At 39.4% G+C, this 58,865-nt stretch overlaps 1 protein-coding gene across 3 annotated transcripts; it reads left to right on the forward strand.

The window, feature by feature from the left end:
- The first annotated feature begins 5,767 nt into the window (after positions 1–5,767).
- dvl1a (dishevelled segment polarity protein 1a) lies at positions 5,768–51,900 on the forward strand. Of its 3 annotated transcripts, XM_017708553.2 has the most exons (16): positions 5,768–5,937; positions 19,091–19,160; positions 21,742–21,863; positions 29,239–29,348; positions 37,563–37,701; positions 37,863–37,956; positions 38,053–38,122; positions 38,767–38,906; positions 41,670–41,746; positions 41,850–41,917; positions 42,131–42,208; positions 42,734–42,868; positions 43,570–43,737; positions 44,036–44,254; positions 47,867–47,904; positions 49,382–49,520. In XM_017708553.2, exons 1-15 carry the CDS (start codon positions 5,768–5,770, stop codon positions 47,869–47,871), a joined length of 1,665 nt encoding a protein of 554 aa, XP_017564042.1. In that variant the 3' UTR covers positions 47,872–47,904; positions 49,382–49,520. The 3 variants fall into 3 exon arrangements, with proteins under 3 accessions (XP_017564042.1, XP_017564033.1, XP_037397027.1); XM_017708544.2 differs by lacking the exon at positions 47,867–47,904 and having other exon boundaries at positions 49,382–51,900; XM_037541130.1 differs by lacking the exons at positions 5,768–5,937; positions 19,091–19,160; positions 21,742–21,863; positions 29,239–29,348; positions 47,867–47,904 and adding an exon at positions 35,779–36,751 and having other exon boundaries at positions 49,382–49,902.
- The last annotated feature ends 6,965 nt before the right edge of the window (positions 51,901–58,865 follow it).

A 58,865-nucleotide genomic window follows, 5' to 3' on the forward strand; every position in this document is an offset into this window, starting at 1 on the left:
GAAAAGGCATAATCTATAAATGAAGATGTTCCAGGCTGTCCAGGCATATCAGTTATTCTAAAGACTATAAATCTGTTAATTACATTCTTCTGTTCCTCCTCACCCGATCCTCTCTTTTGCTGTACCTTTCAGTCTCCAGTCCATTTAAACATCAGTGCAGTTTGTCTCTTTTCTCAGCTGCAAAAGCCTCAGTGTGTGAGATGTTAGCAACATTAGCAATATATGAATAGTGAAGAGCTGCCCTCTGCTGTTACAGCACAGACCTGACACCAAAACACAACTTCAAAAGTTTCACAAAGATCCTGTTTCAGGAAGATTTAGCAGCACATTTACTGCAGTGAGCAGCTACTGTGAACTCTTTATAAGTACTAATTACAACATTGTGTCTAAAGGTAATACTATATGATCCAGCGGCCGCTGAAAGGTGGGCATTACATGCACATCATTATTAAGTAACATACTTGCAGATGGGGGATGGTGCTGTACTGCAGTTATAATACACAACATATGTTCAGGGACTTTTAAAACACTGCAGTTACACTCTACTAGTTGTGATCTTAGAAAAGATACAAGTAGAACTTCCACATAGTTGAGTTTGGGCCTACAGATAAGATATATTACATACCTCAGTATAGCTTTTCTTCATGTCATCTCATTGATTTCTTTTTTCATTTTTGGTGTGAGTGAGGGGGCCCTCAAGTAGAATGCCACTTAAAGCCACTAAACAGAAATGGCCCTGCCTTCTCGCATGCAAATGTTTGGGCACCCTTACTCAAATGACACGTATTGTTGATTTTCATATTGTTGAGTTTGAATTGTAGTCACTACATAGAACACACTACTGCACATTTTAATGTACAATTACTGTTTATTTGCCAGCAAAAAAAAAAAAGCTTGGACAATGTGCTGCTCAGTTATTTCTTGATCAGCTCTGTGTCTTTGTGTCATTAGTCTACGCACGAGAAAGCTAACAAAAGATCTAAGGATGGATCTAAATGTGGCATTTGGATCTAGAAAGTGTTGCTTTTTTTCCACTCAACATGAAGGCCAAAGTGTCGGGGAGCAGTAAAGTAGGCCAACATGACACTGACAATCAGGATAAGTCAATCCAAAGTGTAAAAAAAATCTTCAGCAAACACTAAGAACACTTCGGCGAGCTTGGCAATAACACTATTGTAGCGGATGAGTAAAGAATACTTACGCTCATGAAAAACTGCCGATGAGGTCAGAAACACTAGCCAGGATGTCAGCATGGCGCAAATACCATAAAAAGAAGAATACATGAGTATGACCTCAGAGGGTTTACCACAAACTACTGCAAACTACAGAAAACCTCAAGAGTAAAAAGAGTCCTCTGAGACAGACGTCAGGTGACAGGTTAGATGACAGATAACCTGTGCCAGAGTGGCGGAATAAGGAAAGTGTGTAGGAATCTGTGAGACACGGTGGCAGCAAGATGAATTCTGAACGGTACAGTTTCCATTTTACTGCTTATTTATTTATTTACTTCTTTATTTGTGCCATTTATGCCATTTATGACCTTTAGTCTGGACTACCTCAGTTTAAGATGTGGAGTGAGTTTCTACGGCCACCAGAGGGCAGCACCCTCCTTTGGAAAATCTGTTGCGCGAACTCTGCTAAACTCTAATCTCGTAGGCGTTATTGTATCATTTTTCATACCTGTTTTCCGACGAACCCCGCCCACTGCGCTAGGATTGGCTAGTAGACCACCCTCACACGCAGTGAGTCCGCCCACAGGATATGTTTTATTTAAATATTGACTATAAATATCTGGTAGTTTAATGACGCAGGAGGCAGATGTTTCTAAATTACACAATACTTAACTGGTAGTGCTATTTTCTTATCCCAAAGTTACTGAAAATACTCTTTGTCATCATCAATGACAATGGCAAGTAGGTTTAACGCTCTTGGGTATTATATATACATAAGGTATTATATATACATAAGGTATTATATATACATAAGGAAGATATCAAGAGAATAGAAGAAGTAATCAAAGTTATCCCTCCTTTAAATAGAAAGCAATTCCAAGGTAATGGGAAACACAATATGCACTTAAATAATCTTTCATTTACCATAATATTTGTTAATTCAGTAAAACCACGCAATACATGCATTAAGACCGTTTCCACTCTCTAATTTGGCCTAATGTGACTGACGTGTGATGCGTGATAGGCCAAGTGCTTGTCAGTGTGAACTGGTAACCAATCGTAGAGCAGAACAGCGGCTCGACTAGCCAATCCCATCGCGGTAGGCGGGACTTTCAGGAATACAGGTGGGAAAAAAAGCCTACCGCCTTCCTGTTTTCCAGGCGATACGAGATCCAAACTCATCCAAACCATGTTTTAATGGACCTTGCTTTGTGCATTGGGGCTCAGTCATGATGGAACAGAAAAGGGTCTTCCCCAAACTGTTCTCACAAAGTTTGAAGCACATAGTTGTCCAAAATGTCTTGGTCTGTTGAAGCATTAAGATTTCACTTCCCTGGAACTAAGGGGCCTAGGCCAACCCCTGAAAAACAAGCCCATAGCATTATACCTCCTCCACCAAACTTTACAGTTGGCACAATACAGTCAGGCAGTTAAGGTTCTCCTGACATTCACCAAACGTGGACTCATCCATCAACACTTAACAGCCCCACTCTGTGAGTTTGCATAGTCTACCACTTCATGGCTAAGCTGTTGCTCCTAGGTGCTTCCGTTTCACAAAAACAACACAGTTGACCAGGGCAGACCTAGCAGGACAGAAATTTCACAAACTTGTGGCAGAGTAGCATCCAATGACAGTGCCAAGTCACTGAAATCATCAGTACAACCCATTCTATTGCCAGTGATTGTCTATCGAGACTGTAAGGCTGTGTGCTTAATTTTATCCACCTGTTGCCAATGACTGGCTGAAACAACTGAACTCAATAATTAGGAGGGGTGTCCCAATACTTTTGCCCATAGCATATGTATGCATTTATACAGATAAAAATTTGTTACATTTTGCACTTTTGAATGGGACACATTTATTTTTCCCATTAGGTTACATTTGGCAAATAAACTATATATATATATATATATATATATATATATATATATATATATATATATATAATTTGACCAGGGCTGCCCAAATGTTTGCATACAACTGTAGTGTTTCAGAACCAAGAAGACCTATAAGCAGAAAAGGCATAATCTATAAATGAAGATGTTCCAGGCTGTCCAGGCATATCAGTTATTCTAAAGACTATAAATCTGTTAATTACATTCTTCTGTTCCTCCTCACCCGATCCTCTCTTTTGCTGTACCTTTCAGTCTCCAGTCCATTTAAACATCAGTGCAGTTTGTCTCTTTTCTCAGCTGCAAAAGCCTCAGTGTGTGAGATGTTAGCAACATTAGCAATATATGAATAGTGAAGAGCTGCCCTCTGCTGTTACAGCACAGACCTGACACCAAAACACAACTTCAAAAGTTTCACAAAGATCCTGTTTCAGGAAGATTTAGCAGCACATTTACTGCAGTGAGCAGCTACTGTGAACTCTTTATAAGTACTAATTACAACATTGTGTCTAAAGGTAATACTATATGATCCAGCGGCCGCTGAAAGGTGGGCATTACATGCACATCATTATTAAGTAACATACTTGCAGATGGGGGATGGTGCTGTACTGCAGTTATAATACACAACATATGTTCAGGGACTTTTAAAACACTGCAGTTACACTCTACTAGTTGTGATCTTAGAAAAGATACAAGTAGAACTTCCACATAGTTGAGTTTGGGCCTACAGATAAGATATATTACATACCTCAGTATAGCTTTTCTTCATGTCATCTCATTGATTTCTTTTTTCATTTTTGGTGTGAGTGAGGGGGCCCTCAAGTAGAATGCCACTTAAAGCCACTAAACAGAAATGGCCCTGCCTTCTCGCATGCAAATGTTTGGGCACCCTTACTCAAATGACACGTATTGTTGATTTTCATATTGTTGAGTTTGAATTGTAGTCACTACATAGAACACACTACTGCACATTTTAATGTACAATTACTGTTTATTTGCCAGCAAAAAAAAAAAGCTTGGACAATGTGCTGCTCAGTTATTTCTTGATCAGCTCTGTGTCTTTGTGTCATTAGTCTACGCACGAGAAAGCTAACAAAAGATCTAAGGATGGATCTAAATGTGGCATTTGGATCTAGAAAGTGTTGCTTTTTTTCCACTCAACATGAAGGCCAAAGTGTCGGGGAGCAGTAAAGTAGGCCAACATGACACTGACAATCAGGATAAGTCAATCCAAAGTGTAAAAAAAATCTTCAGCAAACACTAAGAACACTTCGGCGAGCTTGGCAATAACACTATTGTAGCGGATGAGTAAAGAATACTTACGCTCATGAAAAACTGCCGATGAGGTCAGAAACACTAGCCAGGATGTCAGCATGGCGCAAATACCATAAAAAGAAGAATACATGAGTATGACCTCAGAGGGTTTACCACAAACTACTGCAAACTACAGAAAACCTCAAGAGTAAAAAGAGTCCTCTGAGACAGACGTCAGGTGACAGGTTAGATGACAGATAACCTGTGCCAGAGTGGCGGAATAAGGAAAGTGTGTAGGAATCTGTGAGACACGGTGGCAGCAAGATGAATTCTGAACGGTACAGTTTCCATTTTACTGCTTATTTATTTATTTACTTCTTTATTTGTGCCATTTATGCCATTTATGACCTTTAGTCTGGACTACCTCAGTTTAAGATGTGGAGTGAGTTTCTACGGCCACCAGAGGGCAGCACCCTCCTTTGGAAAATCTGTTGCGCGAACTCTGCTAAACTCTAATCTCGTAGGCGTTATTGTATCATTTTTCATACCTGTTTTCCGACGAACCCCGCCCACTGCGCTAGGATTGGCTAGTAGACCACCCTCACACGCAGTGAGTCCGCCCACAGGATATGTTTTATTTAAATATTGACTATAAATATCTGGTAGTTTAATGACGCAGGAGGCAGATGTTTCTAAATTACACAATACTTAACTGGTAGTGCTATTTTCTTATCCCAAAGTTACTGAAAATACTCTTTGTCATCATCAATGACAATGGCAAGTAGGTTTAACGCTCTTGGGTATTATATATACATAAGGTATTATATATACATAAGGTATTATATATACATAAGGAAGATATCAAGAGAATAGAAGAAGTAATCAAAGTTATCCCTCCTTTAAATAGAAAGCAATTCCAAGGTAATGGGAAACACAATATGCACTTAAATAATCTTTCATTTACCATAATATTTGTTAATTCAGTAAAACCACGCAATACATGCATTAAGACCGTTTCCACTCTCTAATTTGGCCTAATGTGACTGACGTGTGATGCGTGATAGGCCAAGTGCTTGTCAGTGTGAACTGGTAACCAATCGTAGAGCAGAACAGCGGCTCGACTAGCCAATCCCATCGCGGTAGGCGGGACTTTCAGGAATACAGGTGGGAAAAAAAGCCTACCGCCTTCCTGTTTTCCAGGCGATACGAGCTACCGCACTGGGAGACTGAGTGACGCCGGACCGGGATCGATTATGTCTGCGACCGCGCGCTCCGCCAAAGGCGAGGTTATCTGCTTTCCTACATGAAACAGACAGCTAGCCATGTCTTCGTTCAGCACCGTGTCCTGTTCTTAGCCGTGCTCTACAGACATATGTGTTGTGTTTTCGTTGCTGTAAGCCCTCCGTGGTGTCGTTGTCAATGACTGTCCTGCCCCTCTAGCTTTACTCATGGCGGAGACAAAAATAATCTATCACATCGATGAAGAGGAAACTCCGTATTTAGTGAAACTGACCGTTTCCCCGGACAAAGTCACTCTCGCCGATTTTAAGAATGTCCTCAGCAACCGTCCGGTCAACAGCTACAAATTCTTCTTCAAGTCCATGGACCAGGATTTTGGGTAAGCCTGAGGAATTCGACTTACATGCTATGTGCGCTTATTCAGGCGAATGAGCACACCCGGATCGCTGCACTTGTGCTAGCTGAGCCCCTGTGTGCTCCGGGATCGAGCATAAAGACTCCGGAGGCTGGCTCGGTTATCAGTCTGATTATCGCAGTGGTGTATGGGGGTTGGCACCTGCTTTCTAGAAAGCCCGGAAAGCCTGTTTGGGCACTGTGGGGCTAGTCCTTGTTCGGTGTGGTCAGCAGCCACATGGACCACATCAGAGCTCGATTTGTCATTCCAGTCACACCACAGATTGTCTGCTGGCACAAATATGGTGGCTGGTTCCTATTCCTGATTCCTGGTTCAGTGTGCCGTGATCAGAAGAGACTCTTCAGGCGCCCCAAAGTTTCCCCTGCTGAAACAAGAGCTGTCATTCCATGGAAAGAGTGGCATTTGAGTTCACAGCAAGTGATGAGACTAAAGCCTGCTGATGAGTTTGAAGTTGATCGTTTAAAGTTCGTCGCTAGCGCAGGGAAGGAATATCATTTTTGTAGCACAACGCATATTAACACGTTATTTGGAGTGGTCCTTTATAGATGATTAATAAACGTTTAACAGATTATTAATGACACATCAACAACATATCAGTGAAGCTGCAGTAGTGCAGCCTCTGAAAACACTGAAGTAAATATCTTGTAGATGTCCTGTTGATACATTACTGACATTAAGTAGATGTTTTGTTAATATGTTACTTCTATTACGCAAAACCTTACCCAACACCTAACCCTAACCCTGACCTTAACCTCAACCCAAAACCTTAACCCTGACCCTAATCTTATCCTCAACCCAAAATCACATCTTTTTGACATGTTACTGAGAGTCTGTTGAGCGTGTGTTTCATCTAAAAGGACCACTCAGAATAAAGTGTCCCCATATATATGATGTGCAGAATTTGTGGCGGATTTCTATTATTTTTCCAGTATGTTTGCACGCTAAATTAATGCCGTAATTAAGTTAGCTTCCTGAAGAGAGCGTGTTAGCTTATTTTGACTTATAAAATCAACAAGACGTCACTTGTCCAGACCTGTTCCAGTATAGCTATATCAGGATTACAGGCACTTTTATACGTCCACATTGAATTTCCTCCTAATGCTTTACTGTACAAAGCTGTATTAACATCATACTTTTGCCATGTTCAGGTCTGTGTCTGCTTCCACACTAACACAGCATACAATGACTGAATATATAAACATGAACTTTAATAGAAAAATGACACCAGCCTGTTTAGCTATAAAAATAATAATACACTCGTCACATCAAGCGACATGATGAGACGAAGTGACATCATTTAAGGCTTTTGAGGTGCTTTTTTTTTTTTTTTTGACACTTTGTTGTTTTCTTCATCCTTAACAGGGCGCATGAAGTGTAACACTCACAGAAACTAGACAGAGTGAACCCTTTATATGAAACATTGTGCAGTATTCACAATAACGCCACATCATTTACTGTTGAAAAAGTGACGTTAGAAGGCCTAACTGTGTGAGAGCGGATTAAAAGGAGCGTGGCAGTCAGTTTTGCATGAAATAACTCACCCTGTCACATTCCTCTCCGTCACAGGTTCATTGTGATAAGGTTGTGCTTAATAGCAGCTGCATTTTGCCACAAAAACATGCTTACTTAGGTGGGCACGTATGTTTTGTGAGCAATGTGGAATTGAAACAATGGAAGACATAAACGTGATTTCTTTCTTCTCTCATTTTGAAATTAGTTTGTCAGTGTGGTACTGATCTCATGTAATGACTGTAACATTACAAGAATTTGTACACGATCTGGATGATTACTAGTTTGCTATAGACGACAAGCACACGATTACTATAGTACTACAGGGGTGTTACATGGAGACTGAACAGTTATAGAAAGATTACACCTTAGTAATGTTATAGTTATTCACAGTATTGCTCTAGATCTTGTAGTTATAGGCTTCAGTGCTCTTAGTGATCTTTCGGTAATGCTGTATATTATCTTTTTATCAGGTTACATTTTTGTGAAAATGTCAACAAGAGGTGTAATATGAGACCCGAGCTAGCATTGTTCCAGGCCAACATGAGGGCTATTAATGTAGCACAACCTCATACCCAGATCTATGTAGCCTGTTCATAGAGAATCCTTGTTGGCCATCGTCTCCTGGACTGTCCATACAGGTCGTTATACTGATCATTAGAAGCAGGTTGTGGTCGATGGTTTGGTTTAATTCGGGGATCGGTTTGTTTTTGCCACTGTCTACGTTTGTAACAGCAGCCGTGGCCAGTTAAAGGTGGGTTTCATCACATACAGAGTGGAGATACACACCCATCAGCCGTCACGTTAGAACCTCTTCGTTGTTTTTTACACTCAAAGTGTCCATTTTATTAGCTCCACTTACCATACAGGTGCAATTACTGACTATAGTCCATCTTTTTTCCCTGTATACAATGTTAGCCCTCTTTTACACTGTTCTTCAATGGCCAGGACCCCCACAGGACCACCTCAGCACAGGTATTATCAGGATGGTGGATCATGCTCATCACTGCATTGACACTGACATGGTGGCGTGTGTGTTGTGCCGGTAAGAGCAGATCAGACACAGCAGTGCCGCTGGAGTTTTAAATGTGTCCACTCATTGTCCACTCTATTAGACGCATCTACCTTGTTGGTCCACCTTGTAGAGTCTAATAGTCAGAGATGACAGAGATGACAGCTTGTCGGCTGCTGCACAGTTTGTGTTGGTCATCCTCTAGTCCTTTATCAGTGGTCACAGGACGCTGCTGGGTAGATATTTTTGGGTGATGGACTATTCTCAGTCCAGCAGTGACACTGAGGTTATTAAAAAATCCAGCATGTCTGATCCACTCGCACCAGTGCAACACACTAACACACCCCCCACCACATCAGTGTCAGTGCAGTGCTGAGAATGATCCATTCGCTGCTCTGTGGTGGTCCTGTGGAAGTCCCGACCATTGAAGAAGGGGGCTAACAAAGCATGCACATAAATGGACTACAGTCTATAATTGTAGAAATACAAAGTGCACCTATATATAAGTGGAGCTGATAAAATGGACAATGAGCACAGCAACAAGGAGGTGGTTTTACTGTTAGCGCTGATCTGTGTATTAAAACATAAAGAAGTCCCTGTTCACCAGGGCTAAATCACTTAGATAATGCTAGCCTTTATGTTTTAATAAAAGGCTTAAGCATGCGTTATTCAGCCTCGGTAATAAGTTTGGCAGGCTATTAGTCATTTTATGCTGCCTGTTAAAGACTCATTAAGCGAGAGTGTAGCTACTCAGGAGATGGATGATCATAAATATATTGCGAGTGGACTGCTAAGAGCTTTTAGACGGAGCAGTCTCTTTGAATTAGCGCATTTGTACTGGGAAAAAGCCCCTGAATAGTTGGACGGTCTATTCAACGTTTTCTCCATTTTCTTCCAGGTTTACTCACAGTTAGGTGTGTGTATGAAACTCTCTCAAAGGAGTTGTTTGTCTAGTTAATGACATATTTTTGATTCTTAAACTTGCGATTTTCTTGAAGTAAAGGTTCACAAGAAAAACTGCGTTTGCACTACTTTCCTCTTGCCTCAAAGACAGGAGATCAGCCAAGAAATGTTTGGTGTCTGAAGTTTTGCCATCGTTTCCATTACTGGCCAGCTACATTTGCCTTGTAGCTTCAGTGTGCAAAACTGAAACAGCAAACTTCCGACACCAAACATGTCTTGCCTAATCGACAACATTTAGGGGAGGGAGGAAGTTGGGTAAAGTAGATTTTTTAGTGAGTTGTTATGGAAAATTAATGCTGAACAATTGTGTTTCTCCTGTACACAGCTGCAATATTGTGTCTGACATGAAGTCTAATATTTTTAGTTAGGTCTAAATTAGCACAATAAACACTTCTGTGTGGTTGATATAATTTCCCGCAACAAAACTATAGCTCACTGCAAATGTTGCAAATTCAGCCGTGTTTTTATTTTGGCAAACTTTTTAACTGACTGTCATTGGTTGGTGGTTAATCATCATCAGCATCCCTAAATTCAAGATAGCGACCCATCGATGATAAAACATGCACTTCTGGTTCTGAAATTTGATTGGGTGTATCCAAATTCATTATAGCATCTGCGTATTGGGGTGAGGTATTAAATAAGTGAATGTTGAGTGTTAAATGTGTTTTTTTTTGTTTTTAGATGTGAAGCACCTCATGTTTAAAATGGAATGGAAAGTCATGTAAATGACCACAGGGAAAAAAAGGTGACACTGTTTATTCACTTCTTGTATCCCTGATTGGCCATCTGTATTCTTGGGCAAAGACAGCCTGTGTGTGGGAAGCACTATAAAAATCAGAGAAAAAGTGTTTATTGTATAGACAGAACTTGTCTGCATAACATGTGGTCAGGCATGGGCAAGTATGTGAAATAAATGTCCCGAAACCATATTAAACCCACCCTACACAAGTTTTGTTTAAACTGAAAACTGACAGAATGATTATATGACCAGAAGCTAAAATAAAGGACAAAATAACAGGACTGTACACTCAGGGGTCACTGGAAGTTCTAGCTAAAGTAAAAATGAACATATATACCATGGCTGGGACGGCTTTGGTTCAGCATACCTTCATATCTCTTCAAAGCAGTCACCGTCCACCATGTCCTCTAATTTTTCACACTGGTGTGATTTCCTCACCGTGCCCATCACATGTAAACATGGACGATGGATGGATAGTTGTCTGTCTTGTCACTTGCAGATATATGCGTTTGATATAATTCATGGTTGTAGTTGTTGAAAAGTCTTCCCAAACATCACCATATTTAGCTGTGCACTTCATTTTGTATTAGGCCTGTGTATTGGAACCAATGTCTGTCTGTCTGCCCTGTGATAGACTGGACACCTGTCCAGGGTGTATCCTGACTTCCACCCAATGACTGATGGGATAGGCTCCAGCTTTTAACCAGTAGGTCATTGTTTGGTAGTCAGTTAATGGGTAATTTGTTCATCATCTAGTTTTTGCCAATTACCCAGGTTTATACAAAAACACATTACACATTATACGTATAATTCCACCTGGTATACAGTTCATTTAGCAGTATCTTTATCTGCATAGGCTGCAACAAGGCTTTGTTTTACTATCTCTTTCTGTTTTAGTTCTGTGCAAAGGAAGTAGGAGTAGTTCTAAGACAGGGATGTGATGAAATTAGTGTCCATGCGGTGTCCATGGCTATGGCTGAGTTTGGCCTTTCTTTCCCACATAAACACAAGCCCTGCATGTGCAGTGGAGGTGGGGAAGTGAAATGATCTGGGTCATGTGTACTAGTGGGAGTGTTGGAGGCGTCTTTGTTTGTGTGCTACTTAAGAGTCAGCCACGGTTCATTCACCAGAGCTGATGGTTCAGGTTTTTGGTGCATGTTGGTGAGCTCAACATCAGACCCACGACACGCGCATGTATGTCACACACCCGCATCTCAGCGTGACCTTGCGAGAGGAATTGGCTTTTCCTGGTAACATGGCGCAGTCGACTATCAGCATTCATTTTGTTGTCTTTCTCAGCCTTGGATGCACTCCGGGGCTCGTAGGGTGCATGAACAAACACTGTGTTTGTCCTTCAAAGTCCAGCTCTCTGGGTCAGCGGGGTTGATATTGGTATTTTGTTTTGCTGACGTGTTTCAGGTTTGGGGGCTAGATGTGAAGGAAGCAGGACACGATTAACCTTGATTACTCGGTTAGAACAATCATGTTTTCCTGAGAAAAAAACCTGCATGTTTTAGGGTACGAATGCTGTCAATGTAGTGGTACATTCAGGGCTACGGCTTCAGTAACTTTGCAATGGGAACATAACCGCACCATATTCAATTGTGAAGTTGCATTAACTCTATAATTCCTGTCTTAACTCCAGGCTTTTCATTTTATTTTTCTACATTTCCATGATACACATGTTGATATTCTTTTTTCCTGAGGGTTGTAAGATGATGCTGTGAACTGAGTACTGTTTCTTGCTCTAAATGCCTGATACCGTGAATGACTTCTATAGCTCCGTTTAACACAATCCGTGATATTCCCATGATATTCCCAGAGTGATAAAAGCTAGTTTGGTTAACCTCCCTTTGGTGGCTGAATAGCCGTGCCAAGGTTGAGAGAGCAAGCTTGAGCTGGAACAGGAGAAATCATCCTCGTACTCAGCTCCTCTTTGGGAGCACTTTGAGTTTAAAAAGTTTACCAAGTGACATAACTGACATTGCTCAACGAGAGTATCAAATACCTTAACCTCATTTCTGAAAGCATCACCCAAGTTAATGTGTCAGTTAATAGCACAAGGCCACGTTTGACCATTTTCTTATTAAAATGTTCTGTTTCACCGTAAATGAAGCAGCAGTTACATGTTACTGAGGCTCCATTTAAGGTGGAATGGAAAATTCCTGGATTCCTGAGTCCTGGATTCTGCGGTTTGCTGGGAGTTATTGACATTAGAAAATCCCCTCTGACTTATTTCACTAAGAAAGTCAGAGCTACTCTTCCTATAGAAACTCAAGATATTATATAACCTGTGATGCTGTTCATTTAATATTGAGATGTAGCCTTGTAGATTAGATATTTTTTGTTTATTCTTATGAAGATAATGAATATTTGTTTATGTTTTTGTTTATTTGTTTTATGTCTGCTAAAGAAAAGGCCAGTTATCCCTTTAACGAGCACTTCTGTCTTTTTGAGAAAATAGTGGGAACTGAAAAAAGCTTTGGAAACGACCGAAAAAATTCTAAGTAAATAAATAAATGCGAAAATATACAGTCTCCTGCAAGGAGGGTGGGGGTACCCACTACACCAATCGCATGCTTGAAAAACGTTAAGTGAGTAAGTAAGATAAGAACTGGTTCAAATCTGCACTTTTCACCAGGGAAAGTAAATGTTGTGCAACTGTAGAACTGAAGGCCCACAAGGAATTTTATGTGCTGGTCACATTGTTTGTACCTTAGGGGGCAAAAATCCACCTCTGTGGCCCTTTTTCTGACAGTGTGCTCAATGAATAAGCTATGATTAGATGGCTGTTTCCATGTTGATACTGCATAATATAAATCCTCCCACAAGTCTCGCTTCTAGTGTGAAACAGCCTGACTGACACATGCATTTATGTGAATTTTCTTGCTGTGTAGTTTTTTTTATTATATTTGTAGTATAGTACTATATATGTAGTATATTTTTTCAAATCTTTAATAGCCTTCAGTCTTTTAAGGCCTTCTAGTTGAAATGTTTTTGAAGGCTGTGCATTTGTTCATATTGAGTTTAGTCAATTTGTTTTTGTTTTGCCTTATTTCTTGATTATGATCTAAGTAATCTAAATTAGTAATGTAATCGATAGTGATAGCACTAAGAAGAAATCCATTGGAACTGCAGATAAATGGAAATAATGGGTCGACCTTGTTATAAATTTTAGTGACTTAGCTGCTTTTCAGTTATTTTAAGTGTGTTGCCAATGTCACTGTCCAATAGTGTTCATGTACATATCTACTGATGCTGATACATAAATATTTGCATGATGTATAAACTATGTCCTCACATTATAGAGACATATAATATTTATCTCTGTAGGGTTGCAGAAGCAGAGGTGTCTATTTTGTAATTGTAGTCCACCATCACGTAAATATCCAGCTCCTCCAGAGCACAATAAATCCATAATCAAATATTGTTTGGAAATATTGTTCAAATCTAGACGTCTGTCCAATGCCGATCATTTTTAAAATAAATATCTGCTGATGGTGATATGATTCATATGTCCATCCCTGGTGTGCCGTGTATGTGGTCTCTGGTGTAAAAATAGCAAAACAGCGTAAAGTGCTTCTGATTTTTGTCCATAGATTTTGTACTGATGCTTTGATCAGTGCTCTCAGTCTTGCAGGCTGACTTTATTTACTGTAATAAGCAGTGATCATTTTCTAATGTCAGTGAAATCTCAAATCGATTACTGTAAATGTGTAACACATAAACACACATGAAAGAGAAATCGACTTGTCCAAGTCTGTAAGCAAACTGCTAAGTAGCTGGCAAAAATCCATTTTGACTAATGACTGTGTAAGAGCTGTGCTGCAATGCTCTTAACCTCACTGTTATTTTTGTTTGATGGATATGATGCGCTTGGAGAGGACCCACTCACCGCGTAGTACGCTTGCACTGATGGCCTGTGGTGATCAAATGCTTTTACGTTCCATCTGAGCCCCCCTCATTTATCAGACCATAACTAGCCTTAATTTGTGCCCCAGCACAAATAAACACCACTAATCCTTCCACTACTGATACGTAACCCAGCTATAGGTTTCAGCATTGGCATAATAAACGACAATCTCCTGCAAATCTTCTGTCATTATCCGCTGAAATCTGTTAATACCCTGCTAAACCTGCAGCTCGGAAGAGCCAGAGCGGTGTCAGGCACCCAAACACATGTCCCTCTAGAAGAGTGTGTGTGAGTGGATCAGTGACCTACAAAGTGAATCTAGTGTTTTAAATGACATTTAATACAGTGTAGTCTACATATTCAGTTGGCATTTCTGTGTCATTAAGGTCTAGTTTTACTTTAGGATGCCTGGGAGGTTATTTTCAGGAGTAATCTGTCCCACTGGCTTCACAGAAGCTATTAAATATATTTAATGTAGGGAAATATGATGAGATCATATCAGCATTGGACAGATGTTTCAATTTTAACAATAATTCAAATCAATATTTGATGAAATATTTGTTTTATTCTGGAAGAATACAGTGTTTAGGTGATGCTGGTCTACTATGTTAAGATGCATGTATTTTATTAATTTTACTACATTTGTAATCCAATAAAAGCAAATCTTATGTCTCTGCAATGCTAAATCATGTAGACACAATCCCAGTTTGCCCATTCACAGTTCCGGATTGGTGCACCCCTAATTTTGTAATGTTTAGGTCTTAGGCTGGCTTTACGCATTGAAACTGTCATGCAGCTTTAGTTGCATAAATTTTCTGAAATTGCATAAAATTTGCTGAAATCTCCATATTTAAGTTTGTAGAGGATCCTCACCTTCCGTTACTGTGTTTGCAGTCCCCAGGGCCACCAAATCTCCTCCCTGTTCCTCAGTCCTACACCAGTCCTAGTACAGCTATGAGGGCATCTGGCCCTTTCAGAGTTCTCCCCCCTCCCTCAATCGGTTTTCCCTCATACTACCTCCACCATGTTGAAGGCATGGTCTGAACTCACAAACACTTAGAAAATCAGCAAAACATGTCGCTTGACTAGAGGTGCTCAGACTTATGCATATGCCTGTATATCAAGCTTTAACATTTGTCTGATGCCAATATCTTTAAAGCAAATATCTACCGATACCAGTACGATTTCGATATAGTCTTGCAAATATCGTCCAGCAGTCGGTGTGAAAGTCAGGGTATTGATATTGATACATTTTCAACCACTGATACCCAGCCTCAGTCAAAGCCCCTCCACCACAGGAGTTAAAAGGTTTAGCCCTGTCCTAACAGCTCAGGTGGTGTGAATAAGATGTTAATACAGCTGCAGCACTGCACAGTTTCGAAAAAGCAGAGAGCAGCTCTCCTGTGGCGCTGATCAACAAAGCGTTCATGCGACTGGACCTGGTGTGTCTGTTTGTTTTTCGATGGTGAGGGAGTCCTGTGTGAGTTGCGCAGCATCTACTTTTGTTCAGCCTCGCAGCTGGAGAGGCCCATATCACAGGAAATCCCTGAAACAGATAAGCTAGAACATCAACAGGGCAGCGGTGACATTACGGCACCCCTAATAAACACCTCACCTCATATGTCATAGCTGTATGAGCAAGTTAAACCCAAAAATGTCTTGTTATTTTTATTGTTATTCCTTAAATCTGTGCCTCATTACAGTGCCACCTGTTGTTGCTGATTTTGAACACATTAACAGCAGCTGGGGGATAAAGAGAAAATGAAAATGGTCACGAAAAAATGTTATAAAAAAAAAAAAGCAAAATACAAGAAAAAAGGATTGTTTTCATTATCAGGGCCCAAAATTCTAATGCGTTCTGCACTTGTCTATATGTCTGATGGCATTTCCTCTTCTGTGCATGTTTGCTCAGACCACACTTCCTTGAGGTCACCCTCATGAGCTTCCCAATGAGCGGCTCTATATTATGGAGCTCTCGAGAGGACACGAGCACTTCCTACCCCCGACTGGAGTTCCAGCCCTGCTTCCTCTACGGTGCTTACAGCTCTGGAGCTGGCCGCAGACCCCTTGTGTTTTTCTTTTTTTTACCCTACCACAAGTCCATGTTATCATCGTCTTCTAGTCCCAGCTCGCACTCCTCCCAGCAGTACGGCGCCCCCCCCCGGGTCATGTGACCTGGAAGTTCTGGAGGAGCTCAGAGGAAAGAGTTGTAATTTTAGCATCTGATGGAATTTCTCAAGACATGCATGAAAGCTTCACATGCAGCCTCTTGTTGTGTGCTGTTTGCATTTGTTTATTTTGTTTGTTTATTAATGTTTTTTTGCTTCTGTGCTGAATATCTGCATATCTGTGGTATCTGTTGAGTATCTGCGGTGGTGCTCTGTTTGCGCGTGTCTGTGGATCTGACCTGTACAGAGTGACGGGAGACTAGCAGGTGTGTGACTGTTGAACCGTGTCTCAGAGGGTTAAAGGGTAACTGTGTGGTATTTCTGTAGGGAATTTACAGCCTGGGACGAACACTGAAGGACCCATGCAAACACACCCGATCACTCTATTAATAACCCCCCAACCCCATCCTGACACCTCCGCTGCTCTCTCTCTCTCTCTCTCTCTCTCTCTCTCTCTCTCTCTCTCTCTCTCTCTCTCCCTCTCTCTCTATCTCTCTCTCTCTCTCTCTCTCTCTCTCTCTCTCTCTTTCTCAAACACACACACACACAGAATTGTTTTTATACTTACTCAGGATATGATTTCATATGTATGTCCCATATATATTTTATATATGTAAATATATGTATGAGACAGTGTTGTGCAAAAACTCCAGTTATTTTTTTATACCTTTTTATTTTTGTACAGAAACAATTGAAAATAAATTGAGGGAAAAAAAATCATCTTCCATTACAAGAATGTTTTTTCTTCTCTGTTTTGGAGATGCAACCGTACCCATATGTAATAATGAAATCTTACACACACACACACACACACACACATATATATATATATATATATATATACATATTCTATAAATGTATGTGTGTGTGTGTGTTTTCCAAATCACAGACCACTTTTCATTTACTTTATTTCTAGTCAAAACTAATTGCACAGAAACCTAAACAACTAAATATATCAAATATATATTTTCAGTATTCCGTGTGTGCACCCTTAACCTTTATTATAGAGATCTGTCCTATAGGGAGATTTGCTTTCAGTTTTTTAAAGAAATCTGCAGGGATATTTTTCCACCCCTCCAAAGTTCAGTCTTAGAAGTTGGTTATATTTTCTGCTTTTCATGATCCAACACATTCAGTGAGGTTGAGGTCTGAGCTCTGGAGTAAACAGTCCATTGTGAACAGCAGCAGCTTCTCATTTTATAAGGGTTCAAGTATCAAAATTGGTATCAGTATTGGCAGATAAGAACATGAAAGATATTGAAAGTTGGCATTGGCCCGATTCCTAGTTTTGGTGGTCTACCAGGTCTTGCATCGTTGTATTTTTTCAAAATTTTTGAACTCCAGTTTTTTGTGAACTAAAGACACTATATTACCAAAAGTATTCGCTTATCTGCCATTCTTAGTCCACAGGGTTTAATATGATGTTGGCCCACGCTTTGCAGCTATAACAGCTTCTGGGAAGACTTTCCACAAGGTTTAGGAGTGTGTTTATGGGAATGTTTGACCATTCTTCCAGAAGCACATTTGTGAGGTCAGACATGTTGGACGAGAAGGCCTGGCTCACAGTCTCCACTCTAATTCATCCCAAAGGTGTTCTGTTGGGTTGAGGTCAGGACTCTGTGCAGGCCAGGCAAGTTCTTCTACCCCAAACTTGCTCATCCATGTCTTTATGGACTTTGCTTTGTGCGCTGGTGCGCAGTCATGTTAGAACATGAAGGTGCAGTCCCCAAACTGTTCCCACAAAGTTGGGAGCGTCAAATTGTTCAAAATCTCTTGCACCCCACGCTTTGCATTGGGCTTGATAGTAGGCTTGGTGATGTAGGGCTTGGATGCAGTTGCTCATCCATGGAAACCCATTCCATGAAGCTCTCTATGCTGTTCTTGAGCTAATCTGAAGGCCACTTGAATTTTGGAGGTCTGTAATGATTGACTCTGCAGAAAGTTGGCGATCCACTGTGCACTATGCACCTCAGCATTCGCTGACCCTGCTCTGTCATTTTACATGGCCTACCACTTTGTGGCTGAGTTGCTGTCTTTCCCAGTCACTTCCACTTTGTTATAATACCTCTGACAGTTAACTGTGGAATATTTAGTAGCGAGGAAATTTCACAACAAGTGCCGTCCTATCACGGTACCATGCTGGAATTCAGCTCCTGAGAGTGACCCATTCTTTCAATAATGTTTGTAGAAGCAGTCTGCAGGCCTAGGTGCTTAGTTTTATACACCTGTGGTCATGGAAGTGATAGGAACACATGAATTCAATTATTTGGATGGGTAAGTGAATACTTTTGGCAATATAGTGTGTATATATATATATATATGTGTGTGTGTGTATTTACATATATATGGCAATGTTGCCATTGTTATTCTCTTGTAGACTTACACTTAAAATTTTTTTGTCCTGAAAATGTACAAATACAAACACAGAAACACATTATTTTTTGCTTGTGAATATTCACTGTATCATGAACAGTGAGAGAAACATTAGCATTGCCCTCATTTTTACTGCGGTGCAGCATGTGTGGCCTCCAATAACTGAAGTTTTAGTAGATAAACTGGAATGTGCATTAAGTGCTAATAAAGCCAGTCTGTAAGATGGAGTAGTTTTCAATATACTTGGTACAACAGAGACATTCAGCTTTCCCATCATAGAGTTCTAGCAGTTGCGCGCTAAGTGGAAAATTCCGCCGTTTGAGCGTGACGTGCTTTCAGTCTGCCTCAGCTTTTACAAATAGATGTGAACATAGGCAGGGAGTGCAGGGTGTGTGGTTCTCATGGGGTCCCTAACTACAGTGTGTGTGTCCTCCATGCAGGGTTGTCAAAGAGGAGATATCTGACGACAATGCCAAGCTGCCCTGCTTCAACGGTAGAGTGGTGTCCTGGGTAAGTGAGATGGACGGCGTCCTGCCCCCTTGTGACAAATGTGTGGCGTTCCATACAGCACAGCATAACATTTCAGTACTGACCCCCACCCCAGTGCTAACGCGCACGCATTCTCATACACAGGCACTTGGCTGCACTTGACCTGTGCTGCCTGTGTGTTGAGCTACAAAGTGCAAGAAGCAGCATGATTCGCTGCAGTGGAAGCACACAGGTGGAGAGAGCTGCACTGACATGCTGGCCAAATGACATTCTGCCTGGTTGCACCACAGAGGCTGAAAAATATTTCACATGCTAAATGATTTCACAACACAGTTGGAAGTGCATACTTATACTACAAACATTCAAAAGTTTGGAATCGCCAGGTTTTCAAACATTTTAAACCAGTTTTTTGGTTTATGGCGACATCCATAAACTGGTTCTAATATTGTGCCAGCACTGTGCAGCTTCACAGGTTACAGCCAATTGAGTTATCAATGACCAATTTTCCCCAATTTCTGCATAATTCAGTCACTGAGGTGTAAACAATCATTTACAGTGTGCTGATGTTAAATGGCTCATTATAGAGAAACTAGTCAACTCATTTTTTTACAGTGGCTGTGATGGGAACCAGGAGTCATAATATTTACAGCACAAATATAATATAAACAAAGCCATTTTATTTGCTATCCAAAAAGCCAGCTTTTATTTGTAGCGCTGAAAATGGTAAAATAGTGGTGAATATTTTGCCCAATACCCTGCATCTGCCTCTCTGTATGCATTTATTTTAAACAATGTTTTGGACATCAGTGTATTCATATCTATTTCATCTAGTAGCTTTCTGTGAGGGAGCTTATAGAAGCTTTAAAAAGTTAAGACGTCTGGTTCCTATCACCACTATTGTAGTCATTTCTGACTCAGCAAGTTTCTCTAGAACAGAGCATTTCACATCAAACCACTCTGAGTGACTTTGTTTACAACTCAACGATTGAATTATAGAGAAAATTTGAAAAATTGGATGTAATTCCCCATTAATAACTACATCTTCAAATACTTGAAATATGGAATACAACATTTAAAAGAGCTTTGCGCCATATTAAAAAACCTACTTAACATGATTAAATTTGTTCTCAAGGTAAGTTGTCAGCATTTATGTATGTGTGATGTGTAAAAACGCACTAATTCCTGTAGCACGCTGACATTACCAATGTAAAATGTTTTTATTGATTAGAAATTTGTGCTGACTTATGAACATTTCCATATCAAATTCATGTTTTATATGTGAAAGTTATATAAATGAGGCCTTTGGGGTCCAGTTTATAATATTTAGGCCCAATTCCATTTCTATATTATATCTATATTTCTATATATTTACACTTCCCCTTGTTTTGGAGTGTCATCTTGCGCCTTGGAACCAAGCTACAAAGGGGTAGTGAAGAGTTGAAATCTTCCCCTACAAATTGCCACAACCGTTACATAAAAAAGAGAACATTACTTCATTAACAGGCTACTAGCGGTGCTTCGCAGGCTACACTGCCAACCTGAAGTGACAGCAGAGTAGCAGTGATATTAATTACATTTAGGGCATCATATGCTTTCAAAGAGGGGAATTAAACAATTATTCTTTGGTGATATGAAGCTGAAGTCAGCTATTCTCCAGCTTCTCATTCATTTCTTGTTCCACCTTAAATGGAGCAGCAGTTACATTCTGGCGCTTCAGGTGTCAGAACGGTTACACCATTTAAGGTAAAACGGGAAGTGTAGCTAGCTACCGAGACATTAGCGTACTGTTAGCGATTTTGTATACTTGTCATGAAGAAAAGGACCAAAATACACTGAATTAACTAAAAATGAAACTAAAATGAATGCAATGGTTATCGGAATCTTTTAACAGAGAGATGCTCAGATTTTTGGGGTTTCTTTAGTTGGCCATCTTGCCGTTTTCTCTTTTTTTCTCCTAACACTCCGTTTTGCATTTGAAAAACCTCAGTTTGAAGGGCTGTGTAGCTGTAACACTTCACCATAGCCCTCCATCTCAACACATACAGTATCACACCCTACCCCTAGACATGAACACGCAAAACAGAGGGCTAAGGGCTCAGTGGTAGGGGCAAGGGGATAAATGGAACTGGGCCTTAAACATGCATTGTTGAATATAAAAATCAAAACAATGAATATGACTCCAAACTAATAACAACTGAGAATTTAATAAAGAGACACATTGCTCTCTGTAAATTGTTTTTGTTATGAATCTAGCCGTGTCCAGAAGTCAGTTAGTAGATGTGTAAAATAGTGGCTAAGCTAAAATAGCCCGAGGCATGCCCGTTTAAGTCTCATTATTTAGCCGAAGAAAGCATATAACAGTGCCTGTTTCTGCAGGTCGTTTTGCATAAGCTCTTACGCCTCACGCTTCTCCCTGCTCAATTAATGCATTCTGTTCTAGTTGCTCTTCCTGCGTTGCTTATTTATGCATGGCCACGAGTTAGCGCATAGGCACTGTGGAGAAGCTCTTCCTGAGATCTTTGTCTTATATATGTGTGTGTGTGTGTGTGTGTGTGTGTGTGTGTGTGTGTGTGTGTGTGTGTGTGTGTTTGTTTGGCTGTAGTTAGTGCTGACTGAAAGCACACACTCAGACGGCGGATCTCAGTGCCCAGAGAGCCACCCTGAGCTGCCGCCCCCGCTGGAGAGAACAGGAGGCATTGGAGACTCCAGACCCCCCTCCTTTCAGTAAGTATTCACTGAAGTGCAACTCTTTAAGCCATCGCAAACTTTAATTCTACTTAAACTTTTATTCTAGGCTTATTAGGTCCACTGTCACTTCATGGCAACACATAATAATGCTACATGCACATGAGCAAGTCAGTGCATATTTGGGATATAAGTCTCTGAACTCATAATGGTTCAAATCAGTTTAGTTTGATTCTTCAGGAATCATTTCAATTTATTATAAAATGTCAGCACAGTTTGATTCAGTTATTTTATTTTGTTTCAGTTCTGAACTGTTTTTAAAAGTACAGTGAAAACATATGGATAACCTGTTTACAAACAATGTAAATGTACAAGAGTTATATCAGAGATATAACAGTGGTCTTAAGATCCACCTGTATTCCTTGTTTTTTCCCAGGGTAAATTTACCTATTTGTACCATTTAATAACCTCTGGTCTTGAAACAGAACAATAAAACAATAAGATGCAATTATTTTGCCTAATATATCTTCTTTTTACTATCGTTTTCTAGTATGATGTATTCCTTTCAATATTTTTTGTTCAATAATATAGCATATTATAATTGATTATAACCAAATAATTTCAAAATAAAAATCGAACAAGGCCTAATTGCAGAGAATTGTATAGTGATTAAAGCACAACTCAAAAGATCCAGGCTGTTAAAACAGGTTAAAACGGCCTTTTAATGACAAAAAAATGTCAATAAAAGATCAAGACTTTCTAGATTTGATAGACCAACAACACTTTAAGTGTTGCTGAAGTCAGAGATTCCGGTAGGAAATTTTGGTGCTGGTCATGGTGTCCAGGCAATGATTCAGTTTACCGGACAAATGGGCCGGACAACCATGAGGCTAGTTTGAAAATTACTCATCCCATAAAAACTCTTTGCTAACCAAAGCATATTTGTTGGCTTTTGGAGTGGCGTCTGTGTATTTTCTCTGTGTGTTCATAGATTCTGCTGTCTTAAAGGGCCCACATCATTGATAATTTAATTTCCTGCACTTGTATGATGTAAAATAGTTTAATGCAGTGTGTAAACACAGGTTTCAAAGTGTATCATTCACTCCACCATCCATACAGTCCATATATACAAACAAAGCCACAAACCAGCCTGTTTTGAATTCGCAGTTTTCCATGATGTCACGAAAATCATGTTTACAATATACCCATCTACTCAGCCTGCAGGAGTTTAGCCTCAGTCATGTTTTTTGTGTTGATTTTTTAATATTGAACTGCTTTTTGAGTGAGGTACAATACAAGAAAGCCAATCAGAAAAAGGTTAATTACATATATTAGAATTAAAGACACAGTTTAATTCTAAACGATAAAAACAGTTTTAAATGAGGTCAAGAAAAAACTGTTCTGACTGTTTTTGGTACATAACCCTATGAAAATGAATTTAAAAGTCTTTATCAAATTGTCTTATATAAATTATAATATATAATACCAAATATGCAGAGCTGTAGCGTTTTTCCAATTTTAAACTAGAGTGTTACGGCTTGAGCAATAAAGAGGAAAAACAGAGTTTTTTGGTCCACATTTCTGTGTTTTCTCAAAAGATCATGAGCACAAATCATAATTTCCGATTCATAATGTGGCACTTTATTAATGGGAAAGAGATGAGGACTGCAGGCAGTCCCTGAAAAAGACATTGTACAGAAGGCAGCATATTTTGCTATAAAATGTGTATATATTTTTAAGAGATTATCGTGCCCTCATAGATGTGCATGTTACACATGCCATAGGCACAAATATACCTCTAGACCACAATTCTGACTTTTAAACATTACGGTGGCTGTATGGTTCTTTTGTTTGGTCCAGAGAACACAATGTTCATTACTTCTGTTAACAAACTGACGACTCAACAGTAGTGGTAATTATGACAATAATTTCTAGTTAAAAATTTTGGTTGTGCCTCCACCTAGTACACACAATACGCTGCAGATTTGACCTACTTTTTATGCTTTTTTTTTATCATTAACTGTTTTAATGAAAATCCTTACTAAAGCATGTGCATTCTTTCATTTGTGGATGCAGTGATACACTGTGTATTCCTGAGCCCATGTGATAACCTCCATCACAGAAGCATGCTAGTTTTAATACAGAGCCATCTGAGGGATCAAAGATCATGGCCATGATTTTTTGGCTTTGCCCTTTCACTGAATTCCCTGTGTCTTCTGGTGCCCCAAGCATGATTGCATCACCTGTTTAGGATATTTTTGGAACATTTCACAATGTTCCAAAAACATTTCACAACAGTAACTTTGTAGAAATTAGAAGTATATTGACACATAGACTTTTGTTAGACTATAAGTGATGATTGACCAAGACAGTGTTTTTATAATAACTTATATAAGCCACATGCACACCGATAAGCATCTCAAAACAGCTGATTTGGCGTTGTCCTCTCTGAACCCCTGACCGCAACCGCCACTGCAGTAGCAGATGTCTCCTGGCCAGCTGGAGGCTAGATCTAGTTATTGTCCGGCTGGGAGCCATGTGTATGAATCAAAGCCCAAAGGCTGCTCTCATCTCAGGGGCCTCTTGTACACAGAGCATGCTGCTGCCACATGAGTCTGTGTTTGTGTGTCTCCCAGCACTCACATGCTCATTTACCCAAATGTACGCGCCATAATACACTCCCATCTGTATGTTTGCATAATCCAGGTGCCCTCAGGCCGAGGACAGAAATAGTCCCACTAATGTAAACATTGTTAGGGTGATAAGAGTAATGAAGTTTCCCATTGTGTTTGGACACAGACAGTGCTTGGGCCATACTCCATTAGCTGTGAAGAAAGCAACAGTCAGTCGGAGCGGAGTGTTACATCACTAGTTCAAAGCAATGAAGCTTGTTTGTTTCAGCATAAACCTTTGATTTTAGCACCGCACACAGAACATTAGGCATTCTCTTTATAGTTGAATAAATGCAAAGTTAATTCAGATTGCGATGCTTTAGGGGCTGCTGGTGTTTTTCAGCTGTGTGTGTGTGTGCAAGCCAATCTGGAATCTATGCTGAGTTAAAGGGACCATATCATGGAAAAACAAAATTTCTTCACCTTCTTTGAAATTAAAGAGTTTGAAATTATGTATATAGTTTCAAAACTCTTCAGATCACATATAGAAACTAAGTTGCAAAATCAGCCATTTGAAGTAATTGCTCTTGTGATGTCACAAGAACAGATCAATTTACATAAAACTGCTTACAGCTGTTTAGCTCCACTCATTCACGTTGAAATTAGAAGGAATGTCCTATCCTGGACTACTTTTTGAATGCAACTGATTTTGAATAAAGGGCAGCCAATGAGAACAGGGTTCATTTGCATATGTCAGTCTTAAATGGACGTTACTACCAAAAATTTAACTAAACATGCCTACTCACCTGCTTCAGTGGTGCCACGGTAATCTTAAGAGTGAGATTTACTACTTTAATGACTAAGAAAGCTCCATTCTGATGATGTATTTTGAAGGTGGGAGAAACATTTAGCAAACTACAAGTGGCTTGGATCGCATACTTGTTTGAAATGTTTTGTTTTTCTGGCTAATGCAGAATGAAGCCAGATAGGTACCATTACTGCTAGAAAGCCATATATCACATCTATGTCTGTTAGCCAAGGGAAGGATTCACTATGGATGTATGAGATATGTGAGCAGTGCATGCTGGGTATTGTAGTGAAAGTATGTAAATGGAAAAAAACACACAATTCTGTCAAACTGTTGAGGGTGAAGAATATGTTGTTATGTTGACATAGAATATTGTTTAACATGACAAATAATATATCAAATGCTCGTTTTAGGCTGCCTTGCCACATGAAGGTAACAAAAACACCCTAAGGGACAAACAGAATGGTCAGGCAAAAATGAATTGTGGTTGCTTTTGTAAATAAAGCCACACAACTGTCATAGTGGGACTTCAGGGAAAAAAATGATCCCGTCTCTTTGCGCTGAGTTGAACTTTCCGGCTCTTTTTTGCCCTCTGTGGGCCAGTTAGTGCTTTAACTTTCTCAAACACATAGTTGAAGCTCTCCAACCATTTCCTGTAGCACTCACTGCCATCTAGTGCTGTGGTTTGAAATGGCTACCCTCACATCTCCTCCCTTTTTTCCAAGGCCTTTTTTCCCTTTTGCCTTCACTCCAAAAGGCTATTGGCCAATTTTCCTGGAGTTTAATTCTGTGGATTCCCAGTTGTGCGTTTCTCCCACAGTAAATCTCCCTTATTTCCATTACAAAACCACACAGTAAGCATCAGTAAATAACCAAATGTTATCTCTGGCTCGCTCTCTTTTGTGGCATGTATTATTCATTGGTGCTGGTGAATAAATTTGGAGGGATGAGGAGAATAGGTGTTTGGCCGTCCCTGAGCGGCTAAGCCGGATTAGCGGACATTAAAAGCACCCATCTCCATTACCCTGAGGACTCAGCAGGGTGCTACAGCTGCTTAATCTTCCCCAGCATCGAGCCGCCTGTCCCCCCCTTGCCTGCCTGCCTGCCTGCCGCCCCCTGCCTTCGTGGAGCTCAGAAGCTTTAGATACACAATGTCATGAATACTGTGCATACACAATATGAACAATGAGCTTTAAAGAAAGAAGGGAGGATTATGATGCAAGATAATGTGGAGGAGGCTTTATGCTGCTCATTCTTGGTTAAAAATGATGATTTCTGTTCTGTATTTCAGACTGAGGATGAGGGAGTAAATAATAGGTATGTTATAGTAGTAATATATTGTGAAATTTTCTGTATTATTGAATGGATTACATTTGTATCTAGAAGTGCACATATAAACTAATTCATTTGTGTAGATGTTTTTCTATTGTATCTTAAGTTTGTTGAGTTTTCTATAGTCATAACCCAGAATCAGGTGAAATAGCAACTTCCGTCCACCAGAGAGAGACACCACCTCACTGTGGCCATGTCATAGCAAGAAGATTCAGAATGTGTTCATAAAGTTTCCTTCATTTTCCCCAATATCTTCTTTGTTTTTGTCATTTCTAGCCATCCAGTAAACTGTAATCAATATGTCTGGAGGTCATCCATTTGCTTAAGTGCTATCAGAACCATTTCAATAACAAATGAAGATCCAGCTGTTATACAGTTCTGTGCCAAAGTCAGAGACCGCCCTAGATTTCTGTAATTTCCAGGCAAAACAGCCGTTAAGTTATTAATTTTTCAGTGCCAAGAAAAATGCAGGAAATGTATCATTGTCGTTAGAACAGAACTTTAGTTTGAAAATAGTTTGAAAATGCCTGTGGCCCTTCACATTGTGTGTAAATGTCAGGATGGATGGACAAAAAGAAATGGTCCCAAATCATTCGGAAAAACGTCTGGTTCCATTGACTTGCATTAAAAGTAAAGTATGTTTTTTTTCCTTTTCAGTTAGAGTTAACATTTTGGAGATATGAGGTTTTGTTCCAATAGCAGCAATACATATAACAGAGAATTACTCAGAGCCCCAACAGCTAAATACAACATCAGATTTATTTCAGCTTTTCTGATGGTGGCAGTTTTGGTGGTCTACCAGGTCTTGCACGGTTTTCAGGAGTCTTAATTTTTTCTGTATCTTTTAATCGGGTTTGGAAATTTTTCTTTTTCTACTTTTTTTCTTTTCATTTTTCTTTGACAGCAGTAAGAAAAGTCTTACAGTCTTACAGCAGTCCTGCTCCACATAGATCACCCTTATCCACTGTGCAGTTTCTGTAAGATCACTGGCAGCTTTTTAACACCCAGTGTGAGATTTTGCAGAGACTCAGAGATCGAGTTCTCACCAGCCTCAGGTTTCTTTCCTGCCCCGAGCAAAAGCATTCCACTCACTCTGATAGAATAACCAGCCTCTCGGCACATCCTCACACATGTACACGCCTCCTTCACACTGTACTGCAGCTCGGCTCACCCCTTTGCTGGTCTCTTGTCCAGCCCCAGTGCTGTAGGAGGCAGCAGAATGGGACTCACGTATGGGGATGCATCTATATGGCATTTTTTGTCAGACAATGAAAACCGATGATTAACACTATTGTTATGTATGTGATAATTATCATTTTGGGCATTTTAAAACAGAGCTAATAGAACTCTGAGGTCAGAGATCTGCCAGTCAAAAAATTGAGCGAATTGGGCATGTAACCTACATTCCCTTCCTTCCAAGAAGTTTGTCATGTCTGTAAATATTGTCTATATTCCTCTATTAGAGAAATTCTTTATACTGTACTATAATATAAATTATACTATACTATACTCTTCTTCTTCTTTCGGCTGCTCCCTTTATGGGTCGCCACAGCGGATCATCTGCCTCCATCTTGCCCTATCCACTGCCTCCTCTACTTTCACACCAACCATCTCCATGTCCACCCTAACTACATCCATAAACCTTCTTTGAGGTCTACCTCTTCTCCTTCTACCCAGCAGCTCCATCTCCAACATTCTTTGCCCAATATATTCCACTATTCCTCCTCAACACATGTCCAAACCATCTCAACCTGGCCTCTCTGGCTTTATCTCCAAACTGCTCCACCTTCACTGTCCCTCTGACCTGCTCATTTCTAATCTTGTCCATCCTTATACTATACTATACTAATATTTATTTATATAGCACTTTTTATTTTAGTTATATTACAATGTTATTTAGTTAATTATACAGAAATACAAATAAAACATTTAAACAATAAAAACACAGTCCTCGAAATGAAAATGAATGGTGAGCACAGTTATAAACAGGTGAAAAGTGACCTGCATATCGCTAGGCATATCGCTGTTGTCAGAACAAAACCTTGTATCTCCAAAATGGTAACTTTACAGGAGAAGGAAAAAACATAATTTACTAATGGAACCAGACACTTTTCCATGTAATTTCATGTTATTTCTTTTGGTCTATTCATCATAAAATTTACACACAATGTGCAGTTTCAAATTATGTCAAAAACTGGAAAACGACAAAAATGGAAATACAAGGTTGTGTTCCAACGGCATCGATATGCAAGTGTAAACAAATATGTTTTTATTCTGGATTTAAAAACATCTATTGAACATTCCTAATATTCTCTGTAATATACTGTACGAAATAATGATGAACATTAAAGTGTTATAAAACTAAACCGAGTGTTATTACTAACATCATTATATGTCTTCTGTTCTTTCTAAGAATAATATTTTCAGTTATTAGTATTATGTATCTTAGATCACTATTACTAAGCATAATAAGCCTATACGAATGGGTTAACAGTGGAGCTTCTTGGTGCAAATTGACCACGGCTAGTCACAAGTAGGGGGTATTTCCAGAGCTTTCTTTGTGGATCATTAGGACATGGTAAATGTGCCTTGTGGCAGGCTTAGTGTAGGTGGTTTTGATGTGGTTTCACATCTCAGATCTCTATATGTGTGTCCGTTTCAGCGCCAATGCAGTGAGTAGTCGGGATGGTTTGGACACTGAGACGGGGACAGAGTCTCTCCTGAGCCAGCGCAGGGAGCGGGAGAGGGCCCGCAGGGCACGGGACAACAAGTGTAAGTGATTCCCAGTGCACAGCAAAAAATTCCATCCATGAACAATAAACCATCTATCATGTATCACCCAACAGAGCTCTATACATACCACAGCGCTGCTAAACATTTGGAGAAGGAGCGTCAAGGATAGCCATCATTTTAAAGGGACTGACTGCAGGTTATAGGAGTATTTTATGCCAACAGTGACATTCCAGAACAAAACAGACTGCTGTTAATGGAGCTCAGAGCTCACAGAGCTGCCAGTCAAAATACTTGAACATTTAACCTAGATCCAAGAAACCTGTCTTACTAAGAGATCATGTGTTCATTTCAAGCCTGTAAATATGATATGAGTCTATTATAACATCTATAAACATTTATTTATGCTATTACTATTAGAGTAGCATGATACCTAATCCTGTTCAATGTCTAAACCTGTGGCCCCTCAGTTTATGTCAAAATACAGAGGTTTAGACCACTTTTTATGTTTTTGAAAGGTCACACTGTTAAAAGGGAAATCCACCAAATTTACTAAATTTTCATCATTGTGATGTAAACAATCATTCAGAGTAGTTTGATGTAAAATGGTTCATTGTCGAGAGATTTACCAATTTTACAGTGGTGTTGATAGGAACCAGGAGTCAGAATGTCTACAACACAAATATAGCCATTTTATGTACTATCCAAAATGACCTGGGAATCTACACATCGTATGACTTTCCATCTTTCCATATGTGTAATCTTGATATTCTCTGGTGCCTGTCACTTTTACTGTGAACAAATCTGACACTGTAGGTTTCTGTAAAATGGCACATTTCACATCAAACCACTCTGAATGACATTGTTTACATCTTTAAAACTTAATTATGCAGAAATTTAAAAAATTGTAAAAAAAAAAAAAAGTGTAGTTCTTTGGTCACATAATAATGCTGACTGTCCTTTCCCTCAGCAGTGATGTTGTAGTTGAAATGCCCAGAGGTCTGAGAGCTGCCAGTTATAATAGTACTTGGCTATTTAACCAGAATTGCCTTGAATCTAATCATCGGTGTTCATTTCCAGCCTATAAATATGATATGCATCTGTCAGAGGAATGATCTAAACCTTTGTACTCTGCCTGCAGTCATATTTAGTTATGCTTTTCTGCATCTTTTAATAGCCCACATATAATAGATCTATCCATGCCCTGCCCACAATTGCATAACTTTTAAGCAACTGTTGCTTGGTTGGACTTGAACTTGATAGAATGTTGGCAAACAAATTACAAACTTATTGGAAAACTGTAGCGGACACCCCACTTTTTATAAAAAAAATAAATACAGTAATTTAAAGCCACACTGTTAAGATAAATTGGGTGTAATTTTTTAGTCTATAGTCTATTAGCTTATATATATATATATATATATATATATATATATATATATATATATATGTATGTGTATGTGTGTGTGTGTGTGTGTGTGTGTGTGTGTGTGTGTGTATGTATATATCCACCCTGCAAAGAAAGCTCATTTCCACCACTTGTATTCTAGTTCTTTCAGTCATTACTCACAGCTCAGGATGTAGACTACTACTACAGCCCGATACAGTGACCGCATTACTGCTGCCGCCTGTGCCAGCCAGCGGCCGTCTCACGATCCCTCTTCCCATCACTTGTGAACAAGACCCCAAGATACTTAAACTACTTGACCTGGGGCAAGTCCTTTCCCCTTACCTGGAGTGGGCATATATATATATATATATATATATATATATATATATATATATATATATATATATAAATCTTATATATAAAGCTAATGTTAGGATGGTATTTTCCCCCTGCAGTGGTTTTAAAAATTATATGTTCCAGAACTAGACTCCAGACTCGATAGAGAGCTAAACAGACTGACCTATAATGGAACTGAGAGGTCAGAGAGCTGCCAGTCAAAACAGTACTTGGACATGTAGCCTATTTTACCTCCCATCCCAGAAGCTTTCTCAAATTCCCTAATTATTTTTAACCTCTGAAACTCTCTGTTCTGCTTTTAAAATCCTTTCTGACTGTAATATTAACAGACTGATGAGGTATTATGATTAGTTTCTATTACAAATCTGTAGTTATTTACAAAAGTCCCATGTTTTTTTAGTCTGATAACTTATAGAATATGTGTTTTCTTAATGAGCACCCAGTGTGTTCAGTTTAAAGGGAGTTCATGGTGAAAGATGAAAGTGTATTCTTCAGCAGTGAGAGAAAGTTCTCTCCTGCCCATTTAGGACCTCTCCTCATGTGAAACAATGCTGACCATGTTTGATTTGCTCGCAATACTATTTCCCACCTGTGTCTTGAATGTCTGTAATTTAGACATTCCTACTTTTCTTGTGTCTGTGTCCAGCAGCCGAGAGTTTAAATTCGCTCAGTCAGAGCAGCATGTGCTGTTTCACTCATTAAAGAACTCCTGCGCTCTGCCTAACCCCACCGCATAACCTGGAATGATTTTTCATCTTTCTCTTTATTCATTGTGCAGCTGGGAGCTCATTAGTGAGAGACTCATTAGTGTGACTTCATTAGCAGCAGCAGATAATGATTGAGGTGGAGTGTGCTTGTGTGTGTGTGTGTGTGCATGTGTGTGTGTGTGTGTGTGTGTAATACGCAAGTCTAATATGTCCAGTGTACAAAAAGGAAAGTGTGTAGCTGAGAAAACATGGATTTTCAGTTCAAGGCTATGAATGCAGTATATGTATCATCATAATATCAAGATATATATCAGAATGTTTCAAAACATTTTTAGATGCACAATTTGCATTGCAATATTTCATTTCTCTAAATATTTGGTTGGAACAGACAAAGAAGATTTGATAATGCTGTGTTTAAAATGCTATCAAATATAAATACAGTTCAGTTTTCTACTTACTGTGTTGCACTAATGTCAGTTAACCAGGCCTGTTTATACTCTTTTTGTAGTGGAACATGACTACATCTGTACTGGCGAGTTCCACAAAATGTTCAGAAAGTCATATTGTGACATAACGTGACATAATTTGTCACAGTAACACTAACTATTTTCCTCTCACCCAGTTTAGGCCTGCATCTATTCATTGAGTTCTATAAGTTTCTGTAAACCAGTACAACCGCTTGCAAATCTTTTTTCATCTTCAGTTTATTGGAAAACTATATTATACACCGGGGTGGATTAGCTTGTAGAAGAGCGACAATGTACCTGTTTGGGAATATTTTGTTTTCCAACCAAATGAACAGAACTGGGTGGTAACAGTTTGACATGCTGTCTATGCAGAATGTAGGTATCATTATAAATCATAATGGGATGTGAGTCCAGTTGGTAATTACATGGTAATTGCTTCACCAACACTGTGAAACTTACATGGTATCTAGTAACAATGTGAATTACAATGATTTTGCAGACAATAATCGTTTGTGTATTTTACGTGATCATCCAAGCTTAATTTTTGCCACTGTTCTGTAAAGCATGTCCAACCAATGTGAAAGAGTGTATTTGTGAGTGGAACATGTTGGACGAACAGATATCCTGGCTGCATTTTTTATCTCTGATACTAAGCAGATTTGAGTGGATGGATGTAGAACGCATGAGATGTGTCAGGTCAGATCCCTGAGCTCCTTGCGCTTTCTCCAGAAATAGTCAGTCATGTGCTGCTGATGCTCTATCACTGTTTACATCTGGCCTTCTTATCTCCTTCTTTGTGGGGTCTGTAAGTGAGCATCATTCCATTATTCTTTTAGATAATACCAAAAAAATTTTTTTGTTTTTCACACAACAGCACATGTAGTTGTTAAACAATGCAAAAATAAGTAAATATAGGATCAGATCCACTTGCTCCAGTTGCTCTAAACGTCTCACTCAAACTCCTTGCTAGTCGTTGATTTAGAGCAGAAAGGCTGCGAGGAGCGAGTGATGAATGAATATGAATAATGCAGGGCTGCTTAGTGTTGGGACCGGACAGGTGTGAAGCCCAGGGGCAGGGGGAATGTATGAGGGGGTATCTGTTTCCATGCCTCAGGCACTCATTCGTTAACCTTCCTGAACCATCAGTAATAAAGAAACATAGTTACCCCTTTAGCCCTTTGGGAAAGACTGCTGAAAGAGAGAGAGAGAGCACAGATTGTTTTCAAAATGACAGGCTGAATTTATTGTTTTATTGCTCTGGCTTGACAGGATAATTGTAAAATGTGAGCTTGCTTTTTATTTTCCAGTATATCTGATCAAATTACAGTTTGAAGAAACCATGCAAGCTTGCAAGTTGAGAAGAGACATAATTTTGTCAACTGAATGTTTACCCAGAGCAGTAATGGCATTTATCTTGACTACAGTTTCATTTGTTCTCTGTACATACCTGTAAAGATCTAGTGATAGAGCTTCACATGTAAGCTTTTTGGCAGCTTTTTCAAACAGAAATCAACATGAATTCAGTGTTTGCTGTTGGGGTGAAAGTATAGTAAGCACGGGGAAGGCATAGCTGGGATCTGTCACCGATCTCAGCTGTTTGGATCATGTGTGAGGAGAAAGGCTACAGTTAGAATTTCTAATTATTAGAGAAATAGAGCATTGAAGTCAGTGGTCACCAAGCCTAGTTCTAGACATCTACACTCTTGCAGTCTAGTTCAAAACACAGTCTGACATGCCTGCTCCAGCTTACTAAGTTCTTCAGAAGTCTTTGATTGGCTGGTTCAGATGTGTCAATGTTAGGTAGGAGGGGGCAGCAGGAGGAGGGTTGGTGATCACTGGTGTAGGCTTGAAATTTCACTGGTAAATGTCCTATGTGGCTCACTGTCAACCTAGAATGCTCTGCAAATTGTCTTGTACAGATTATGTACGCCGCCTTTTACAGTGTACACCATAATGCAGGGTGAAAGGTGTCTACCCAAAGAATAACCATCAATCTTCTAGTTTGAGCCATGTCGCTCAAAAGGTCTTAAAAGATCAAAACATACATGGGCACTGTAAGTAGGTCTATTAGAAAATGTCATTATAGCCGCTGACATTGTCGGTGAGAGGATTTTGCCATTTATCAGTCAGTCAGCTGCACCGAGGCTGAACTAGCGCTTCGTCATAGTTCCTGTGGGGGGCGCGCGCGGCGCGTGCTGCTCGAGCTGCCCTGAGCAGAGCGCGTTCACTGCTCCAGTTTCTCTGACAGAGACGTGCACGCGCAGCCGCTGCAGCTCCACAGGTAAGACAGCTCTATTCAGCGATGACTCCTCAACCAAAAACCGAATAAAACCACCTTTAATCAGAGTTTAGTAACAGCAGGAAATGCGACGATTGCTGCTTCTGAATGAATGTGTGTTTACTTCACTTAGCGTTTTGTTACACTGAGATTCCGAAGGAAACTTAGCATAAATAATGCTGTGAGGAGCTTTAGTGCTGTAAAACATCTCTGTACCAGTCTACAGTATTTCACCTCCTGTTTAATAGTATTCTATAGCCTGTTACTTCACAGCAATTGCCAAACGACCACCACATGAAAACGTGTTTCATTTCATATGCATCAGTCACTTAAACAGCTACAGTACTGTCCTCTAAAGACTGAAATTACTTAAGTATGTATGTTTAAATATTATAAACTAGACATTTTGAAATAGTATATTCAAATATTGTGGGAACACAACATAAATCATATACTGTAACTGTCTATTTGTAACTGTTTAATATACTGTAATCTGCCTTGAGATATGACCACCACTATTGAAATTTGAGGCATGTTTTGGACATTCATTGTTTTGTTCTATATCTTTTTCACTCTTTCATTGAACATTTTTTTTCATTGTTTACAGCCTACTGTTTACATATTTCATATATGGTCTATTATTAGTTGAGGCCAGTCATGTTTTAGAGTATTGGCATGACATTACAGTCATTAAATTAGTTTAATATCATTGAAAATCATGATTCCAAATATTTTTGGACACTAGTCTATGTAAAATTGATATCTTACAGTTTTTCACAGTCTGGTCTCACAAGCTTGTACTGCTTTGATTTTGTGTTGTGTGATTGTTTACTGATCATAGTCTGTTTATTACGTTATGCAAATGAGCAGTGCTTGGTTTCAATGAAAGCCCAGTCTCTATGCGGCTGTCTCAAGCAAACTTTTCTGCGTTACCTGGGATATTTTCATTTTGTACAAGAAGTATCCTGCATTTTTCATGCATTTTAACTCTCTTTTGAAGTGCACTGACATATATTTTGTGTGCTCAGGGTGGCACACATCATTCTAATGAGATAATAAGTACTAATGAATCTAGTAATGAAATTCATATTCTGCTGGTAGCAAACGTCCTGATGCAGAAATCATACAGTCATATGGAACAGTTTAGTGCCCTGTTTAAATGACATGTTTTGTTGATTTTAGTTAAAATAAGTACACATACTCTACAGAGAACACACTTCAGCACCCTTTATTACATCAGTTACTGTTTATATGCTGGATTTGAAACATAGAAAATAAACATAAAATGTGACCTGTGCAAAAGTTATGGCACATTCAAGTTGTATGTTTGCTAAACTCACCAAATAAATAGAAATTGTGTAATAAAATTAGCAGAAAATTGCATTTTTAAGTTGTAGAAAATGTGGTAACACATGTTCACTGAAAAAAATCAACAAAACAAGTAATTTTCAAACTTTTACATACGACCATATCCAGTCACTAGCTTGCTCAGTGACCAATCTACTTCATGGCTTTGCCCCCATCAGATTTTTGATTACAGTTAAAATATGACTGTAGTTTTGCACATCACACCAAATATGTTTGATAAGATCAGATCGAAAGCTCTAAGAGCCGTGATGGGCTGTATCTCCTCACTTGCGCATAAGGCGCAATAGGATTGATTACATCTGCTTTCTGCATATCCTTTTCTAAGCACCTCTATTGCAGATAAGAAGTGGAGCCGACTGCTCTGAGCACAGTTAAAGGCAGCTGTTGAGGGAGATGCAAGGTCAGTGAGAGTGAAAGGTCTTTACTGAAGCACAGCTTAAGCGAGGCATTCGTGGAACAAGTGGCCAGTCCTCTCATTCATAGACTGTATGAATGTGCTGACAGACCGCTGAAAGCACATTGGTGCATTGTGTGCAGGCCTCAACCTACCGGCTCTTCACTTAGGTGATAAGATTGTCTGGCCAGCCCACACACATTGTAGAACGGAATGGTTTTCTTTGTGCCGCTGACATTTTAAGTGTAGTGTGACAGACTGAAACATAAGTGAGCGATTAGATCTGCAGCACACGGTCGCAGCATGTTCACCCTTGTATATGTTTGTGTTGGGTTGTGCTGTGCTAGCTCTCCAAAGAAACACAGAGGAGTAATGACCACATCTGCAGTGCTGGAGTGTTTTGGACGATTGCAGCGTCCTCGCATGGTCAGACCCTTCCAGCGTGTACGATGTCACCCAGAATCACAGCCTCGAGCGTGTCTCTGTATGTATGCTTCAGTCTTGTAATTGTTCACTCAAGACTCCTTGGAGGTGAATTTCACCTGTGGATTGTTCCTCTATTTCTTTTTCTTGCTCATGAAAACTGTCGATAAGTTTGCATTTGATCCCTTGATCCCTAGGCTTAGGATTCTCTAAATATTGTAAAGCTTATCACTCAGCAACTGTTATTCATTCTTTGTTAACTGCACGAAACTAATATGTAAGTTATGTACTTCTGAGTGTGGAACTGAACAGTGGGCCCACATACAGCTGAAATTTAAACCAATTTTTCCAAATTTCTGCAGAATTAAATGTAAATAAAATGTAAAGAAAGTTATTCACAGAGGTCTGATTTAAAATTCTAGAGAAACTGAGTCAGAATTGCTCACAATGGTGGTGATAGGAACCAGATGTCTGAAGACTTTAATGCTTCCAAGTTATTACACGGAAGTGTTATCAGTGGAATTCCCTTTATTTCCTTTAGAGGGCAGCTGTGAGTCTTATTTGTTTATTTGAGTTCGAGTTGTTCCCTTTTCCTAAGTGTAGATGCCTAGAAAGTGAACAAGCTTATCAATCAATTTGTCCACTTCAAACTTGAACTCTTAATTATCTGTTCTTTAAACAGCCAAAGAATTTGTCCCTTTTAAGAGATGCCTGTCCTTGTTCATCTCCTGGTGTTTCACAAAACTCAACAGTTACTTCTTACGCATTTTTTATGTTCCAAAGCACAGCCCAAAGCTCAGTGAATATGTGAAAATGTCTCTGTATCTTCTAATCTTGACTAAACTCTTCACCAATGCTGTGTGCCCCCTCAGTCCCCCGGGTAAACGGACACTCTAAGACAGAGCGTGTTATTCAGGACTCAGCCATGGGCTACGACAGCACCTCCATGATGAGCAGTGAGCTGGAATCTAGCTCCTTCATCGACAGTGAGGAAGACGAAGATGCCAGCAGGTCAGACCCTTCTTACGTCTCAGGCAGCCTTATGCAAAGATTATGAAACAAATATATTTATATTATAAAGTAAAAGGAGAGTCACACATATGTTGATTGTAGTGTTCATAAGTGACACCTCTCTGTTTTGTCTTATTTCTGACTTTTGCATGGATGTACAGACTCAGCAGCTCCACAGAGCAGAGCTCCTCTTCTCAACTCATGCGCAGACACAAGCGCCGGCGACGGAGACAGAAAGTGGCCAAAATGGACAGGGTGGGTTACTTCTATATATAGAATAGATGTAAAGTGGATGTAGACATATGAAAGTGTTCCAATTTAAAAGTGAGATTTTGTGTCCTCTCTTCACAGTCGTCCTCCTTTAGCAGCATAACAGATTCAACTATGAGCCTCAACATTATTACAGTAACACTCAACATGGGTAAGTATATATGTGTCTCTCTTGTCCTCCCACTTTCCCATCTTCTTAAAGAGAGTGTCCAGTTTTCTCAGAATATGGTGACACCAGGGCTGCACAGTGTGGACTATTATAATTACTACTATGGAAATATATATAGGATATATTACTACTATTGGGGTATGATTACTACTATATGTACATTCATATGCATAACATTGAACACCATCAGTTAAATAACTTTTCCTGTTGATTTTATAAGTGAAAATAAGTATACATCCTCTACATAGAACAAACTTAAATATTTTTAGTTCATAATCATTGTACATTGTCTGTTTATTTGTTTATATAAGTTTAGCATATTGAAAAATAAAAACCAAAATATAGAATAGCCCATAAGCAGTAATGCGCATTAAAATGTCTGGACGTGTGGAGTAATTTGACCAGGGGCACCCAAACTTTTGTATGTCTCTGTATGCACTGCGATTGCTATATACTTTGCTTTGGTTAGTCAGTAATATGTCAAGTTTAACTGGAACTGTGATTAATAAAAAAAAACAAACAATATGATTGGTTAGAGCATTTGCATATTTCACTATTACAATAATATGATGAAAACAAACAGCCTCAGTATACACTGATGCTTTTTCCATCCCTCTTTATCACAGAGAAGTATAACTTCCTGGGCATCAGTATAGTGGGGCAGAGTAATGACCGGGGAGATGGAGGCATCTACATTGGCTCCATTATGAAAGGTGGAGCTGTGGCAGCTGATGGCCGAATTGAACCTGGAGACATGCTGTTACAGGTACACAGTCAACTACACTGTTCTGTTTCATCAAATAGAGTTCATCCATGTAAAAAGTGGTCTGTTCATTTGAACACTAAAAAAATTCAAGTCAGTAATATGTGACATCCCCAGTCTCCTTCCGTTCAGTTTTGTCCCTTTGATTTGGGGGGGGTCCCTTACATTTGTTGGCAATTCAGGACCCACCTCCCTTTAATTATAGCCCAGTTTTTCATCAGTGTTCTTAGAGGTCCTCTTACCCTGCACATTTTAGTGTTTTCTCTGCTCTGACAAACCCGGTGCAACCCAGGACAGCCTTAGTGAGGTGCAGAGAAAGCAATAAAACGTGCAGAGCAGAGGGGCCAACAGGACCAAGGCTGGGAACCACTAATCTAGCCAGTTGTGTTGTTTGTTTAAACTTGTTTAAACAAAGTGAGTGAAAAACTTCATTCACTCGCAGACAAATCAGCTGCTGTAGGTCAATTTTAACCCGTCCATACCAGAGATGGCTTACTCAGTTGGTTTTACCTTTAAAGAGGCAGACAAAACTGAATCTTTCTTTCTCGAGACTGTCATTTGTTTAAAGCCATCACTAGTGTTTTGAAAAGTCTGCCATCTCTCAGTTATGAGTAGAAAGGTTTGCTCAGGACATGTATGAGTGTATCAGGAGTGCATTGTACAGACGATACACACAGCAACCCCCCCTCCCCCTCCCTAAAAAACAGTGTTCTACTGTTCCTTTGAGTTCCAGGTTGTGTTCAGAGCTGTAGAAACTGTGAAAGAAGATGCTTATAATTGCAATGGCAGCAGTCATGATAAAAACTGTAATGGGAGGGAGTGACAGTCAGCCTAAAAACAGCTCAGCTCATATGGTTGGACTGAAATGGCTCTTTACGAGGTCTCACAGTAAACCTTTTACGTTTTCATGGCTGTTTAGCTGTTTGTATATGTTAACCTCTCCTGGCCCCATGCTGTAGGTTTGTTTTGCCTCTCCTTTTCCTTCCTGACTCAGGAGCTTTTGATCTAATTTTTCTCTGCAGTTTTACTAGCCTCAGTGACCAGTCTGTGCCTCGCCCACTCAGACGTCTGGGTCTGACTCGTCTACTGTAGTGCTTAGGATATTTAGGAATATCCATAAACTCAGAGTCACAGTGTATTTGAATCATATTTGAGATGATTCACAGTTGTTGCTACTGGTCTGGAATGGGTATGTATAACAGCATATACTGTAGGTGTATGTTGTCATAGTGTGTAATATAGAGCTTTTGTTAGTAAGACTATCCCAGCTAGCAGACATAACAATAGCACTTAGCTAACTACATACAGTGGAAAAGTCTGAGACCTCCCTTCACAGATTTATATACTAGACAAACAGCCATTACATACAACTTATACATTTTTCAGGAGATACACCTCTCCTTTTCCTTCCTGACTCAGGAGCTTTTGATCTAATTTTTCTCTGCAGTTTTACTAGCCTCAGTGACCAGTCTGTGCCTCGCCCACTCAGACGTCTGGGTCTGACTCGGTCTACTGTAGTGCTTAGGATATTTAGGAATATCCATAAACTCAGAGTCACAGTGTATCTGAATCATATTTGAGATGATTCACAGTTGTTGCTACTGGTCTGGAATGGGTATGTATAACAGCATATACTGTATGTGTATGTTGTCATAGTGTGTAATATAGAGCTTTTGTTAGTAAGACTATCCCAGCTAGCAGACATAACAATAGCACTTAGCTAACTACATACAGTGCAAAAGTCTGAGACCTCCCTTCACAGATTTATATACTAGACAAACAGCCATTACATACAACTTATACATTTTACAGGAGATACTTTTGAGGAGATTAGATAGAAGATATCCCACCTACAAAATAGCAGTTTTCAGAACTGAGATTCAAGACCCTGTACATACAAGACTCTGTAGACCCCCAAACCTTCACCATCAGATAATCAGCTCTCGAAGTAGGGCCATTCATCGTTACGTGTCGGGAAAACTTATTGAAGTATCGTGATATTCCTTTTTTGCTGTATTGTCCTCCTTTAGCTTAACTTTCATCTTTGAGAGATTCAAGATCCCTTCTTGCTTCAGATCTGAAAAAATCCACAGGTGTTTCCACTGTGAGAACTCAATGTTTATGGGTCTGAAAGGATGTGCAGCTGTCAAGAAACTAAGCAAAAGGAACAGATAAAAAAGAGTTCTCACGACAATGGACTAATGAGAATCAAGAAAACACAACTACTTCCGTAACTGAACTTTGGTGGTGTGGAAAAATATTCCTACAGATTTCTTTAGACTCTGAAAGCAAGTCTCCTGAAGAGGATGGAAACTATAATGAAGTAGAAATCTGTAGACACTAAACACTGAAAATGTTATATTTATTCTTGAGGCTTCCGTGTAATTTTCCATGAAATATATTATTTCTGCTTATTTTTAAAGCTGAATAAGAATGACTTGTATTTAGTAATCTTTCTTTAAAGTTTCTTTGACGTTTGCACAAAAATGGTATCTTAAAAATTGAGAACTGGGTTTCAGCGATGATACTTATTTTTTTTCCTGTATGACCGTTTCACATTCAGTGGTAGTAAAATGGTAGTGAAATTTCAAATACATTTCTATTTCATTTTATATGCACATCTTGTTTGTATTCTAGTGGGTTTATGGCATATATCTGATCACATCACCTCTGCTGCACAATGCAGATTATTTAAGACTGAAGCACGTTGTAGTTTATGACGTTATGAAACTTGTTAATATTGATACTGAAGTACTGCTTTTGCAGGTGAATGATGTGAACTTTGAGAATATGAGCAACGACGATGCAGTGAGAATTCTACGGGAAATTGTCTCTAAGCCTGGGTAAGCAAGTGACACTGCATCCAAACAGCTGTAATCATCCACTAAACCACTCAGGACACACTTAGATAAAGATACTGACTGTTGCTGAATGTCTTTTCTTCAGGCCAATAAGTCTCACTGTGGCTAAGTGTTGGGACCCGTCTCCTCGAAGTTACTTCACCATCCCAAGAGGTACTGCATATGTTACACTTACGCTTCAGTAAGCATTATCATCTTTATCAGGCTGAGCTCAGCTGTTTTCTTTGTGCTATTTACCACAAATCTAATTTACTCATTAATCATGTGTGAACTAAAAAGCATTGTCACTATTCGTACAAGGACATTTAAGTATGACATCATGTTGATGTGTGTATTTTTATATCCTTTCTCTTGGCCTTTCCTCAGCGGAGCCTGTAAGACCCATAGACCCTGCTGCTTGGATCTCTCACACTACAGCGCTGACTGGAGCTTATCCACATTATGGTATGATGAAGGGCTTGTTTCTTTTTTAAATGTTGCTCACACACCCCTAAAAACGGGTTCCACCGATTCTCAGTTGTGAAAATTCTGAGTGGTTTGAAGTGAATGTGCTGTTCATGAGTCAGAATTGTTCTGGGTTGCTCACAGACAGGTATTACTCAAATTTTTATTTTTTTTTTCAATGTATTGCCTCATGCCTGATACACTGCTTTATGATAGCTTTAAGATAAGGCTTTAGACTAAATACATGCAGTGTGGAGGGATACAGTGTGGAGAGGTTGCTGTGAGGCTAAATAGTGATTAAAATGAATAGTGTGAATAGTAAACATTTATATACGTTATAGACATTGCAAATCTGTCACCACTGTTGTAATTCAAGTTGTTTATCTCTGTAGTGCACCATTTCACACCAAACCACTTTTGAAAAATCAGTAGAATTTCTTTTTAATTGCAGTTTGTTGTCCTGTATTTTGTAAGATGGCTCATCTGTGGATTTTTTTTTAATGATTTTTAACTTCATTTTTGCAGAATGTGACGACTTACCTCTCTCGGCTGGTAAGACAGACATGGCCACCATAGTGAAGGTGATGCAGTTACCTGACTCGGGTCTGGAGATCAGAGACCGGATGTGGCTTAAGATTACCATAGGGAATGCTGTCATTGGTGAGTGGCGCAACACTTTATGGAGAGAAATGAAGGGGGACTCATTACCCTTTTCCAGTTTTCCCCATTCCTTTTAGTGTGTTATATAGCTTTTTGTACATGCAAAAGTTACAAATCTCAAAATACACAGCAGAGGGAATAACTCTCCCCCACAGATGGCACTTTTCTCAGCTGCCTAAAACACCACATTTTTATTCCAGCCCTTTTCCTTTGTTAAGATGACGCAATTTCGTAACACAGCCCTTATTGCCCGCCCCTTATTACTCTTGCAGACTGCAAGACATGGGTGAAATGTGTAGGGGCATAACTGCTCTGACGGTTGACCAGTCAGAACAGAATGGGGAAGCTGACCAATCAGAGCACACTTGGTCATTCGGAGGGGTCTTAAAGACAGTGGGGTGCTAACAGAGCATTTTAAACAGTGGATGTACATTATGAAAACAATGTTTTTGGAACATTGAAGCATGTAAATCTATTCTAGTAGGCTCCAAAAATGCCCCCTTTAACCTAATTAAACTGAATTTGAATTTGGAGTTTGTATTCCCTTTGAGGGAATTAGTGGCAAGTGAGGGATCTCAGCATGCATTTAACCTAATAGCCACTAGAGGGAGTGGTTTGACTGTTGCATTCAAGAGGTTACAGAATTTCTAACTAAACCCATGATTTGTTAAGATTTAAGCCTTAATGTTTGCATTTTGTAGGTGCTGATGTGGTTGACTGGCTGTTTTCTCGAGTGGAGGGCTTTAAGGACCGCCGTGATGCCAGGAAATACGCCAGCAGTTTGCTGAAACACGGCTACCTGAGACACACTGTCAATAAGATCACCTTCTCTGAGCAGTGCTACTACACTTTTGGAGACTTGTGCCAAAGTATACTACATCTGCTTTATTGTTTAGTGTACCTTTAGGGGAATTATTCAATCCGAGAGGCTAACGCTGCTAAGAATATACAAAAAAACAACATTCATCAGTTAGCATGATGCAAATAACATGCTAATTGGTGTTTACTAACTTCCATTCACTTTTAGCCACATTAGCATGGTTAAGCTATTCTTTTAAGATTAATTTGCCCATGTTTGTTACATTCTAATCAATACAGTGAGCGTTTATTCTGAGTTTACTCAGTAGCCTTTTGTAATAGTATTAACTATTCATGTTTCACCTCCAGACATGGCATCTCTAAACCTCAATGAGGGTTCCAGTGGTGGTGGTTCTGAGCAGGATGCTTTAGCTCCACTGCCTCCACCAGGCACAAACCCCTGGCCCCTTGGGGGGCAGCCATATCCCTACCCAGGCTACCCAAATCCACCCTCCAGCTTCCCTCCTGGATACTCGGACCCCTGCCACAGTTTCCACAGCGGCAGTGCTGGCAGCCAGCAAAGCGAAGGTGAGAAAAAGTTTGTTTGAGCGTTTATTAGGGAAAAGGAAAATGAAAGAGAAAGGGAAGTAAAAGAACCATTAGAAATTGTTGTGGAGTGAAATTGTCTGTGTGTTGTGGAGTAGGGACAGCCCCGTCTACGTCCATAGCCCTCCTCCTTTTAGTTGTGTTTTCGGTTTGCTCAAATGACAAGGAACTGGTTTTATCTAAGGGTAGTGATTTTCTGCATTCCCAGTACATTGACTTACCACGGAACACACAGTCACTCTAGAAGTGATCGAGAATGTCTGAAAGCCAATTCCTGCCACGTAGTAGAGAAAAAAAATCAATATTTTTTACTTTTCCTTCTCTGGCACCAGTATGTTGACATAATATCTCAACCTTTTTGTTAACTTATTCTCTCGAGACTTTGAGGTAGTATGTTGAAATAATAATTAGTTATGACTTTAGATTTTAAGACGATATTTTGACATGCTGTGTTGCAATAATACATTAAAACCTTTTAGGAAGCTAGTAATTATTTCAAGAAGTCAAAGTTACTAAAAATTATTTTGAGAGAGTGGTTCAAAATTCTCAAAATCTAAGTCATTATTTTAAGATACTAAGTCAAGCATTGTAAGAAAATCATTATTTTGAGAGGTCGTCAGAATGTAGTATATAATATTTATTTCGAGATACAAAGTTACTAAAGTAATTATTTTGAGACATTCTCTGAAAATTTGTTGTTATTCTGAGATACAAAGTCAAACTTTTAATAAAATGAGTCATTGTTTTGAGATACTATTTTTCTGAATTTTGAGGAAACAGGCCATTATTTTAAATTACTAAGTGAAATTTTGAAATACTATGTGAAATACTGACATACTGCCCCCAGAAACACAGAAGGGATTTACTCCTCTACCTGGTAAGTACATTTTCTAGTTGGTGTTTTTGTAAATTTAGTAGGCTTTACTATTGCATATAAGGAATATGCATATTTCTATTGCATATTAGGAATATTTAGTAGGCGTTACTATTGCATATTACCTTATAGGTAAAAAAAACAGTGATTTCACTCCATATTTTTGAGGAAAGTAATTTTAGTTGTCCTTACAAATGTATTGAATCTTTATTTACAGTTGGTTTGTAAAGTCTGATATTGCCCAGAATGCAAAACACAAATAACTGAGATTTTATCTAAGCTTCAAGGTGAGACCCTGAATGCAGTAACCCTCACTTGGAACTGAGGAATACTCCATTCAGGTGTTTGATTTAATCTGATGAGGTCAAAAGTGAACAAAATTCTTGTTGTAATCCATCCTGCTGCAGCAGGTGTGTGTAATATTTCACTGTGCGGGAAGTATGCTCTTACCGTTAGCGCAAATGTCAGGTAGTCATTTGCTTTCTTTCTTTACGATCATTCAGTTTCAGGGCTTCACCTTTGTCGCTGTATTCGCTTGGACATTCCATATATGTGGTATGGCCAGTTTAACACACCTGGTGTTAAAAATTGCACTTGGTTCACACCTTTGTGAACGTGTGCTTGTCAGCATGGAGGATGATGATGACGTTGAGAATGCAGTTTTCACTGGTTTGAGAGTAAAAAGTGACAAAGTAGAACTGGATGAATTTTTTAAATACATTCTTATACATGTTTGTGTTTATGTATGTACATGTATGTATGTTAGCATTTGAGGATTTGGAGTGCAGGAGGATATTTGGCCTTGGATGTGTAGGGTGAGTGTGAGTGGTGGATATGCAGTGGACTTGATATCTTGATGGCTGGTAGTCTCATGGGGCCAGATGTGAGCTCATAATGAGAACAAGAGTCTGGGAACAATATGTTAAAGTTTCAGTGCTGGACTGCGGTGAAAACCGCCACAATCAAGTGTACGCCCCCTTTAAAACCGGCTCCCGAATTCCCACTAGTTCGTGCTTTATTAATGCCTGGAATACAGTTCATAACACAAGAAAAATTAGCAAACCATTATGGTCATGGTAGAAACAAACAAGGCAGTCTTAATTCTTTTGAAATCTTTGTGTTGAAATCTATTTCATCATTCAGTAAGTTCAGTGTGCACCTCTATTGTTTCTGGATACCATAATACTGATTACTTGTGGTTTATTAATGTGTATAAATGGCAAAGCAGAGTTTTGCACTTAATGAAATGAAAAACTGCAAATCTTCAGAATAATAGGTCTAAGGCTACATTCAGTCTGTAGGTAAAAGAGGCCCAAATCTGACTTACAAATACATTGTAATATCTTGTTGTTTGGTTGTTGACATTCATTTTAATATAGCCTCTTTCTGACATCAGTCTGAACAGGTAATACCCCTGAACAGACCTGCATATGCAAAAGTACACCAACCTACTTACATGCACAACCACCAAACCCAGCTGTAATCCAGCTGTATTTCCTTAATATTTATAGCCTCCTTTGACAGGAAATTGAACTTTAACTTGTGCAGTCTGATCTAATTAAAATTTGTAGGTCAGACAGCAGACACTAAAATGTCTCCACTGGGAAAAGTTTACAAAACAGTGTAACAACTGTGAGTTCCTGTTCTTGTTTTAAGCGTGGAAGCTGACCAGAGAAAAGTCCAGTTTCATTCTTTTACCTGCCATGAAGAAGAATGCTAGGAAAGGGGTGCAACTTCAGTGCCAAAAGGTTGATATTAAAAAAAGAGTATTTGACTCTTTTGTTTCTCATTTATTTTTTCTGTTAAAAATATCCCTGCAGTAAACATGATTTTGAGTAGCTGATTCTTCTGATTATAAAGTGTGTGACTGCCCGCTCGCGTCTTCTTCGTCCTCTAAAGTGAAAGAACATGTAAAATGTGACCATAGTAATGCATTTAGATGACACTGCCATGAAGGGTCTGTTTCTGTGCACACAAAAGTGTGATTCAGCAGGGTTGACATAAAAGTCACATGAATTCCAATCTGTTAAGACTGTTGACAGGGGTCACATTGTGATGCATCAGATATGTGTCAGATTTCAGTGCCACATATGCAAGTGACCCACACTGAACTGGAACTATCAGATTCAGTGTGTTTTTAGTGTTGAGATGAATCTGTGTATAAGAAGAAAAAGCTTTTTGGGAAAAAAAAAATGGTTTTGGACCAGTTTTACCTGCAGTGTGAATGTAGCCAAAGTCATACCAACTTCAAATCAGATGAGAGCAAGTGGTAATGCTTATTTTTACCACATGTAAAGTGCTGTCTGCACACGCAGCACACATCTACATGTTTAAGCTGAGTTTTCTGAGTGGATTTTTCAGGCATATTAATTCTTACATTGCACTCTAGAGCTTTACAAAAAATGCCTAATAGTTGCTTGTTACATCAACATAGTTATTATGTGTAAGTACATAATTCATTTACTGAATTTAAGATGTAACATATTTCAGTTTTGTGGAACATTTGAGCTTGGATTAGTTTAGAAATTTTACATTAAGTTAATTCACACTGTAATACACTGTCTGTGTTCTCACCTGCATTTAGCCCAGTATTTCTGATGGTTGTTCCCAGAAGCTCTCATTATGAGATCATGTCTAGTGCCACTAGACTAGCTGCTGGCTGCTTTGCAGGGCTGTGTATGGTAACTGTTGTTCCCTTTGTTTCTGCTGGGCAATGGTAGACTGATGGAGGATTACTCCCAGGACTGGGGGGGACATGGTAAGCCTGCCACGCACCCTCAATCCTGCTCCCTCTCTTTGTTTCTTTCTCTGCCCCTCCCTTCCCTTCTCATTCTTTGATATCCGGTTGGTCACTGTGCCATGTTTTGAATGGCTCATCAGCCTCTGTGACTGGTGGTACTGCTCATGTGTTCTCTCTGTGCTCTCTGGGCATGTGTGCTGGTGTGCTGTACTCTCATCATGGTGCCATTCATGGTGTGCATGACAGTGGATCAGTCCAATATTACTGATGGTCTTTCAACATAGATTCATTTGTGAAAGAGGCAGGGGTGGGAGGTACACCGGTATACAACTGAGTAACTGTCGTGGTCCCATGATATGGATTCATTTTACCATATCACGGATACTTCACACAATTATTTATACTGCTGGCACAGATTATCACTCTGCAGATACTCTGTGAAAAGGCTTCTTCTTCCATTTTTGTTGCGTTCTGTTGGAGAAAACTGATTAAGGATGGGCAATGTGAAGACATTTATCATTATCATGACAAATGATGTCAGTATTTAAAGACCACCTGCATGTTTCGGAATATTTTAAAATGTGCCACTGGTGGTTCATTCTTGTTTTTTTCCCCAGTTTATCAAACTTAAGCTTTCCAGCTTATAAAATCTCAAAATTGTGAGATTTATCCTGTATCGTAAAAACGTATTGAAGTATTGCCTGATGAGGCAATCAAAAATGAGTATCAACATATAATCAAATGCAGGACCATAAACTTAAAGCAAGCTACCTCTGTTAGCTATTGGGAATTATTAAATATCATATTAGAGACCAGTGAGAAAGTGCCTAATTGAATTTTGAATGTAGACGAAAAAGGTAAAAAACAGAACTGAATCCTAACGGTATCAACAGATAATGGATGTTAAGATTTACCCAGCATTTCAAATTGATATTTGATGATGTATTTATTTTACACTGGAAGAGCCGAATGTTTGAGTGATTCTTGGGTACTGTGCTGTAATATGCACATTCTATTCATTTTATCCATCCATCCATTTTCCAAGCTGCTTCTCCATCAGGGTCGTGGGTCTGTTCATTTTACTGCAAAGAAAATAAATGTTATGTTTCACTGTAGTGCTAATCCAGGCAGATTTATTTCCAAGTTCCACATTTTATATGTTAAATATTTCAGAATCAACAGAAAATGATTGGAAATCAGCATCTGCCCATAATTCCCATATAAGTGCCATAATTCCCATATAAGTGCATCCTTTTTTGGTGTACTGTGAAATCATATCGTTATTGTCCAAATAATTACCATCATACGTTTGAGTTCATATCACCCACCCCTGTAAAGAGGAAGCTTTAGAAGATATACTGAAAACCATCCCTTTCATGTGTTGATGTGCCATATGAGTGGGCTTGGGTTAGAACTGCAGTGTTGGTGTACTGGGCTTAAGGACTAACTCATGCTCTTCCAAACCTTTAAAACTCTTCTCCTTTATTCTTTTTAGGCAGCAGAAGTAGCGGCTCCAACCCCAGCGCAGGGAAAGGACGAAGGCCCTCCCCTCGAGAGAAGGACCATAAGTTAACATGCTGCGAATCAGAGCTGGGCGTGTGGGTGGGGCTTCAGGGCCAAAGAGTGCCGAGCCAGCTGAGCCATCACAGCCATACACGCTCCTGCACCAGCCAAGCCTGCTCCAGCCACAGCCACGTCCAGTCCCACCGCAGCCATGGCCCGGCCCCGCACAGCCACGCCTCTTTCTCATACAGCCACTCCCCCTTTGTCCAGCCTGCAAACGTGTCCTGCACCCACAGCGATAGGAGCCACGCCTCCTCCTATGGACCCCCAGGCCTGCCCCCTCCATACTGCCTGGCTCGCATGATCCCTAAGGCCTCAGCAAGCCAGTCAGGTCCTCCTGGAGCGCCCCCTGTTCGCGACTTAGGGAATGTACCTCCAGAACTCACCGCTAGTCGCCAGTCCTTTCAACATGCTATGGGCAATCCTTGTGAATTCTTTGTTGATATTATGTGACAGGACAGTGCCTTTACACTTCCAGAGCACAAGATCCCCAACCTCTCCTCGCTCCTTTAAAATCTTGCTACTGACTATCCCAGCACTGAGAATGTACAAATTGACAGCCACATTCGGGTCGTCCTTCCAACATGTTTAGGAACAGTTGAGGACGCTAAAAATAGCACAGTTCCAGAGTTTGACATAGACTCTTTAAAAAAATCTACAACATTGCAGTGGCAGCACAAATTTGAACAACTTACTGTACATCCGTAATGCAGCGTCAGAGAAATGTTGCTGCAGCCTGGTGCGATTTACATTTTTTGGCCTTTTAGCTGAAGTAAAGCTGCTCTTGCTTTATATAGACACTCAGTGTTAGAAATCAAAGAAAAGTGAAATCCAAACCTTAGACTTATAGACATATATGACTTATCAGCAATCCCACCAACAAAGATTAAGATGCCAAGCCAATCCAAGAAATAAGTCATTGCCAAATATGAGCATTGTGGGTTTTTGGAGCTAGTTCCTCTGAGTCAGTATCCATTTTATTGGCCCAGGTAGGATAGCTTTTGGCATTTCTGCGTCACAAATTGCATGACTGATAAGGTTTTGTGTAAGGCAGTAGTTGTAAATGTTGTCTGGAAGTAATGACTCTTTTGCTGGAAGTTAGATTCTTTATCAAGTTTGGTGATGCGCTCATGAAGTCATCACCTTTTTTCCCAGTGACAATCAGTCAAGCCATCTATTTACAGTCTGACCACTCTTTGTCCTACGTGTTGCAGTGTGTGTCATTGCTGTGACTAAGTAAGGGTGACCACACATGGTGGATAAAGACTGAAACTCAGTATTCGCAGTTCAGCCCCGAAGCTCATTATGAATTTAAAGATATACTAGTTGCCATATGTGCAATAAAGCGTTGCTCAACCACTTGACTTTGGACAGTGACAGACAGGTGCCTACATGTACATGTTCTGTACAGCATGATCACCAATTGTCTTATTGTCCGATTCTCTTACATTATTGTATTGACAATGGCTTAGGTCATACTCAAGATAGACAGGAGTAGGTTATGAGTTAAAGGGGAATTCTGCTGATTTTTTGCATATTTCAGTCATTGAGATGTAAATAGTTATTCATAGTGGTCTGATGCAAAATCCTGCACTGTAGAGAAGCAAACCAACGTTCTTTACAGTGGTGGTGATGAAAACCAGGGGTAACAATGGCTTATATATATACATATACAGCTATTTACTAACAAAAAATAACCAGTGAACCCCACGGGACTTTCTTAGAAAACTACATTGCCTTACAACATTTTGCATGTATCCCTCTGCCATGACTGGATATGAAAATGTTTTAAGCCAAAATCTTATCAAAACATTCTCATATAACAACATGTAATGACTTTTCTGTGGGAGCTTTTAGAAGCATTAAACTCTTCAGACGTCTGGTTCCTATCACCACCTCTGTAAACAGTTCTGACTTAAGTTTCTCTAGAACACTGCATTTCACATCAGACCACTCTGAATCACTTTGTTTACATGTTATTGGTTTCATTTTGCATCACTAACCTGTCCAGGGTGTATCCTGCCTCACACCCAATACCGCTGGGATAGTTTCCAGCACCACCTGCGACCCTGAGGGAGAAGTGGCTTAGAAAATGTGTGTGTGTGTGTGTGTGTGTATGCATCACTGTTTAAAAATCAGTGCAATTCCCCTTTAAATGAAATAAAATGAATGGAATGGGCAACCAAAGGCCTCTGGCAGACTTTAAGCTGTGTTATGCTTTTTAAAGGGACAACTGTTTTAACCTGGAGATATTTCTGCTTGTTGTTGTAGGTTTTCTGGTTAAAACAAGTGTTTTTTGTGCAAAAACATGCATTTTTTTGTTTTAAAATGTCCTCTTTCCGAGTCAATTCACCCCAGTTGTGGTGGGAAAGAATGATAGCATTCTTTCACTTCTTGAAGCACTTTTGAAATGTACCTGTTTGGCCCTTTAGTATAAAACACTGTTCGTAATGGAAGCTGTATGCTCTATTTCTTCAACAAAAAGAGGAATAAAAAATTGTACATATGGAAAGGAATGTGTGTGTGTGTATATGTATATATATATATATATATATATATATATATATATATATATATATATATATATATACACACACATATATATATTATATAAAATTGAAAATAAGAATAAAATATATGACTGAAGATGTGGGTGGAGATTGATTATAGTTTTGTGTGTGAAACTTTAAAGGTAATTGTGAATCATTAAAGACTTTTAATAAATAAAAAACAAAAAGTAAAACATGAATTAAAGGCCCAGCATAATCACACTGGGGAGCTGATATATGTTCAAAAGAAGGCTTTTAAGACACAGTTCTGTGCAAAAGACCACCTTTCATTTATTTAATTTCCAGTCCAAACAGGCATTATATGGTATTCATTATTCAAGAGATATTAGATATAAGGTTTTATTTGAATAAGGATGGCAAAGTCAAAGAAAACAATAGCTGAAAAAAGCAGGAACTGAACCACCAAAACAGTCACTGTTAGGTAAACAGCACTTAAAGCTTTCATCTTTAAAAGAGAGAGGAGAAAATCAAGCTCCTCTCGACTCAGATTTGAACAAATCCACAGGTGTTTCTGTCCATCCTTCCACGGTGAGAAGTCTCAACAATATGAAAGGATGTGTAGCTGCCAGGAAGCCCTCAGTGAGAAAAGGAAATAGACAAAAAAGAAGAAAATTTGCAAATCAAACAAAGAAGCTGCTGGTCTTTTCAGAACAATGGACTGACCACCCCAGAGTGCAGGCCTCAGCATCACTGAATGTGTTTGGGGTTTCTTGGATCGTTAGAAGAAGAAAATGCATCCAACTTCTAAGACTGAACTTTGGAGGTGGAGAAAATCTCCCTGCAGAGTTCTTTGAAAAACTAATAGCAAGTGCTTAAGGAGTTTGAAGCTATAATGAAGCAAAAGGGCTTCTGTGTAATTTTCTTTTAAATATTTTGTCCTGGCACTGAAAAATGAACACTTAACAGCGGTTTTGACTGGAAATCGAAGGGTTGCACAGTACTGTACAGATATAGTGAAAACATCAGAAACTTGAATTGTACTTTGATAGATTTTTGTGTTGCCCACTTACTAATTTGTGCTTATTTGCTCTTAGAACTGCTTGTTGAGCTTAATTTCTATTTAGCTGAGGATAAATGCATCATATTTTATCCTATTCTCATATTTTTGAGTTGTCTGTGTAAAAGTCTGCGTCAGGGCATGAGGTGGCAGATAACGTAAACACCACTGTCAGTAAAAGCCTGTTTGTAGGTGTAGCCCACTGCTTTGCACCGTTTCTGGCAAGTGTCTCACTTCCCGCGATATGCGAATGTGAATTTGCATGTGTCGGGCTCTGACAGCACTACTAGCCAACTGAAAAGGAAGTGAACTGTAGAAAGCACCTTGAACCTTACATACAAACCTGCTTACACCATGTACAGATAAGACAACAAGCAGACGCTCATAGATACAACAGGGAGGAACATAGACTTCTGAGAAATGCAGGACCGTGTGTAGTTTCGAAATGACCTGTAAACATTTAAATATAAAAGAGCTGCTCAGTAAACTTACTTCAAAGCAGAGCCGATCTATGACTGACTCATATGATGACGTGAAACGGTGCGAGCCAATGTCATTTGAACACACAGAATATGTGTTCAGTGTGGGCTGTCCTGTGGGTGGGTGGGTGGGTGTGTGTATGTGTGTGGGCGGGGGAGCTGACATGATATGAAAGTTGCTTAGGCTGTGGTGATTCTGCATTACGTTCATCAGTCTGCACTCACTGTATTAAGCACCTTTGTTATTAATAATGTTTTTTACATTTAAACATGATTGAAACACGTCAAACTACACAACAAACTACACAACAAATGGTATTTTTAGACGTTTTACTCATTAGTTCAATATTTCTATGAAGAAGAATTGAAAAAATACAATAATAAATAATATACTAATTACAACTGTGTGCAATTTTGAACACTTCAAGGACAAAAGACATTTTGTTGATTTTCAATGTGGAATAATGTTAACCCGTCCTCTATAAAGAACACACTTCTGCACTGTTTAATGTACAGTTATTGTTTATTTGCTTCATTCTGCATATTTAAATATTTTAAATGGGCTGATCTTAGCAAACACATACAAATTGGGCACTAAAGTTTGCAGAAAAAGAGAATGTGTTAACTTAGAAAATCAACAGAACGTAAACTGTACCACGTTGGTATAATGTTGTGGATAACACCTCTGCCTTCTATGCTATAGACTGGGGTTCAATTCCCCCATTTGGGTAAACACCCTACACTATACCAATGAGAGTCCTTGGGCAGGACTCCTAACACTGCCTTTGCCTATCTTTGTAAAAATGATCAAGTTGTAAGCCGCTCTGGGTAAGAGCGTCTGCCAAATGCCATAAATGTAAATGTAAATTGACCGGGGAGTGTTCAAGCTTTTGCAATCGACTATCTTTCATAGGTATTAACCGGTCATACCATACCCAAGTAATAAGTAGTAACTTTGGGTAAAAGGTACGTTCCAAAACAGTCTGACTACATTAAACTGATTTGCCCAACAGGACTCAGACATTAAAGGCACAATATACGATTCTGGAGAACGACAGGTCAAATATAAACGTAGAAAAACGAACGCTGCTTTCAGGTCCTGTCAGAAATATAAGATTTATGAGATGAATGCAAATGAACGGCACCACAATGTCATATTTACTAGTGATAAATTATGATTTTTCACTGAGCTTTGAGTTTCTGAGTTGGTGGCTTGTCAATTAAAAAGCGATGATGTCTGCTGGCAAACTGGCTGTATTTTAGTTATTAATCACCCCCAACATTAACACTGCAGGCTGAAAACATCCACACATAGAAATACAGATATAAGCATTATGTGGCACATCTAACTGCATAAAAAACACTCTTCCCATAAGCATCCTCCTGAAGCTCTTTATTTTGACGCAGTAACACAAAATGCACAGACAGAAAAACAAAAGTAAACAAAACCATTATTTCCATGCATGTCTTATTCCCAACCCAATTCACTTGAACACAAATCAAGTCATTTTTACGACCTCTGAATTCCAAGAAGGACTGCAGCAAAAATACACCCCTCCTTTCAGTGGTCCTTCAGAAGCTTCGCCACTAATTTCATGGACATGGATGCACAATGGCAAGGCAAACCACAATGGGCTAGCAATACATCTCTGTAACCATAAAACCCTTCACAAACTTTGCACAGACAAACCATGACAAAAAGTTGGAGCCAGAGTCATGTAACTAATGCTGGCTGGTTGCAGGTCACTTGTGGGTTAGCAAACCCACTAAAGTTGCTGCTGCTAAGCTAAACAGTTGCTGTCACACACATTACAGCAAATGGAGCAAAATGATACTGACCTATTGGTCCTGTGAAACAGCAAAAATAAGTTAGTTACCCACCAGTCAAGCTGTAACAGCCCAACTTCCTTATCCATTTGTATGCCTTGCAGCTATCAATGAAGCTGAAGTTAGAAAGCTTCTTGTTCTGATTCGCCTGTTCCACCTTAAATGGTGCAGCAGTAGGCTACAATCTGGTACCTCGGCTTCTTGTTAGAATTTTCCGGTTCCACCTTAAATGGTGCAGCAGTTATATTCAAGGTTTTACTCTGCCATCTCTCATTCTTGACAATGTTTGGAGTTTTGCATGTAGCCCCTCCACTTTCCCCTGTCCTGTGCACAAGCAGAATGTCCCCTGTCATTGATTGGCTGGAAAAGTGTAGTGTTGGTTGGTCCAGTCGTTTGTCTTACTTTTTTTTCCAGTGTGCACACAGAACGGACAGCTAGTGGACCATGAAGAGGTTTCCACTGAAAATGACAAAAAGTGGACTGGACTGAAATCATATACTACACTTTTAATTGAGCAATCACACATCTTCTAAGCTGCCTCTCCTTCTGGGTCGCGGGGGGTGCTGGAACATATCCTAGTGGTCAAAATCATCCATCCATCCATCCATCCATCCATCAATTTTCTAAGCCGCTTCTCCCTCAGGGTCGCAGGGATGCTGGAGCATATCCCATCGGTCAAAATAATATGCTCCTCAAATTCTGCAACATGCACACTTGACATGATTCCAACAAACTTATTTAAACAAGTACTACCAGCTATAATTAAACCCATTTTAACAATAATTAATTCTTCTCTTAGCCTAGGTCATGTACCCAAATCATTCAAACTAGCAGTGATTAAACCTTTGATAAAGAAGCCAAATCTTGACCCCAGCAAATTGTCAAGCTACAGACCCATTTCCAACTTATCATTTATTTCTAAGATAACAAATGATCTTCTTCTTGCCTCTGATCAAGGCTACGTATCTCTGCTGGTACTATTCGTTCTAAGTGCAGCATTTGACACTATAGATCATTCTATTCTCTTACACTACAAAACATGGTTGGAATTAGAGGAATAGTGTTATCCTGGTTCACATCCTACCTCACTGACCGGTTTCAGTTCATACAATTAAATAATAGTATTATCTAATTATACAAAAGTGAAATATGGAGTTCCACAAGGTTCTGTTTTAGGTCCTCTGTTATTCACATTATACATGTTACCATTAGGCTTAGTTATAAATAATTAATTAAGTAATAAGTAATAAGTAATTAGTTTCCACTGCTATGCTGATGATACACAGCTGTACATATCAGCCAAACCAGATGATACATCCAGATCAAATAAAATAGAAGATTGTGTAAAAGATATAAGAAACTGGATGCTGTAGAATTTCCTTCTTTTAAACGCAACTAAAACAGAAGTTCTCCTTCTTGGTCCAAAGGCTGCTCGGAATAAATGCTCAAATTTAATGTTAAATCTCGCTGACTTCTCTGTAATACCTGGTTCAGTAGCTAAAAATCTTGGTGTGACGATTGATTCAGATCTAACGTTTAATCAACACATAGGTAATATTACAAGGACAGCGTTTCTTCACCTCCGAAACATTTCAAAGTTAAGTAATGCATTATCCCTACATGACGCTGAAAAATTGGTACATGCCTTTATAACTTCAAGTCTAGACTACTGTAATGCATTGTTGTCAGGATGCTCCAACAGGAACCTAAATAAACTTCAATTAGTTCAGAATGCTGCAGCTAGAGTTCTCACTAAAACCAGAAATTTGATCAAATCCTCGCCTCCGCTTACTCAGGTCCCAGATGCTGGTTTTCTACTGGCTCCTAAAATTCAGAAGACTTCAATGGGTGGAAGAGCTTTTTCTTACAAAGTCCCCAAATTGTGGAATAATTCCCCAGTTAATGTTCATTACTCTCACACAGTCTCAACCTTTAAGTCTAGACTGAAAACATATATGTTTAGTTTAGCTTCTGATAATTAGCCTTCCCCTTTAGATAAAGGCAGAAGATCCAGGAGTTCATGGGCATAGAGGCTTATGGTAAACTGAGATGTTGGTGCTGTTGACCCACCACTTCACGTGATCACACAGGTTTGTTGATGGTGGAGTGGGGGGATCCCAGTGTCTCAGGGTACTCTCATATCTATGTTACCTTCTGGTTCTCTCCTTTTAGTTTATGCTGTTATAGTTAGATCTGCCGGAGTCACCAGCCACACTCTCGGGGAAATCATACTACACTAGATAGAACAAAACTAATTTTGTCTCTTTACTCCTCCTGAGATAATGACTGCCCTCCCATCCTGCTGAAGACTGACCATCAGGGCCTCCTCCTCACCATCACCAACCCGTTCTTCTGTTCATTTGTGCTGCAACACCCTCCATTACATCACTGTGCCATTCAGATGTATCAGCATTGAGATAGGATGGGACCGTTTCAGCTCACTTCCCACCATTTCATAAAGACTCAGTCTAGAGACCGCCTCAGTCAGAGACTGCCTCTACCAGTACATTTTCTAAAGCTTTACCATCCAGTCTTCAAACAGAGATCCTCTTAGCTTCTATTTGGTATTTAGCTTATTAATTGTAACACTGTTTGACCAGAGGAGGATGGGTCCTCCCCTTGTGAGTCTTGGTTCCTCCCAAGGTTTCTTCCTTGCCACTGTCGCCTCTGGCTTGCTAACTGGGGGATATGTTATAACTGTATGTTTTCAAACTTCTGTAAAGCTCCTTTGTGACAACACTGTTGTAAAAAGCGCTATACAAATAAACTTGAATTGAAGGCAGGATACCCCTGGACAGGTCGCCAGTTCATCGCAGGGCAGGCAGACACATTCACTCACAACTAGGAGCAATTTACCATGTCCAATTGGCCTGATTGCAAGTCTTTGGTCTGTGGGGGGAAACCCAGGCAGACACAGGGAGAACATGCAAACGCCACACAGAAAGGACTGTGGTCACCCAGCCTGGGAATCAAACCCAGGCTCTACTTGCTGTGAGGCGACAGCGCTACCCACCACGCCACAGTTACACTGAAATGCCTTGTAGGTACTTGTAGGTATGAAGTTCATATGAAGAGCACAGTAATATACCACGGAATTATGTGCAGTAATAAGGTGATGAATACAAACATACTCACACTAAATTCTAAGGTATGTCATATATTTAAGCAGGAAAGTAAGTCAGCAATACCTACAATTCCCAGGTAAGTTATATGGTGTAAAATGACAGCACAAAAGAGAAGCAATCTTTTTTAAGGAAACAGTAAGGATTGACAGTAAGGAATGTTTTTTTTTTTTTTTACAGCTTTGGTTCAGTTTCATTTATAATCATAGATCTGCATCTAATACATATTACATGTAATACATTTTTAGATTGCACACAAAGAAAGCATAATGACACACTACAAACTGCATAGTTAATATCTAGAACCTGCCAGGCATTTCAGTGTAATTTAGACTATTAGACCTTAAAACTTATTGTCATATTACCCAAAATGATTACCTTGTCCACTGGAGTTCTACCTCACACTTACCTGGATAATACC

This window comes from Pygocentrus nattereri, chromosome 9 (genome assembly GCF_015220715.1).
Source record: "Pygocentrus nattereri isolate fPygNat1 chromosome 9, fPygNat1.pri, whole genome shotgun sequence".
Classification (NCBI taxonomy): Eukaryota; Metazoa; Chordata; class Actinopteri; order Characiformes; family Serrasalmidae; genus Pygocentrus; species Pygocentrus nattereri.

Excerpts from the sequence above, each read along its gene's own strand:
- dvl1a (XM_017708544.2), top strand. The coding sequence starts at position 5,768 with ATGGCGGAGACAAAAATAATCTATCACATCGATGAAGAGGAAACTCCG. Across the intron at positions 38,907-41,669 it reads CTGGAGACATGCTGTTACAG|GTGAATGATGTGAACTTTGA; the intron begins GTACACAGTCAA and ends CTGCTTTTGCAG. Across the intron at positions 41,747-41,849 it reads GAAATTGTCTCTAAGCCTGG|GCCAATAAGTCTCACTGTGG; the intron begins GTAAGCAAGTGA and ends TCTTTTCTTCAG.